Source organism: Dromiciops gliroides, chromosome 2 (assembly GCF_019393635.1).
Source record: "Dromiciops gliroides isolate mDroGli1 chromosome 2, mDroGli1.pri, whole genome shotgun sequence".
Taxonomy (NCBI): domain Eukaryota; kingdom Metazoa; phylum Chordata; class Mammalia; order Microbiotheria; family Microbiotheriidae; genus Dromiciops; species Dromiciops gliroides.
This window is the reverse complement of record NC_057862.1, coordinates 98,911,402-98,983,490: the sequence shown is the minus strand read 5'-3', so window position 1 is coordinate 98,983,490 and position 72,089 is coordinate 98,911,402. Positions and strand designations below refer to the sequence as shown.

At 38.6% G+C, this 72,089-nt stretch overlaps 2 protein-coding genes across 2 annotated transcripts in view; both read left to right on the top strand.

Moving 5' to 3' along the window:
* CASP7 (caspase 7) overlaps positions 1-2,367 on the top strand; it is a 64,598-nt gene extending 62,231 nt beyond the window's left edge. Inside the window, exon 7 of the mRNA XM_043981103.1 lies at positions 1,713-2,367. Within this exon, the coding sequence (XP_043837038.1) occupies positions 1,713-1,936 (224 nt within the window). The 3' untranslated portion in view covers positions 1,937-2,367. The remainder of the gene's footprint in view (positions 1-1,712) is intronic.
* A 29,799-nt stretch (positions 2,368-32,166) lies between these two features.
* PLEKHS1 (pleckstrin homology domain containing S1) lies at positions 32,167-61,915 on the top strand. The gene is given in 17 exon segments (XM_043980389.1): positions 32,167-32,718; positions 37,340-37,386; positions 40,256-40,344; positions 40,463-40,569; positions 41,926-42,060; positions 42,935-43,010; positions 44,692-44,799; positions 45,152-45,271; positions 49,684-49,911; positions 52,835-52,942; positions 53,607-53,729; positions 53,731-53,810; positions 55,485-55,586; positions 58,788-58,806; positions 58,808-58,868; positions 58,871-58,923; positions 61,339-61,915. Coding segments are annotated over 16 exon segments (1,506 nt in total). The 5' UTR covers positions 32,167-32,718; positions 37,340-37,358; the 3' UTR covers positions 61,408-61,915.
* The last annotated feature ends 10,174 nt before the right edge of the window (positions 61,916-72,089 follow it).

Here is a 72,089-nt window from a genome sequence, read left to right as displayed (position 1 = left end):
TGAAGTGATAAATATTTTTAAATTGAACAGTTTTAATTTCTAATGCAGTAAATGTCTATTGACATAACCCATATAAACAAAAGCTTTTTGGGGTGTTTCAAAAGTGTCAAGGGTGTCCTGAAATCAAAAAGTTTGAGAATAGCAGACTTGGAAGGTACCACCATCCTACCAGTAACCCAGGTTCACAAGCTCAGTATCATCTCTTCAACTCTCACTCCACACTATGAAATTATCACCAGATCTTGTTGTTTCTGTCTCCATCTCTCATCTACACTCCCTTCTAGTGAAGTGGAAAAATAAGTTGGGGAGGGAAGTAGACATTCTGGAACCGATGCATTTTTAAGCTTTGAAACTGATCAACAGTGAGAGAAGGGTTGAAGTCAAGTGAAAGTGAGTCATCCTTTATTACTAGACCTCTCTGCCTCTTAAAATCTGTTCCAGGATTTAGAGTTAAAATGGGCTTTAAAGATCATATAGTCATTTTACAGACATGAATAGGTGAGGTGACTTACCCAAGGTTAATGTCAACCAGTTAACAGTGGAGCCAAGACTTTACCTGGGTCAGAGCATCTTGCTCCAAATCTAGCGTCCTTTTGTCAAATTTTTCATTAGCAAACATTTATTAAACCCCTGCTACATTCTAGGTACTGTGCTAGGCATTTGAAATAAGTGACAAAAACAAAGTAGCCCCTGCCAATAAGGCGCTTACATTCTGTTTTTGGGAAATGACATACACAAAGATAAAATAAATATAAAATACACGCAAAGTAAATACAAAATTATTTTCTTGTGGGGGAAGTGAGGGTAAAGGGGGAGGATGAGAGCACAGGGAAAGAAAGCCACTAGCAAATAAGATCATTTTGAATATTTCAAAGATAATTCTGAAAGCTCTACATAAGCTATAAGGAAATGGATGATTATCCCTGATGGTTTTACATTTACATTGAGGTCAGAACATTTAATCAATGAGCCTCTCATTGTAGACCCAGTAATATACAAGAGTTGAGTCTATTTCCTTTCTTTCATTAACCTGCCACTAGTAGCCCTTGGCTTATTTCATAATGGTGAGCATAGTACTGTCCTATCTCAATAAAAATAAGAAACTGTCACCCTAACTTCCACATCATGCTATAATAATAGCTAGTATTTATATAGGTCTTTAAGGTTTGCAAAGATCTTTACATATACTATCCCATTTGGTCTTCACAGTGTCCCTGGGAAGTAGGTACTATTATTAACCCCATTTTACAGATAAGAAAACTGAGAGCTCAGGGACTTGCCAGAATCACACAGCTAAGTGTGTTAGGCAGGATTTGAACTCAATTTTTCCTGAATCTTCTAAGTCTAACACTGTCTACCATATCACCAAGCTGGACTTGCAATCAGAGAGACTTGGGTTCAAAAGCCACCTCAGATACTTACTAGCTTTATAACCTCAGACAAATAACTTAAATTCTCTGGGCCTCAGTTTCCTCTTTTATAAAATAAGGAGCTTGCCCTCAGTGACCCCTGAGTTCCCTTCCAGTTCTAAATCTATTATCCTGTAATCAGGAGTGACTCGTATAAACATAATTAGGACTTCTTAAGAGTATTTCTGAAAAGCAGATCCAAAAGGCCATTCTAAGACATGAAAGCTTATTTCTTCACAGTGGCTCTTTGGGAACCAGCTGCCAAAGTCAGCCCCTTTCATCTTCTTTCTCCCTTTTCTGAAGGCTATTATTCATGGAGGAATCCAGGAAGGGGCTCTTGGTTTGTGCAGGCCCTCTGCTCAGTCTTGAATGAGGATGGAAAAAACCTGGAGATCATGCAGATCCTCACGCGAGTGAACTACAGAGTGGCCATGGACTTTGAATCTCAGTCCGACAACCCAGATTTCAATGAGAAGAAGCAGATTCCGTGCATGGTCTCCATGCTCACCAAAGAACTCTACTTTTGACAATGTACTCAACTGCAGCAAAGATAATTCAATCAGGAACTATGGGTCTTTCCTCATCTTTTTTTTTTTAAAACCTCTTAATTTGTTTTGATGTTACAAGCTATGATTTTAAATCTCCAGAAGTGTTTAATTGCAGGGAAAACCATCAGTTCAGCGGAGTACCCTTCCACTGTTCCTTGGTGTTTTCATAAATTTTCAAAGGGACTATGAGTTTTTAATTATAGTTTTGTTTCATGACTTTGTGATTATCTCAGGATTCAGAGAAGGGTTTCCCGATGATTTCTTTTGAATTTTTATGGAATGTGATGCTGCAAACAACAAAAGTGACCTCTCTCTTGGCTGCTCAGGGTGTGCCTCTTGATTGTTAACAGGCGTGGAAAGAAATACACACCAACATCACCAAATAAAATTGCTGCTCTCATTCTTGGAAAGAAGTATTCATTTGTCTTTGTCTGAGATGGACAGAAGCACTTGGCATGTAGTGGTGGCTCAGAAGAATTTTCACACATACATATATCATATACCCTAATAAGTTAGAGAAGCTATTAAGAAGTGGTTCTCATGTGGGCTTAAGAATACAACTTCTCCATACCAACCCCTGGCTCCAGGCAGTTGATTGACTAATATTTATTAAGCAACTCTTCCGTTGAAGGCACAGCATCCAAGAAACAGAATTTAAGAGTTAGAAGGGACCTTATGGGACATCCAGTTCAGCAGCCTCTACCTGCAGAAGAATCCCTTCTGTTTTCAAATAATTACTAGATGACTTTTGTTGGGGAAGATTTTTCTTCCGTATGTGCCGATGTTCACTAAATAGTTTATGTTAATTAAACTCTTCAATTAACAAGGATATTTTCTCTTCTTTTCACCTCTCGTCACACAAACACACATTCTCACATTATTTCTAAAAATGTGCCTCTCTCTCATTATGCATATTTAATCTGTCATCTCTAGATCAGGAGATAGGTAGCATTCCTCATCCCTAGTCCTCTGGAATCCTGGTTAGTCATTGCATTGATCAGAGTTCTTATCTCTCTTAAAGTTCCTCTTAGAGGAAATGATATGTTCAATATAAAAGGAGCCCGGTGGGTTAATGGGGTTCTTTCCAACTCTGTTGTTTCATTATCTGCAACAAATGGTCTTCCAGTATCTGAAGCCGGATTTGAACTCAGGGAGAATCTTCCTGACCCCAGGCTCAGATCTCTATCCTCTGTGCCACCAGAAAAAACAAATGCCCAGGGAAGTCCTTGCCCAGGGTGGTAAAGATAGTAAATGACAGAATCAGGGTTTGAGCCCAGGTCTATTGGCTAACCTATCAGTGTTTACAATGTATATGCATAGCTTCCTTTCCCTATTCTCCTAATAGATTATAAGCTTCTTGAGAGGAAATGAAAAATGCCAGCCTGGGAATCAGGAGACTTAGATTTTCAGGAGTCCAAACTCTAATACTAACTAACTGTGAGACCTTTAGCAACCTACTTATCCACTCTAGGCCTGTTTCCTGATGTCTAAAATGAGGGGGGTGGATGTGGGAGGGGGGTTGGACTAGATGAACCTTTCCAACTCACCACTCAATGACTCTAATGAGGTGAGCTTTCCCTTTAGCCTTTGTATAATAGGAATTCACTGAATATGTTGAGTCAATGGATTGGACAATTTTATATCTATAGTATGTGTTTACCACGACCAGAATGCTATTCTTTCTGCTTTTGTTTGGTTTTTTGTAGGGCAATGAGGGTTAAGTGACTTGCCCAGGGTCATACAGCTAGTTAAGTGTCAAGTGTCTGAGGTTGGATTTGAACTCAGTGGAGTCCTCTACCTTCTGAGGCATCTCTTATTGTTAGGAAATCTTTCTCTTGCATTGAACCTAAATATACCTGTACAACCTCCAACCGCTGTTCCTTCTCTTATTACTGGAGCTACAGCAGAACAAATTTAATTCCTTTTCCATGTACTAGTCTTCAAATTCTTGGAGACAGCCATCATAACCCCAGCTAAGTCTCTTTTCCAGGAGAAGCATCTTTCACTCCTAGAAACTAATCACGGAGACTTCATCTGAATTCAGTTATAGTCACTCTAACTCTGGAGGTTGGGGAAGAATGTATGATAAGGATTGTCCAATGTGACTTCTGAGTAGGGTTTGTCTTCTAAATTCTTGACACTGAATTATTCCAGCCTTAAGTAATTGGCTAACAAGCAAATTTCCAAACTTACCAAACAATTATCCATAGCCCAATTCCCCCAAACTCTGGGTTCTCTTACCTATCCTTCATTTCTACTGGCCCATCTTTTCTTTCCACTTTAATTGAGTATCCATTTTTATCATTCCATGGAATTGAGAAGACCCTATTGACTTGCATCAGAGAGAAAATACGAGATTCATAAAATGAGGAACTAAAAACTCACTTGGGAAATGAGGTTTTCCATATATAGAAAGTTAGCCAACTCATAAGGCTATTTATAATGAACAGCCATATTTGAGGGCGTCGATGGAATCAGATATTGGCAGGTAGCCTCTTTCAATTGAAAAAATGGGGTCCGTTTATTACACTCATCCCTGGTTGCCTGCCATCTAAAATATACCAACTGTTTAAAGTTAAATGAAGATGAAATTAAAACTCCCAAAACATTCGACCTACCATTCCCAAAGTTCACAGGTGGTCCCTCTTTGGAAAATATGATCTATTAGATTCCCTTATTGCATAGAAAGATGTGCCTTTGTGGATTGTAATTGGAAACAGAAACCATAATAATAGGCTCAGCTGCTTTGCAAGTTACATTTGTAAACAGAAGAATTACCCAAGATGTGAGAGTTAGAATGTTTCTGATTTGCTGAGATTAGGAATAGCCTAACAGTGCAAGTAGGTGTAGAACTCAAACAAATGATGACAGTTCTTTAAAAGGGTAGACTATGTTTCACATGGCTTCATATGTGTAATGAGCATCATATTTCTTGCTTTCTCAGTGGGTTGAAGGAGGGAGAATTTTGGACTAGAAATAAAAATTAAAAATTAATTCTGTACTGATCAGTGTTTAGCTCAGTGACTGGCACATAGTAAGCACTTAATAAATGTTTATTGATTGATTGAAAAAAATGAGCACATTTCAGTGGCTAGAAGTCAGGAAGATCAGGATTTAAATCATGCCTCTTGACTTTAGCAACAATATGACCATGGGCAAAGTACTTAATCTCTCTAAGCCTTGGAGATCTCTCTTAGACTCTAAGTTACTGGCAGGTTGTGTTCTCATTGGGATGGAGTTCCCACACTGACAAAAGTCCTTGAGGTATATTGTGGGTCACGAGATCATAACTCTGGAGCTGGCTCAGAGGCCAGCCGGTGCAACCTCTTCAGTTTAAGGCCCAGGCAGTTTAAATAACTTCCCTTGGGTGTTTTATGGAATATTGAAATCAATGACTACTCCCCATATCAGTCACTGGATGCTATCTGGCATTGCTGCCTACAGGTTGTGGTCTTACCGTGTCTTTACTGTGCTTTGGATCATACCCACATGAGCATTCTCATTCTCTAGGGGAAGACTGATGACTGCATAGCACTGAAAGAGAAGGCAAAGGTGAATACAGGCCCTGTCCTAAGAGCTAAACATAGAAAAACAAGCACAGTCCCTAAGGGGCTTACGTTTATGAGATGGTGAACACAAATCTGGATCAACATAGTAAATACAAAATGTAAATGTGAAGTAAACACAAAGTAATGCTAGATGTAGATAAAATAAATACAAAGAAATATTAGATGTAATAGATGAAATAAATACAAAGTCATTGAATAGGCACAGAAAACTCAGGGGATATAGCAAGAGGCATTTGAGCTGAGCCTTTAAGGAAGCCAGGGTCATTGATTCTCATTTGTTATTTGCCATCAAAAGAGTTCCAACTTGGGGCAGCTAGGTGGCACAGTGGATAAAGCACTGGCCTTGGATTCAGGAGGACCTGAGTTCAAATCCGACCTCAGACACTTGACACTTAACTAGCTGTATGACCCTGGGCAAGTCACTTAACCCTCATTGCCCTACAAAAAACCAAACAAAAGCAGAAAGAATAGCATTCTGGTCATGGTAAACACATACTATAGATATAAAATTGTCCAATCCATTGACTCAACATATTCAGTGAATTCCTATTATACAAAGGCTAAAGGGAAAGCTCACCTCATTAGAGTCATTGAGTGGTGAGTTGGAAAGGTTCATCTAGTCCAACCCCCCTCCCACATCCACCCCCCTCATTTTAGACATCAGGAAACAGGCCTAGAGTGGATAAGTAGGTTGCTAAAGGTCTCACAGTTAGTTAGTATTAGAGTTTGGACTCCTGAAAATCTAAGTCTCCTGATTCCCAGGCTGGCATTTTTCATTTCCTCTCAAGAAGCTTATAATCTATTAGGAGAATAGGGAAAGGAAGCTATGCATATACATTGTAAACACTGATAGGTTAGCCAATAGACCTGGGCTCAAACCCTGATTCTGTCATTTACTATCTTTACCACCCTGGGCAAGGACTTCCCTGGGCATTTGTTTTTTCTGGTGGCACAGAGGATAGAGATCTGAGCCTGGGGTCAGGAAGATTCTCCCTGAGTTCAAATCCGGCTTCAGATACTTACTTAACCATGTGACTTTGGGCAAGTCACTTAATCCTATTTGTCTGCACCCCTCATCTGTAAAATGAGCTGGAGAAGGAAATGGCAAGCCACTCCAGTGCCTTTGCCAAGAAAACCCCAAATGGGGTCACAAAGAGTCAGATACAACTGAAAAAATGACTTAACAACAACAACAAAATGAAGAGTTGGGATTGATGGTCCCTTCCAACTTTGAATCCTGCAGAAATTCTGAAGTAGCTACAATACAAGCTAGAATGTGCATTAAAGTGCATTAAAGAGTCAAAGTCCCATTAATTCAGAGGAGAGATGAAAGAGAATTGCCTGGGACCATCAGAGAAGGTCTTAGAGCTAGACCTGAAAGTGGGATAGTAATCCATTTATATCCATGGAATGCAGACAGATGGCACCATCTTGTGCCAGAAGCAATGGAGCCATTATAGTTGTATCAAACTAGGAATGTCATTTTAATTTAACCTATTTGAGGCCATGATCCAAGAGATCATGCTGTTGAACTGGGTCTTTGCTTTGTTTCTCTCTTTTTTTTTTTTTTGCGAGGCAATGAGGGTTAAGTGACTTGCCCAGGGTCACACAGCTAGTAAGTGTCAAGTGTATAAGGCTGGATTTGAACTCAGGTCCTCCTGAATCCAGAGCCAGTGCTTTATCCACTGTGCCACCTAACTGCCCCCTGCTTTGTTTCTCTAGGGCAGGGTTCTACAATTATTCTTCAAATAGATAACTTTTGATTTAAAGCCCCCTTATGAGAATGGTATGAGTAAAGACATGAGGAGCCTGGGAAAGACAGTAGGTCAATTTGGGGGAACATAGGGTGAAACAAAATAGTCAAATGTCTTAGGTACTCCAGAAATGAATCACTACCTTTAAGGTTCTGGTCTAGGTGAGGCCCAACTGGAGCTGTCACCTACCTGTGCCGCTGTCTAAAACCTCAGAAGGGTTTTAAGGACCATAGGATTTTGAGCTTTAAGTATCCTTAGTAATACCAGCTCTCTTATTTCATGAGAGAGAGAGAAGATGCCAAAGAGAAAATATTTTGCTTGAGGTTAGGTCTCCTTGATGTTTATCTCCTCTGTCATTTCTCTACCCTCTATTCCCCCAACCGCTCTCTCCTCACCATGTGTTTTTTGCTCCCATGCTTTTCTTTATCTCCTGTCCCATCATCTCCCTAGGACTAGGCTCTCTCTTCCTGATACTTCTTATTGTTCAGTTGTTTTCATCGTGTGGGACTCTCCGTGACCCAATTTGGGGTTTTATTGGCAAAGATACTAGAGTGATTTCCCATTTCCTTCTCCTGCTCATTTTACAGATGAAGAAATTGAGTCAAAGAGGGTTAAGTGAGTTGCCCGGGGGGGTCACATAGCTAGTAAGTGACCAAGGTAGGATTTGAACTCAGTTCTTTTTGACTCCAAGCCTGGAATCTATCCATGCTCTATCCACTAGCTGCTCCCAGTTGATACTTAGTTAAGCTAGTTATACTTGTGTTATTTGGAAAATGTTATAGACGCTCCTCAGACTTCTCCATATAATTCCTAATCTATATGAGTGTATGATAATGGACCATCAGGAAAAAACAACAGTAAATATTGCTTGGTCTTTTGTCATTGATTTGTTCAGTTAAATAATATAATTCACAAATTATTATATGAAGTTAGTATAAAATTTCCTTGACATGAATTGTCATAAACATATGTGTATGTATAGGGGCAGCTAGGTGGCACAGTGGATAGAGCACCTGCCCTGGAGTCAGGAGTACCTGGGTTCAAATCCGGCCTCAGACACTTAACACTTACTAGCTGTGTGACCCTGGGCAAGTCACTTAACCCCAATTGCCTCACTTAAAAAAAATAAAGTAAACATATGTGTATGGCATAGTGGATAGAGCCCAGGTATTGGAGCCAAGAAGACCTTAGTTTAACTCCTACTTCAAAGATTTAATAGTTGTGCAACCCTTAGGAAGTCACTTAATTTTTATGCCTCAGTATCCTCATCTGTACAATGGAAATGATAATAGCACCTATTTCCCAGGTTGTTGTGAGGATAAAATTAACTTATATATATATATATATATATATATATGTATATATATATATATGTATATATATGTATATATATATGTATATATAATTCCCCTTTTAAACATTAAAGCACATGTAAATTTGAGCTATTATTATTATTAATTTACATGCACAATGTAATATAGCTTTGTATATACATATATATATACATATATATATACACACATATATATATATATATATATATATATATATGAGATATGACACAGTTCTTCAAGAAGTTATAGTCTAGCATTTTTGTTACCTTTGCCCTGGGTCTATTCAATTCATAACTCTCTCCCCTAATTCATCTTGCAATCTCTTTTCCAGGCAACCTTTGATGGATTGGGTCAAGAGAGTCTTTTAAAGTAATTAGTATTAACCCCAGATAGCTCTTGTGGCTTAATAGCTACAAATAGTCTAAATAGCCACAAAATCCTTAGATACTGTGGTCGTTAGAAGTTCTTCAAAAACACAGAAGTCATGAAATCTTCAAAAAGAGTTCAAATACCTTCCATGCCTTCTCACCTCAAAGTCTAAACTTCCTTGCCTGACTTTCAAAGCCCCCTACAATCTGTCTCCAACTTATCTTTACAGCCTATCCTTCTTCTCCTTAAAGACTATACTACTTGTTTCCCTGCCACCTCCCATTGTGCAATATCTCCCTCCCCACATCTGACTGTTGGAATCCTGACCATTCTTTAATATCTGCTTCAAATGCTACCACCTCCATGATGCCCTTTCCTCATTCTTACATCACCAGGACCCCAATGAGAGATTGCTTCTTTCTCTGAGGCATCGTAGCACTTTGTTTATACCTCTCATGTGTGTTGATTATATTTTAATTTACTTTATAGCTCTTGATATCTTCTCTCTCCCATTAGATTATAAGCTTGAAGGTCAGGTAATCATTACATATTTACATTATATTACATGTCTCCTAGAGCTTATATATCTTCCTTAGCACTTAATACAGTGCTTTGCACAACTGATATGCTCCAATAATATTTAGCATTGATGAATTTATTAGTCAATGAATGTATTTTGACACTTACAAAAAAGGTATGTCTTCAAGATAAATGAAATTTTCAGTATAAATTTTTATTTGATATCCCAACTCCATTTTCCAGGAAATATCTTCTTGTTGTTCAGTCCTTTTTCAGTCATGTCCAACTCTTCATGACCCCATTTGGGGTTTTCTTGACAAAGATGCTAAGGTGCTTTACTATTTCCTTCTCTAGCTCGATTTACAGATAAGGAAACTGAAGCAAACAGGTTAAGTGATTTGTCCAGGGTCATATAGTTTCTGAGATAGGATTTGAACTCATGTCTTCCTGACTTCAGGCCTCGTGCTCTGGCCATTGTGCCACCTAGCTGCTGAACAACAATTTGAATGCTTTCATGAAACCACTGAATGTGGTGGGTATCAGCCTTGAAAATGTCTAAATAAGCAGCATAGGACTAACATGGTACAATGTTTCCTTATTTGTAAAATGAAGGGATTTGCACTAAATAATCTACAATGTGAGAATCAGAGCTCCACCACCCTACTGAGAAAGACGTTGTGAGAACCAGGGCAGCTCCACCCTGAGGAGAGAGCATGTGACTAGCATCTGAAAGTTATGTCTATTCATAGAACCGCTACATATACTCATAGAACCACCTGTAAGTCATGTCAATCAATGCTACCAGCCAATTAGCTTGGAGCTGTGTGTGGGGACCGCCCCCTCTTGCGGTCCACAGAGAGCTTCTGCTAGAGAGAACAAGGGATCTTCCTTTCGGTTGGAGGTTGCGATAGGAGCAGTCGCAGGTGCAGGGAGCTAGGGTCTTTCCTTCTGAACTCCATGTGTTCTCTTTACTAACCCCTATTATACTTCAATAAAAGCTTAATGCCCCAAAGGCTGGTGCTGTGAGTTTCTAATTTAAGGCGACCACACATTAGATTTTTAGACATCACAGTTAGATTTTTAGAAATCACAACAAGGTCTCTTCTGGTTCTAAATCTTTGATCCTACTATACATCTTCATGAATCTTGTTCTGTCCATCCATGCACAAAAGCTAAAAACTAATGGAGGCTTGACATGTGTAATAGTGACCAAAACATTTGTAAATATATCCCTGGTGTTTTTTGAGTTAATGATTTGTGAATCAGTTATTTAAGAGACACCCAAAAGAAACATTTGTCATTTGGTCAAAAATAAAATCCTAAATTCTTTTCCTAGCAAGACTATTGAACATAGGACATTTTGGAAGAGAGGAGAAGATAAGCATGAAATATGACCAGTAATAGAATTAAAGATTTAAAGCTGGAAGAGAACTAATATGTAAATATTATAAATGTATATATAATGTGTGTGTTCTACAATAAATAGAAGAAAATGTTTCAAGGTATTTATGGTGGAAAATTCAGTCCTCTTTGCTTAAGACTGTGAGAGCCTCTTGAGAGCAGGGATTGCTTTGGGCCTTTCTTTGTATCTCCAGCCTTTATCCAAATGTCTGGCACATCATAGGAGCTTAGTAAATGCTTGTTGACTGGCCTCTTTCTACTCCACCATACTGTTTATCAAGCAGAACCAGCCTTAAAGTGAAAAGTACAGGACCTTAGGGCTGGTGCCCACTCCTCTAGAAGCTTTGGTGGGGTGGGGAGGGATCCATTGATATGCCATGCCCACAGCATCTCACTTAAGAAACTTCAGAAAAGTGAGAAATGATTCACAAGCACTCGGGCTCAGATTTATTGAATCTTCTTCTGGATTATTCCAAGCAGTGATGTGCTGGAGCAAGATCACAGCTCATCAAAACCAATTGTTAAATTTCCAGTGTATTTATTTACACCCTAGAAATGAGCAAATACTACAAATCAGGGTTCAATTTGGGTTTTTTTGTTGGTTGTCTCGACTTAAAATGATGGAGAAAATGTTAAGAATGAAGATTAAGGGGTAGCTAGGTGGCACAGTTAATAAAGCACTGGCCCTGGATTCAGGAGGACCTGAGTTCAAATTCGGCCTTAGACACTTGACACTTACTAGCTGTGTGACCCTGGGTGAGTCACTTAACCCCATTGCTCCACAAAAAAAAAAAAAGAAAAAGAAGGGAAAAAAGATGGAAAGAATTAAGATTAAATATAAAAGTATGTCAGTATATAGTAAGCACTTAATAAATATCTATTGACTGACTCACAGTACAGCTAGGTGGCCCACTGGGACAGAGTGCTAGGCCTGGAGTTAGGAAAGACCCAAGTTCAAATTTGGCCTCAGATACTTTACTAACTGTGTGACCCCTGGGCAAGTCATGTAATCTTTGTTTGCCTCAGTCTGCTCATCTGTAAAATGGGGATAATAATAGGACCCAGGGCTTCTGTGAGGATCAAATTAGATATTTTTAGTGCTTTGTACAGTGCCTGGTACAAAGTAAGCACTATGCAGTATAAATGTTAGCTTTTTTTCCCCCAGAGTACTCTGTTAGACATGTACTAGCATCTCTCTGAATTCCCAAGCCTTCTCCAAACTTCCTCCTTTATCCTTTTAATCATATAATCATAGAATATTAGAACTAGAAGAAAACTTGGAGATAATTTATTCTAATCCCTCATTTTAAGATTAGGAAACAGAGTCCCCCCAAAATAGCCATAGGCAAATCACATTCCTATTCTTTTTCCTTGTCTATAAAATGGGAGGGTTGGCCTAGAGCTTAGTCCAGTAAATATAATAAAACTTCATTTTTAAAAATGTAAAAATCATTCTTAGATCACCAGTCATATAAAAACAGGTATCAGGCCACATGTGGCCAGCAGTCTTAATTTCCCATACCTTCAGACTATATTATCACCAAGGTTCCTTCCCCTCCAAGACCTTATCTTGCTTATAATGATTTTCTAGGTCACAGATCCAGCAAATAATTTGCTTCCTTTTTTTTTCCCAGGGCAATGAGGGTTAAGTGACTTGCCCAGGGTCACACAGCTAGTAAGTGTCAAGTGTCTGAGGCCAAATTTGAACTCAGGTCCTGCTGAATCCAGGGCCGGTGCTCCATCTACTGTACCACCTAGCTGCCCCTAGATCTAGCAAATAAACTGAGGAATCTCCTGACATCAGGTCTAGGGTGTTCTTTCCACTGCTTCATGGGATTCCATCATATAGCTATGTCTGTTGTTGTTGTTTTCAAAGAGGACCAATGACATCAAGGCTGATGTCTTGGCCTGTGCATGAATTGGATTTAAGTGAGGCAGAGTTGCACAAAGTCATTAGCCTCACTCTCTCTTCAAAGAGTCATTGAAGCTCCTAGCAGTGTGACCCTGGGCAAGTCACTTAACCCTCATTGCCCTGAAAAAAAAGAGTCACTGAAGCTCAGTGGCAAGACAAAAGTCAGGACGAGTACCGATGGCCAGGATTCAGTGGATGGTCTTGGGGTCTTCAATGTCTGACCAAACTCAAAGCACTCCACAGCACCTGTTTTCACTGCATTCATGGCCATTGGAACAAGTTGCACTCATCAGCCCATTCTACTTGGCAAAGTCTTCATATGCTTTGGTAAGCATCTCCCTGACTCACCAACAGGTTTGAGGCCTGCTGCTTGCCCTTAACCTGGTTTAGCCTATTTGCCAAGATAGTTTTACTGAGGTGTGGCCACTGTGAATGCTACAGCTTCTTGGAGCCACAGGTGAGAGTTGAGTGCTAGGAAAACACCAAAGATGGATGAGCATCCCTGAAAAGGGCTTTTCTTATGCTTTGAAAAGGGCTTGCATGCATCTAGACCTCCAAATGCCCAATGAACATTAATTAATTTCCCAATTCATGTTAACCCAATTAATTTTGCTAAGTGGGGAAACGGGATGGGGAAAATCAAGTGGGTATGTTGTATCCCAGGCTTTACAATCAACTCTTAAAAGCTTAGAAAAATCCGCTTTTGCAAATTCTCTTTGCTAAAGCCTCTAGCAGCAGTATTAAGTGCACTGGGTTTCAGATGAAAGAGACAAATCCGTTTTTATTTGTACAGCTAATTACAATATTGTTTGCTATGGTTTGGCTGCATAAAGCCCTGCTTTCCTCTTGAGATAGTTGCCAGCCAGAGACTTTCTTACACAAATATTTACCAGCTGTTAAACTACACAACACAGATCACTGACACCAAGAAGATAGGGAGCATTATTTGCAAACAGACTCCCCAACAAACACTCCAGTTGGAGAGGACCATGGAACCAGGAGAATCCATTTACTCCTTCCTTGATTTCTCTGTATATTTGGAGAACAGCTTCTCTGGACAGATTTGCGTTGGTCCTGTTGGCATTTAGCATCAATGGCTCTCTCCACTGGCTCAGAGAGGGACATGAGGTTTTTCAGTGTAGGAAGAAAGATTTCCAAGAATCTGTCTGCCTCTTCTGGACTCCTGTTCTGTCAGCATCTTTATCTCCAAAAGCCACCCACAGGGAACTGAAGAGGTTTCTCTACTGGTTGGGCTAAATCCCAGAGGCTTCAAAAAAGCTTGCGGGTGTAGCGAGCAGGGGAGCTTGGGCAGAGTCAGGAGCTCTCAAGGTTCACCTGTGGCTCATTTAGGAAATTTTTTTTAAAAGAAGAGATAAAGGAGGGGAAGGGAAGCAGAGAGGAGTTTGTGGGTAGAAACCGACTATTATTATCTTTGATTTACAGATTACAAAACTGAGGCTGACAGAGTTAAGTGATTGCCCAGGTTATCACGGCTAGTAAGTGTTGGAGACAGGATTTGGAATTAAGCTCTTCCTGATTTAAAGCCCTGAGCTCTCTCTTTGTCAGCATCCATGTCTAGGGCACTAGGGAAGCTAGCTATAAAGCAAGGATTTTTAACTTGGGGTTCGAGAACTTTGGGGGTTTTTTGTTTGCTTTTATATTTGGATGCCAGTATTTCATTATAACAAACTTCCCCTATAATCCCATGTGTTTTATGCATTTGAAAGCATTTTTTTCTGAGAAGAGATCCATAGGCCTCAAAAGCCTGCCAAAGGAATCCATGACCTAAGAGTGGATGAGAGAGAACACCTTCTGGAAATGTACCTTAAAGTGACTCCTTTATTAAAGTGATTTTTTAAAGTAAGTAAATCCCTTCTTCCCCCCCCCCAACCCATCCACTTTGTAACCTCAGATTTTCCTATGTGGGTTTTAGAATAAAGACCATTCATCTTTGGGGTTATAGTGAGTGTATTGTTCTACATTTGGCTTTGCAAATATCAGAGCTATAGCAAGCAAGAAGCTGGGGCAGCCCCATTGGTGTAGCCCCATAAAAGACCTGGCTGAGAGAAACTACAAAGCAACAGGGCAGACGGGTTAAGGTCCTCACTTATGGCCTTTCTCATCTTGGATTCTCGGTGTTGCCATAAATATAAAGTTCTGGAATCATAGAAACCTCTAGGTTCATAGATTTGAAGTTGGGAGGGACCTTGCAATATACCTGGTTGCAGTTTTCTGATGAAGAAGTCAAAGCTATCTATTGCCATATGAAAAAATTCTCTAAATTACTATTGGCCAGAGAAATGCAAATTAAAACAACTCTAAGGTACCACCTGACACCTATCAGATTGGCTAATATGACAAAAAAGGAAAATAATAAATGTTGGAGAAGCTGTGGAAGAATTGGAACACTAATGCATTGTTGGTGGAGCTGTGAACTGATCCAACCATTCTGGAGAGCAATTTGGAACTATGCCCAAAGGGCAATGGGACTGTTCATACCCTTTGGCCCAGTGGTACCACTGCTAGGTCTGTATCCCAAAGAGACCATAGAAAAGGGAAAAGGACCCACATGTACAAAACTATTTATAGTAGCTCTCGCTGTGGTAGCAAAGCATTGGAAATCAAAGGAATGCCCATCAACAGGGGAATGGCTAAACAAGTTGTGGTATATGAATGTAATGGAATACTATTGTGCTGTAAGAAACCATGAGCAGGTGGATTTCAGAGAAACCTGGAAGGACTTACATGAACTGATTCTGACTGAGAAGAGCAGAACCAGGAGAACATTGTACATAGTAACAGCAACATTGTGTGATGAACAATTGTGATAGACTTGGCTCTTCTCAGCAGTGCAATGATCCAAAACAGTTTCAAAGAACTCATGACAGAAAATGTTCTCAACATCCAGAAAAAAGAACTGTGAATTATGAATGCAGATTGAACCATACTGTTTCTAATTTTGGACTTTTCCCCTTCTTTTTTGAGGTTTCCCCCTTGTGCTCTGACTTTTCTTTCACAAGATGACGTGTAGAAATATGTTTAATGTGATTGTACATATACAACCTATATCAGATTGCTTTCTGTCTTGGGGAGGAGGGAGGGAAGGGAGGGTAGGAAAAAAAATTTGGAACTAAAAATCCTGTGAAAACAAATGTTGAAAACTATTCTTATATGTCACTGGAAAGTAATAAAATACTTTTTAAAATGTATACCTGGTTGGACACCCTGATTTTACATATAAGGAAACTGAGACCTGGAAGAGCCAAGTGACTTGTCCAAGGTCATACAGATAGGCAAGTGGCAGATTTGGGGTTTAAACCCCAGTTCTCCTGATCTAAAGTTAGTGATTCCCCCTGTATTATGCTGCTTCCATCACACAATGCTTGTTGGTGCTTATTAGAAACTGGTCCTCTCTCCTACTAAACTGGTTCACTCTAAATTGGATTTTAGACAAATGAGTCTGGGAGATGAAGCCCCATGAGAGCAAGTTCATCAGTTCACCATGGAGGCAGTAAAAGAACACTGCAATTTCCTGAAAGTAATCCAGTCAGCTCTCTTCCTCCTTTTCAACTCTAGGCCCAGTTCATTGTCCATCCATACTGTCTGTAATTCTTTCCTGGCTTATGACCAATATATCTATCTTTGTTCTTGTTTTCGGTTGTTTAAGTCGTGTACGACTCTTCATGACCACATTTGGAGTTTCCTTGGCAAAGATACTGGAAGGGTTTGCCATTTCCTTCTCCAGCTCATTTTATAAATGAGGAAACTGAGGCAAACAGGGTTAAGTGACTTGCCCAGGGTCACATAGCTACTAAATGTCTGAGGCCAAATTTGAACTCAGGTCCTCCTGACTCCACATGATACTCTATCCACTGAGTCACCTAGCTGCCATCTCTATCTATCTATCAATCTATCTATCTATCTATCTATCTATCTATCTATCTATCTATCTATCTATCATCTATCTATCTATCATCTATCTATCATGTAGAGGGAATGATTAAGGGAGAAGGAGAAGGAAATGAAGGGGGAAAAATTCGTGATAATGCTTAATAGGTATCAATTTAAAAAATCTTTTTCTTGGGGCAGCTAGGTGGTATGGTGGATAAAGCACTGACCCTGGATTCAGGAAGACCTGAGTTCAAATCTAGCCTCAGACACTTGACACTTACTAGCTGTGTGACCCTGAGCAAATCACTTAACCTGCATTGCCCCATTAAAAAACAAAACAAACCAAAAGAAACTGTTCTTGATCTTTAGAGCAAAAGTGTGAGGTATGTGTAAAAGAAACTCTCTCACTTAAACCTCTTTATAATTTTCATTATATTGCAATATATGGTATCAGAGGTCTTACTTGCCTATTCTGTCCTACTGACCTACTTTTCTATATTTTATCCATTTACAGATTGTTTTAACAAATAATGTTTTGTGATTTAGTTTGAAATCTAGTCATTTCAAGCTTTCTTTAGCCTACTTTTTTTTTTCATTGTGTCTCTTGATCTTGTCGACCTTTTATTCCTCTAAGTGAATTTGGTTATTTTGGGGGGTGGGGCAGGGCAATGAGGGTTAAGTGTCTTGCCTAGGGTCACACAGCTAGTAGGTGTCAAGTGTCTGAGGTCGGATTTGAACTCAGGTCCTCCTGAATCCAGGGCCGATGCTTTATCCACTGAGCCACCTAGCTGCCCCAAATTTGGTTATTTTTAAAAATTTTATAAAATGCCCCTTTGGCAATTTGATTGGCATAGTACTAAGTCTTTTGAGTAATTTAAGTAGCATGATCATTTTGATGATAGATATTGGCATAGTTGTTGTTTAGTGGTTTTTTAGTCATCTCCAACTCTTTGTTGGGATTTTCTCAGCAAAGATACTGGAATTGTTTACCATTTCCTTCTCCCAATTCATTTGACAGATAAGGAGACTGAGGCAAACAGGGTTAAGTGATTTGCCCAGATTCACACAGCTAGTAAGTGTCTAAAGCTAGATTTGAACCCAGAAAGATGAGTCTTCCTGACTCCAAGCCTGGCATTCTATCTATTGTACCACCCCCACCCCCACCCACCCACCTACTCTAGCTGCCCTTATATTAGTATAATCCACCCATAAACATTGCCTGTCTCTTCAGTGGTTTAGCTCTTTCATTATTTCTATAAAATTTTTTTTGTAATTATATTTATGCAAGGCTTATGTGTACATTAGTAAGGAAATTTCTGTATAGTTTAATTTATATTGTTATATTAAATGGAACTTCTCTTCCTATTCTCTTTATCCTGGGTTTTGATTCCTATGGATTTATTTTGTATCTTCGTACATTACTGGTACCATTACTACTTCTATATGTAAACCATAAAGAGGGTTTGTTTTGTGAGAAAATAATGGGATTTGGGATACCCAGAGGCCCCCAGCGAGGAAATTATATTAAGATTGATTGGATTGACTTTGCTGATTGACTCACTTGGAGTTAACTTTATTGGAACCACACGTACCTGAGAGCCTGGCCCTCAGGGTGTGTGTTCTCTGAACTCTGACCTCAGCACATTCTGTTCATGAACCACCCTCAAGGCCATTAAACCAATAGACTTGAATGATGCTAGCCAATTAGCTTTGAGCAGTGTGGAAGGGCTGCTTCTCCTCCAGACCCAGAGGAAGCTTCCACTGTCAGTTAGGCTCTCCGACGCACTCCTGGAGGAAGACTTGGAGGAAGAAGCAGGCCAGGCTGAGCTCTAGGCTAGATAGGCCTTTTCTTAACTTTCTGAGCCAAGTGTTCTCTCTTTACTAATACTTTAATAAATGCTTAATGCCCAAAACTGGTGCTAAAGCTTCTAATTTATAAGTAACAAAAATATTAGAAACCCCAGCTAATTTTCCCTAAACTTGGGACAATAATAAGGCGACCACATATAATTTGAAATGCCACAGTTTCCACATTGCAAACTAGAGATAATTTTGTTACTTTTATTTATATTTATTCATTAATTTATTTTCACTGTCTTATTGCTATGGTTAACATGTCTAGCAGTATGCGAAATAACAATGGAGTGTGAGGATCTTTGTTTTATACCTGATTCTATTGGAACAGCTTCTAGTGTTTCACTTTAATAAATAAAGCTAGATTTTGGTTTTATATAGATACTTTTGATCATATGAATCAAAGTTCTTTTTACTTTTATGCTTTTAGTGTTTTATCATAAACAAGTAATAGGACTATTCTGAGGCTTTTCCTGTGTCTATAGATATAATAATCTGATTTTTCTCATTATGTTTTTAATTTATTTGTTTCAAGTTTTCCAATATTAATCCATCCTTACATTCATGTTATAAATCCAATCTGGTCTTAATGAATAATTATTACATATTATTAAGGTATCTTTCCTAATATAATACTTAAGACCTTTGCATTAATATTTATTAGTGATATTGGTCTGTTTTTATCTTCTTTGGCTTTATATCTCCCTGATTTGTGTGACCTTTAGCCAAGTGACTTCTCTTTAGACCTCAGTTTCCTCACCCATGATATGTGCTAGTTGGACTAGATATCTTCTAAGGCCCCTTAAAGCTCTAACTCTATGATCCTTTTATCAAAGAAAGCATAAGACTACTGATCACTGTGGATAGGAAAATAATAATGGATGATAAAGAGAAGAAAGAATTATTCAATTCTTATTTTGCTGCTATTATGAAAAAGGAAAGAGGATAGATTCTTAAACTCTAGTGCAGTAAACATGATTTTGATGCGTGGGGAAAAATATGTTAGTAAATGGGAATGATCTTGTACTGGGAAGGGCAGAACCAAAAATGGTTAATAGAGAACTAAAACCGAAGATAAACAAAGAGATAGCAAGGGTATAATTCTTGATGAATTCAAGTCAGTAGTGCCAGACAAATTATACCTGTCAGAGCTATAGCAGTAAAACCAGATCCTAGTAGGGGATAGCCTGGGGAAGTGAAGAATGAAAGCACCTGCTGAGTGCATACCAAGAGCCCTCCAGAAGGCCTGAAACTAGCCTGAGTTCTGATATCTGGTCAAGGACTCTCATAGCTGCTGCAGAGAACAAAGCTAACTCCCATTTGTTGGTTGCATAAGAACATACAGAAACAGGGCCAGAACACCTATATTGAAGCACCAGACAGAAGCACTAGGTAAATTCAACAGAATGCAGGGCCTTGGTCATAGCTACCCCATTCAGAACTGTGTTAGGGCAACAGCAGTGACCCAGACTACAGAGGGGATGTTGTTTGTCCTTCATTCTCAAAGAGGACCGTTGACATCAGGAAGGTAATCATTACAGAGGGGATAGGGCCTGGAAGTACCTGCCTATCACCTCCAAGAAAGTAGGAAAGAGTAAAGCTTGACCCTACCTCAAAAACCCAGTCCAGGAATTAAAACTGGAGGAAGAAAGAAAGAAAGAAAGAAAGAAAGAAAGAAAGAAAGAAAGAAAGAAAGAAAGAAGAAGAAAGAAAGAAGAAAGAAAGAAGAAGAAAGAAAGAAAGAAAGAAAGAAAGAAAGAAAGAAAGAAAGAAAGAAAGAAAGAAAGAAAGAAAGAAAGAAAGAAAGAAAGAAAGAAAGAAAGAAAGAAAGAAAGAAAGAAAGAAAGAAAGAAAGAAAGAAAGAAAAAGAAAGAAAACCAAAGAAAACTATGAAGAAATTGAAGAAATACTATGGGCCTGGAAAAGCCCAAAGGGAAAACCCAGAAGAGAATAACTCCCAAATAAGTGTAAGTAGAACCTCACTAAAAAGATTATCTTGGGTACAAGGAATACAAGAAGAGAAAGAAGAGAAAGTCAATGAAATGTGAGTTTTTGAGGAAAAAACTGGAAGGAGAATAAATAGTTTAGAACAGGAGGTGGAAAATATGACCCAAGTAGTAAGACTATCTGAAAAACAGAATAAAACCAAAAGAATTCAGTAATTCAATGAGACAAGAAATATTTGAATAAAATCAAAAGACTGAAAAGTTGCAAAAAATATGTAAGGTTATGGAAATTTGTGCACTAAGTCCTAGCTTCTTTCAAAATTTGTTTTCCTACATGTCCTATGAAAACAGCAGCAGCAATAACAGCACCACCACCACCACCACCACCACCACCACCACCAACAACAACAACAACAACGATAACAACGTCAGAGAACTGCTAGGAAAACAAAGCAACAGCTTATTTGTCTCCAAAACAAACAGGCATGATCATGCTTCTTCCAAAGAAGAAAGGGAACTCCTTCCAAAGAAGGAGCTCAAAGATCCTTTTTTTTTTTTTGAAGGTATATAAACTTTTTCTGCTCACTGGTTAAAGAGCTTAGTTTGGGTCTCTATGGGTACAGGGTGTTATCCGTTTGTTTAGCATGACACAAATCAATTTAAAAGCAAACACTATAACAAGAATACATGAAATACAAATCTGTTTAAGAATTCAACTATTACAAGAATGCCAGTCTGTTTGACAGCTTCAACTTAAAGCAAACACTATGATAAAATTATATGATTCAAAAGGGGTTTGTCAAGGACAAGGATGTGCAGATGTTTTTACAAGGATGATTAGAGAACCATAAAAATCTACTTATTATCCCGGGGAAAGAAGTCAGTAGATAGGGACTTATCTGCTAGGTATCTAGGTTCAGTTTGAAGTTCAATTGGAGGGCATTTTGATCTCATTAATTCAAGGTTTCATAAAATTCTTTTGGATAATAGGGCAGCCCCATCAAATCCACGTGGTTTATGTATTCATCATAACACTTCTTAAACAATGGGGTTGCAAGAATGTGTGTGTGTGGGTAGATCGCAAAAAAATTTGGCAACAGTAAAAAGTTACGTATACCTATTTTATATACCTGTATACCCAGGGTCTTGTAAAAATTTCTCAAGGGGAAAGGGGTCACAAGTGGAAAAAGTTTAAAAACTTCTGCCCTCAGTGACCCCATTATTTCTAGTATGGCTTGTCTTCTGGGTATGTGCCTACTAGAAGTTAATCAGCCACTTGGGAGAGGCGTCCTCCAGTCTGTACATACTTTGATCCTATTTCCCTATTATTTTTATTACCTGCGTTTCAGCCCATAGTTTATTTACATCTTTAATTCTGTCCCACTTGCCTTTAATCTCATTTCCTGGGATGTGGCAATGGGGGAGGAGTTGACTCACTGATCCATATCCCTTTGTAGATCTGTTCCTATCAGAATTGTCTTGATCTTATTGCAAAAAGTTATCTTTAGAAGTAGTTAGGGGGCAGCTAGGTGGCACAGTGGATAAAGCAGCAGCCCTGCATTCAAGAGTACCTGAGTTCAAATATGACCTCAGACACATGATACTTATTAGCTGTATGACCCTAGGCAAGTCACTTAACCCTCATTGCCCAGAAAAAAAAAAAAAAGAGGAAGAAGTAGTTAGTAGTTTGAGGCCTACATTGGTCCCTCATGGCCATCCCACCAAATTGTCTCAGCCTTGGTGTTTTTAAATAAACTCTTTTTAATTTTCTCTACCTGAGTTTGCTTCATTTTTGAAGGCAAAGTCCAAACAAATACTTTCTTTTAACAAGATGTTCTCTATCCAAAAAAACTGACCTGTAAAACAGGTTGAGGAGAGATTATTCAAGAATCATTAATCACCCTGAAAAGTAACCACACAAAAAATCTGGATACTGTATTTCAAGAAATCATCAAACAGAACCAGATTAGGTCCAGAGGGCAAATTAAATTTTGAGAGAATACATCCGTCACCTTCTGAAGGAAACCTCAAATTGCCAAGAGTGTCACAGCTGAAATCTAGAGCCTCCAGTTCAAAGAAAACTAAATGCCAAGAAAAAGTAAAACAAAATTCAAGTAACAAAGAACCATAGTCAGTATCACAGAGGACTGTGCTCAAAGTACTAGAAAGGAAAGGAATTCTTGAAAAACATACTGTACGGCAAACTATAAAGGCTTCTAGCCAAGAGACATGTAACCTGTAAAGCTGTGTAAAATCCTGTGGGGAGAAATTGACCTTTAATTGGAATAAAAAGACTTTCAAGAATTCCTGATGAAAAAACCAGAACCGAGTAGAATCTTTGAAATGCAAATGCAGGAAATAAGAGAAATGTAGTATTTACATTTTGATAGAGTAAAAAGAAAGATACAAGTGTCTCTTCAGAGCCTCACTAAGCTTAGCAGTCACAAAGGTACAAAAAGAATAGAAGAAATATTCAGGACCAGAGGTAAAAGAAAGTAGTGGGTACATCAGGAAAGAAAGGAAAGAGGAAGAGGGAGAAACTTATTGTTTCTACTAATTAGGGGATGCAAGGAAAAGAGTAAACAAACATGGAGGAGGGGATGGGCAAATTAGGTATCTGATGAAACTTTCTTATTTGAAATGGGCAAAGGATGTGTGAACATGTTCTAACCCCCTAATCCATTCCACTCTGGACTGCCTGAAGAAAGGAGAGATGAATAGAATGAGACCATTTCAATCATAGATCACTAGGGTTGATTGCATCCCCCACTGACTCTTTCTTTGTAAAGAGGGATTCCAGGAGCAAAGAAAGGAAAAATTTTCAGAATAGAGTTGAGGGGGAAAGACAATTAACAGTCATAACTATGAATGTGATGGCAATTAACATCAATGAAGTTGAAAGAGGTAGCAGAATAGATTCAAAAGAAGAATCTAACAATGTGTTGTTTACAAAAAATGTATTTGAAACATTCGCATGATTAAAATGAGTACTGGAACAAAATTTATTATGCCTCAGGAAAATTAAAAAAAACAGGAGTGGTAATCACGATCTCAAACAGGTCAACAGTAAAAATAGACATTATAAAAAAGAGAAAATCAGGGAAAATATTAAACTAATAAATAAAAGTAGAAGCTTTTAAAAAACCTAATAAACAAAATTAGCTAATTTTGTTTTTTTAAAAAGAGAGAATTCACAACAGATGAATAAATAGACATTATTAGAACCTTTTGCTTATTTCTATGCCAACAAAACCAATATATAAAATGGATAAATATTTACAAAAAATATAAAATACGCATATTAACAGAAAAAGAAATAGAGAATTTAATTACTGAATCCCAGAAAAAGAAATTAAACAAGCTATAAATAAAAAAGAACTTCAGGTGAGATGAATTTATAATTGAATTTCATCATATTCAAAAAACAGTTGACTATGGGGCAGCTAGGTAGTGCAGTGGATAGAGTACCGGCCCTGGAGTCAGGAGGACCTGGGTTCAAATCTGGCCTCAGACACTAAACACTTACTAGCTGTGTGACCCTGGGCAAGTCACTTAACCCCAATTGCCTCACTAAAAAACAAAACAAAACAAAACAAAAAAAAACAGTTGACTATAACAGTGCACAATTTTTTTAGAAAAATAAAGGAATCCTACAAAACAACTTACATGAGACAAATATGGTTCTGATACCTAAACCAGGAAGAGATGAAGAAGAGAGAGGAAATTATATACCAATATTTCTAAGAAATATCAATGCAATAGTATTGAATAAACTATTGGCAAAAAAAGGCCACAAGAACATATTTTTAAAAATAATACATGATGACCATGTTGGCTTTATGCCAAGAATGCAGGGTTAGTTCAAAATTATGCTTACAAGAGATTATATGAATAACCCCCAAATTAAAATCCCATCATTATATCAGTTGATGTAGAAAAGGCTTTTGATGAAATATAAAACCTATTTATGTTAAGAACTTTTAAAAGCATAGTAAAATGTAGTAAACAGTATCTATTTAAAACCACTAGAGAAATCCTAGAGGCTGTTCCAATAAAATTACAGATAAAGCAAGAATGCCCATTATCACTATTATTATTTGATATAGTTCTAGAAATGAGAGCAATTGCATACAACTAGAGAGGGGATAAGCAGAGGCAAATAAATAAAACTATCAGTGTTTGCAGATAATCTGATGGTAAACTTAGGGAAGCCTGGATAGATAACTAAAAAATAATTTAAACAATAATTTCAGTAAAGTAGCAGTATACAAAATATACCCATAAAATTATTAGCTTTTCTATAAATTACCAACAAAATCCAGTAGGAAAAGGTAGAAAAAGAAATCCCATTCAAAGTAACTACAGAATGTGTAAAATAGTTAGTAGTCCATCTATTAAGATATGTATGAGAATTCTATGAATACAGTTACAAAACACTTTTTTAGAAATAAAGGAAAGGAAGATAAATAATTTTAGATATATCAGTTATTCACTGTTGGGCTACCTAATATATTTAAAATGAAAATATTAGCTAAATTAATTTACAAATCTAGAGCTATACCAATCAAAGCACCAAAGAGTTACTTTCCAGAACTAGGCAACCTAATGATAAAATTCATGTGGAGGAACAAAAGAATACCAAAAAAGTTTTTGGGTTTTTTTTAAGTGGAAAGGAAGGAAGCTTAGGACTCCTGGATCTCAGATTATACTCCAAAGCAGTAATCATTAAAACTATTTGGTAGGAGTTAGTGGTTTGCTATTTCTTTCTCATTTTACAGATAAGGAAACTGAGGAAAATAGGGTTAAGTGCCTTGCCTAGAGTCACAGAGCTAGTAAGTGTCTGAGGTCAAATTTGAACTCAGGTTCCCCTGACTCCAGGGTCTGCATTCTACCCACTGCACCACTGAGATGTCCCAGTACCACAATAGTATAAGAGCTGTCTAAAGACACAGACATCCATTACTGTGAGACTGTTTATTTGACAAAATCTGCTAGGAGAAAGGGAAAGCAGTCTGGAAGAAATTAAAGTTAAATCAATATCTCACATCTTATAGCACAATAAACTCTTAAAAATGAAACAGACTAAAAGAGAAGAAAAGGTTATGTTTTTTCATAACTATAGATAATAGAAGAGCCCTTGACTAAACTACTAAACAAGTAATTCTTGACTAAAGAAGTTGTTAACTAAACAAGAGATGATAATAAAAGATGAAATGAATACTTTTGAGTAAATAATATTGAAAAGCTTTTGCAGAAATGAAACCAGTGAGTATATATTACCAACAAAAACCATCAAGGAGAGATTAAAAGAGACATTTCACTTAAAATAACTGCACATAATATAAAATACTTGGGACTCTACCCCCCAAGACAAGCACAGGAACCATATGAACACAATTTCAAAACATTTTTTGCACAAATAAAGATAGACACAAAAATTGCAGAAATATTAATTGCTCATGGGTAGGTTAAGCAAATATAATAGAAATGACAATTCTAGCTAAATTAATTTACTTATTCAGTACCATACTAATCAAACCACCAATGAATTATTTTATGGAGCTAGAGAAAATAATAACAAAATTCATCTGGAGGAACAAAAGGTCAAGAATATTAAGGGAATCATTTTTTTTTTAAATGTGAAGGAAGGGGACCTAGCAGTACCAGATTTCAAACTATTACAAAGGGGTAGCCATCAAAACAATTTGGTACTGGATAAGAAATAGAGTGGCTCTTGCGGAGGGGGGGAGGGAGAAAAATTTGAAATTAGAAATCTTATAAAAGCAAATGTTGAAAACTATCTCTACATGTAACTGGAAAATAATAAAATACTTTTATAATTTAAAAAAAAAAGAAAGAGAGTGGCTGATCAATGTAGTAGATTAGGTACACAATATACAGAAGCAAATGAGAACAGTAACCCAGTATTTGCTAAACCCAAAGATCCCACATATTGGGATAAGAACTCACTATTTGACAAAAACTTCTAGAAAAATTGGAAAGTCTGGCAGAGACTAAGCATAGATCAATATCTCATACCGTATACCAAGATAAATTAAAAATGAGCACATGATTTAGATAAAAGGGATATTATAAGCAAGTTGGAGGAGGATGAAAGAAATTACCTGTCAAAATGACTAATATGGAAATGTTTTATATAATTGCACATGTACAACCTATATCTGATTGCTTATTGCCTCAGGGAGGGGAGAGGAGAGGGAAGTAAGGAGGGATAGAATTTGGAACTCAAAACTTTAAATAAAAATGTTTATTATTTTTTTTAAAAAAAGAAAACAAAAACAAACTTTAAATTAAAATGTTTGGGGGAAAAAGAAATGACCTATCAAATCTATGGCTAGGAGGTTTCATAACCAAATGAGAGAGAAGTTCACAAGAGGTAAAATGAATAATTTTTGTTACAAAAAATTTTAAAGTTTTTGTGCAAACAAAACCAATGCAGCCAGAATTAGAAAAAACAACAACGACAACAGAAAACTGGAGGGTGTGGGGGTGTGTAGTATTTATACCAAATTTCTCTGGTGGTCTCATTTCTCAAAAAATATAGAGAACTGAGCCAAATATATAAAAATAAGAACTGTTCCTCCAGTTGGTAAGAGGTAAAAAAAATTTGAACAGACAGTTTTCAGAGAAAGAAATCAAAACTATTGAGTCATATGAAATGATCCAAAGTACTATTAATTAGAGAAATACAAATGAAAACAACTCTAAAGTACCACCTTAAACCCATGAGATTGACTAACATGCAGAAAAGTAAAATGACAAATGCTGTAGAGGATGTGGAAAAATTGGAACAATAATGCAGCATTGGTGGTGGTGTGAACTAGTCTAACCATTCTGAAGAACAATTTGGAACTATGCCCAAAGGGCTATAAAACTGTACATACCTTTTGGCCCAAAAATACCACTACTAGGTCTATGCCCCAAGGCAAATTTCTCTAATAAAGGTCTGATATCCAATATATATATAGGGAATTGATAACAACTATCTGACAAAAGAGCCATTCCTCAATAGATAAATGGCCAAAGGATATGAATAATCAGCTCTCAAAAAAACCCCAAGCAAACTATCAATATTTTTTTCAATGTTCTAAACCATTAATAATAAAAGAAATACAAATTAAAACAACCCTGATTTCCAGCCCTACGTCCACTAGTCATTAGTTGTGTGACCTTGGGCATGTCTTTTGGCATCAGTAAGATGTCACCTTAGAGCAGGCAAATTTCTTTAAAGCCCTATCCAGCTCAAATATCCTTTAATTCTGCAATCTGAGAGGTTGGGTTAAAAGACAGGGAGAGGACTTCCTTTCAAGTCATTGACAAGATGATAAGAATCTGGAAGTGGTGATGGCCTCATTCTGAAAAGGGGGCTCTCCTGGAGCATGGTGTTGACTCTCATCATTGGGAATTTCTGGAATCCAAACAAAAGGAGATTGTTCCTGGTGAGGGTTAAGGTCATTAGACAGGATATTTCCTGAACGAAGTTTAAAGGCATTTCTTTGTTCTTTCAGACACCTGAAGATAGGTTGGTGCCTATATGGGTGTGGAGACATGCCAATCGGAAATTTTTTAAAAAAGGTTTCTGGAAATGGCAAGAGGTGATGTCTCTACCAACTTGGCAAGTGAAATGGGAAAATTCTTATTATCTTAAAGAGATCATTATGATGTATTGATTGTAGGACTGCCAACCTGAGTAGGCTCCCATTGGAGCCAGGGCACTAAAGCAATATCTTGGTTTGGCTTTATGTATTTTCAGGTCAGGTTTAAAACAGAAACAGAAGTATCTGCAGAACCTTAAGTAGATACATGGATGAGTGTGTAGAAGCAATATCTTTTCAGGGAAAGATCAGGCAGTAGCTGAAGCTTTTCATCAACTTCTTGGATCTCTGATTCAAGTTGCCTTCCTATGCCAATGGCTCATTGTCACCGCTTCCCATTTCCCTTTGGGACCTTCGCCCATGTTCCACCTCAGACCTTTTCAATGCTCCCTCTTCAATAAATGATCTTGGAGAGTTGCTGCAGTCAAAAAAATTCATCCTGTGGCAAACCTAGTAATAAGCAAAGAATTTAGCTAGCTAGGCTGGTTGGTCTTTGGACAACAGACAGTGGGTCCATCTCTGAGTCCCTTCTTAATGAAATTACAGAGTAATTACAGAGTAAACTACAGAGTAAAATTGACAGAGTGAAAAGGAAGGTAACAGAGCTACATTTGCAGGTTAGGTTCTCAAAGGACAACAACCCAGGTTCAAAGTCTTACCCATTCCTATAACCACAACTCAGTAGCCCCTACCTGTCTGCTTACCTTTATTCAATTCAGCCAGAATATGCAATTAGACAACTCATAAATGTCAAGGTAAAGTCTTTTATTGAAACAGCATAGTCGGGGGCAGCTAGGTGGTGCAGTGGATAAAGCCCTGGATTCAAGAAGACCTGAGTTCAAATCTGGCCTCAGACACTTGACACTTACTAGCTGTGTGACCCTGGGCAAGTCACTTAACCCTCATTGCCCCACAAAGAAAGAAAGAAAGAAAGAAAGAAAGAAAGAAAGAAAGAAAGAAAGAAAGAAAGAAAGAAAGAAAGAAAGAAAGAGCATAGTCAAAATAGTAGCAATGCTACAACTCCCCCATAAACCTGGGACACCCTCCCACAAAGACACAGTAACATCGAGAAAATTAGACACATCTAGTGTTAACAATTGGAAAGGCATGTGGAAGGAAGAAAAACTCCTACTGAAGCAGTAAAATTCTTCATGGCCTTCCCCTTCTCCTAAGACACAACTGGATGAAACCAGATGCTACTCTCATGGATGCTTGTTCATTAGCTTCAGCTTTGAACATAGCTGAAATCCTGGTCTGGCCTACTTCTTTGCACTTTCAGAAAGAACAAGAGGTCCTATCTTAGAACTGTTAGGAATCTCAGCTCTGGGCCTACCATTTCTCAAACAGGACCCAGTTCCAGGTGCCAGACTTATAATATCTTTCTTCGATTTGACTAGACTCCTTGTCATATGCCTCTAAAATAAGAAACCACTGACGGTGATGGTGGAGAGGAAAGAGAAAATCCCTTCTGATGGTAGTGGGGATTTGCTTCACTCTCTAAAACGTACAAAGTAAAGGGCAAAAGGCAAACTCTTTAATGGTGAAGTTCTTCCTTCATATCTTGTCAAATGACTCCACAAACGAATTCCTCTACCCTTAAACCCTCACCAAGGCAATCCCAGGGCCTAATGCCAAATCTCTTGTCTCCACCTCTCTGGCTGAATATCCTGGTCCTTTTGAATGCAACTGATCTAATCAAAGTCTGGAAGTGATGCACATTTACAAGGTAAAAGTTGCAGGGGGCAGCTAGGCGGCGTAGTGGATAAAGCTCTGGCTCTGGATTCAGGAGGACCTGAGTTCAAATCCAGCCTCAGACACTTGACGCTTAACTAGCTGTGTGACCTTGGGCAAGTCACTTAACCCTCATTGCTCTGCAAAAAGATAAATAAATAAATTGCACCAGGTTTATAAGATGAAACCTTATATTCCATTGTCTCTGTACCCTGCCCCTTTTCATCCTGTAATTTGGATCTCTTACTATTCTTTGCCAAGAAATAAATGGAAAGATGGTAGAGAATGTTTCCTCAATTTAATTAAAAAGTTACATGTTAGACCTAGAGAAACAATCATGAAATCATAGCCCAGGGATGTTTTCTTTTCCTTTTTAAATTAGAAAATTAGAAATGAAAATTTCTACTTTCTGTCCCTGGCATATAATAACCAACAAAGTCATAAATGCTACTTAAATTCATCTTGACTAATGTTGTCAAATAAAAGGAACTATCATAGTGTGAAAGAGTAAGATGAAAGACTTCTAATAAGTCTTTTGGTTTTTGTTTTTTTCTAATAAGTCTTTTAATAAAAATTCACATCTATGGCTTTTCCAAAGTTTGCAAAATACTGACTTCATTTTTATTAGCCCCCTATGATAGTTAGGAAACTGAAGCTTAGAGAGGTTAAAAGATTTGCCCAAGATCCAATAGCAAGTAGTGCTGAAACAAGGAATTTAATGTTACATTTCTCTGGCTATCTCCCATGCCTGAAATGCTCTCCCTCCTCCACTTCAACTACTGACCTCCCTAGCTTACTTTAAATCCCAATTAAAATTCCATCTTTGACTGGAAGCCTTCTCCAGGCCCTCTTAATTCTAGTGCCTTGCCTCTGTTAATTATTTCCTATTTATCTTGTAGGCAACTGGGTGGCACAGTGGATAGAGTGCCCGGTTTAGAATCAGGATGACTCATCTTCCTGAGTTAAAATCTGGCCTCAGACACTTACCAGCTCCGTGACCCTGGGCAAGTCACTTAACCTTGTTTGCCTCGGTTTCCTCATTTGTAAAATGAAAGAAGGAAATGGCAAACCACTCCAGTATATTTGCCAAAAAAAAAAAACCCAAATCGGATCAGAAAGTGTCAGACACAACTGAAAAAGAACTGAACAACATTTATGTATGTATATATGTGCATATATAACTTACTTTGCATGTATTTATTTGCATATCGTCTCTCCCATTAAACAATAAGCTCCTTGAAGGAAGGGATAGTCTTTTGCCCTTTTCTGAATCCTCAGCATTTAGCACAGTGTATGTACATAGTACATAGTAGGCATTTAATAAATATTAATTGAATGATTGTTCAATATTCAGTAAACACTCATAAAGGACCTAATACACGGCAGGCCCTGTGGTAAGTGCTGGAGATACAAAGACAAAAAACAAAACAGTCCCTAACCTCCAGGAGTTTACTCAGTAGAAAACAACATATTCATAGGTAAGGATAGCCAAAAAACATTCAAACAAAAAACAAATTATTTTTGGGGGGGAGGCATTAACACCTAGGGAGAGGGGAGGGTTAGGAAAGGCCTCATGTAGAAAAGAGACACAAATTGAGCCTTGCAGGAAACAAAGGAGTCTCAGAGGCAAGGAGTGTGTTCTAGGCATGGGGCACAGCTTGGGCAAAGGGATAGAGGTGCAACCAGTCAATTCCTATCTAAAAGTCTAAGTTTGTTCATCACTAAAATGAGGGGATTGGACTAGAAAACTCGAGTTTGATCCCAAGTTAGTGTTCTTTCCCTAATACCAGGCAGTCTTTTATACAAAAGATTGAATTTGGGGGTGGGGGGATGGAGCAGGACAGTTCTATTTCAATGCACTTCCCTGCAGAAATCAAGTCAAACCCAGTCTTCAGATTACTTTAACGTCTCTCGCCTAAACATCTTTCTGATGCTCCAGAGATACCCAAACTATAGAACTTTTTATTTATTTATTTATTTTAGTGAGGCAATTGGGGTTAAGTGACTTGCCCAGGGTCACACAGCTAGTAAGTGTTAAGTGTCTGAGGCCAGATATGAACTCAGGTACTCCTGAATCCAGAGTCGGTGCTCTATCCACTGCGCCACCTAGCTGCCCCTTAGAACTTTTACAAAGCTGACATTTTCTGTAGTCTGTGTGCCTTTCAGGGATTACTGGAAAATGCTTTAGGAAATCATGCTTATCTCTGCTACCTTTTAACCCTGATGGGAAAAACCCCATTGTGCATTAATTAAAAAAAAAGTTCCTGAAAACTACACGAGGGACATGTGAGTGTGGGTGTGGGTATGGGTGTGTACAGTACACAAGGTCTCTCGTACTTTTCCCACCTTCCAACTAGCAGTCCTCACTGCTTTCTCCCTAAGTGCATGAAAAGAGTTAAAAGTTCCTTCATTGAGCCATTTGGGTGAGAAGTGTTAAATGAAAGGAAGAAATCTCCACCAGAGTAGTTCCTGCAGAAATTCAAGACTGGGTGTGTAATCAGATTTGATTCAAAGAAAAAGAAGAAAGAAAAAAGAAGGAAAAAAAAGACCATGGGTGACAACTTTCTTTTTGTATCGAGAAGTTTACAGGGAACTCTTCAGAGTCACATGTCAAGCCAGTACAGAGGTGAATCCCCTTGATTTAACTTTCTTTTTCGCTCAGGCTTGTGGCCAGAGTAAGCCCTCAGGAAGGTGCTGGCTTGGAAAATCCCTTTGACTCAGATTTCAGACAGAGATTGTGCTTAATCATGATTTCATTACTGGAACTACACAGCAATAGTAAGGAGTACCCTTAAGAGTGAGTTGTGGAGACCTGGGATCAAGTGGAATTTCTGAAGAACACTTACAAGGGCAGCCCAGCTTCCAGTAAGTATTATCTTGGTGTTGGTTGGCTTGATTTCTCAACATATTATTGATGTGAAGATTCCAAACCCTTATGGATCAAATAGCAGCTGTCTGAAATTTGGGGATGGGATAGGTGGAAATTTGAGGATAGAGGAACTGGATACTTGTCTGCAAAGATCTTGAAGAACCCTTGAGTGGAAAAGAGATTCGACTTGATGTGCTTGGTCATTAAGGACAAGGAGAAGGGACGTAAGTTGCAGAATGGCAGGCTTCAGTTTGATGTAAGGAAAAAATGAAATGCCTACTATGTGCAAGCTTACAATTAGAGCTATTCAGAAGTGGAATGTGCTGCCCTGGGAGGTAGTGGCTTCCCTCTCCCTGGAAGTCTCCATGCAAAAGTTATATGACCGATTCTCAAGAATGTTCCAGGGAGGGATTCCTGATGGGTTGTACTACATGATCTTTGAGATCTTGTCCATCTCTTCAGTTTAGGGATTCTGTGCTTTTGCTATCTCCAATCAATTAGACTCTAAAATCATAAAGAAATTGATCCCCTTGATAACACTTTTAAGTAACTCCTTAGTAGATAAATAATGGACAAATAATGAATAATAACAAATAAATCATAAGATAATTATAGGTGGGATATGCCTTGAACGAGATAAAAAAAACTAAATGTAAAATTATTAATGTGGGTCCTGTGGGGTGGGGTGTGCATAGTTGTGAGTATAGGGGTGTGTGTGTGTGTGTGTGTTTATGGGGGGGAACAATGTGTTGCCAATGAAAGGAAATGTAAGGAAAAGTTTCTTCATTCCTAAAGAGGCATAGAAATAGAGATATCTAGACCACTCAATTCCACACTTAAGATTTTGAACCCCATCAGTAAAATATTTTGAGCACAGCAGTTTCAATATCATAATAGCTAGCATTAAATGTACTACTTTATGGTTTTCAAAGGCCTTTATAAATATCATCTCCTTTTATCCTCACACCAACCCTGAAAAGTAGGGACTATCATCACCCTCATTTTATAGAAGGGGAAACTGAAGCAGACGGTGGTTAAATGACTTATTCAGGGTCACATAACTAGTAAGTGTCTGAGGCTGAATTTGAACTCAGGTCTTCCAGATTCCAGGTACTCTGCTGTTCCCACTTTGCCACCTAGAGCAACATAATCCCCCTATTTATGAATTATACAGTGCTATATTAGTATATATATATATATATATAAAATAAAACTCAAGTCATACAATTTTTTTTTGGTGAGGCAATTGGGGTTAAGTGACTTGCCCAGGGTCACACAGCTAGTAAGTGAAGTCATACAAAATTTTGAGGGATAAGATAAAGATATTTAATGCTAGAGTCAATATCACTGTAATTATTGAATAAGGGCAATGATATGATCAGACCTGAAATTTTAAGAAAATCAATGTGGCAGCTTTGTACAGGACTGATTCCAGTGGGGAAGGCCAGGAGGCAAGGAGACCAGTTTAGGAAACTTGAGATAATTCAGGTAATAAGTGATGAGGACCTGCACTTGGGTGGTGGATATTAAGGGAGAGATGGGGATGAATGCAAGAGATGTTCTGGAGATTAGAACATATGAGATTTTGCCTACTGATAGGATTATGTAGGGTGAAGGAGAGTGAACATAAGGAATTAAGGAAGACACTAAGGTTTCAATCCAGAGTAATTGGAAGGATAATGATTGTTTGCTTTGTTTTGGGTTTGGTTTGGTTTTGTTTTTGTGGGGCCATGAGAGTTAAGTGACTTGCCCAAGGTTACACAGCTAGTAAGTGTCAAGTGTCTGAGACTGCATTTGAACTCAGGTCCTCCTGAATCCAGGGCCAGTGCTTTATCCACTGTGCCACTTAGCACACTGGGGCTTTTCCTCATTCGGGAAGATATCTAATACATGAGTTAGTTACTTTTACAGTATAGAAGGCAGTGAGAACATGATCTCAGATGTTGGCTGAGGAATGGGGAACAGGAAGCCAAGTATATGGATGGGGGACTTCAATTTATTGACTTCCTCCCTCTCTCATTCCATCTTATAAAACCTCAGTCTACTTTCTCCTATTCTTGCCCCACACCCTGCCCCCTTCCCCCTTTTTTCTGTCCTTTCCAGGCAGACTAGTCTCTTTCCTTCCAAAGCACTGAAGCTCGCTCCCTGCCTTCTCCAATCTGGCATGATGAGGAACAATCCCAGAACAACATGTAAGGAAGAAGGGAACCCAAAGAAGTCCTCTCAAGTGGAGCAGAGAGGAGCACGGGACCTTGAATCCCTTACTTGGGAAAGGAAAGCTTAGGCCTGAAATTCCAGGTTTTTCTAGCTTTCTATTCTACCTCCTAAGCAGATACAGTAACTAATTCTCCTTCCAACTCCACTGAATTTGTCTTAATTGCTTCTTGTATAATTTTCACATTATGAATTATGGAATCTATTTGAAATCCACTTAGTGTCTTGTTACCCAGTGGATCCTGCTTGTCACATGCCCGGAATGCATTATTCTTTCCTTATTCCTGCCTCATAGAACCTGTTTCTTTCTGTCAGACATAACTCAGGCACCACTTTCTGCTTGAAGTATGTATGTCGTGATCTCCTCAACTTCTAGAGGCCTCACCGGCTCCCCTGACAAATTACTTCACATTTCACTGTTTTGTATATATTCCTTTTTTTACCTGCTGAATTTCTAATCATCCCTTAAAGCCTGACACAAAACCACTTCCTCCATAAGGCCTGATTCTGGAGCTAATAAAAAAACCTGTCTGCTTCTCCCCTTTTCCCCCCCTTCCCTTCCCCGGCCTTTAAACTGGTATAACACTCATTTTGCAGCTCTCTGATGTAATCTTTGCCATCACAGATCTAGACCTGGGAGGGCCCTTGGAGTTCATCTAATACAAATTCCACATTTTATAGATAGGAGGTGAAATGACCTATTATTATATAATAGAGTTACTTCTGTATCTTATCTATCCCCTACCAAACTATCATTAAATTCAAATGACCAAACATTTATTAATTCCTACAGTGTACAAGGCACTGCACTAGGAGATATGGATATAAAACCTAAAATTAAACTGTTCTTGGAATTGACATTCTGTTGATATCAATAGGAGTGCAGTGAATTAACTCCCGAAGCTGTGCTGACTTCTATGGCTAGATTAAAAATACCTTAAGTTTAGAATTAGAATTTAGAATTTAGTTTTAGAATTCTTAAGTTTAGAAGTCTAAAGCCCAACAATTCTATACATCATTGTTTCTGTTGAGTCATTTCAGTTGTGTCCAATTCTCTGTGACCCTGTTTTGGGATTTTCTTGGCAAAGATACTAGAGTACTTTGTTATTTCCTTCTCCAGCTCATTATACAGGTGAGGAAACTGAGGCAAATAGGATTAAGTGACTTGCCCAGGGTCACACAGGCAGTAAGTATATGAGGTCAAGTTTGAACTCAGGTCTTCCTGACTCCGGGGTCAGCGCTTTATCCACCATGCTACCTAGTTGCCACTCTATGCTCTGTGAATTCGTTTTATTTTACATTTTTAAATCATTATTGATATCTTTTGTTTTTATATATCCTAAATTTTTCTGTGTCAGTAAGGTGCTTAAGAAATGCTTATTGACTGACTGATTCTCTTAATAGTTTCACAACAGCTATTCCTCCCCCCAAAGGCCATCCCATATAACAAAGAATACTTTTAAAGAGAAAAAAGGGGGAAAAAAAAAAGAGGGAAAAGAAAAAAATTACAAAACTGAACAATTCATCCAAAAAAAAAAGTCCTCAAGTATACTCAATGTTCTACATATATGGACCTCTCCCTTGCAAAGGGAGGCATTTTCTCCAATCTCTTCTTTGGGGATATGCAATTCTATAATGTTCAACTTCAATTTATTTTACATTAATGCCCTTAAGTGCTCAGCACTAGGAAGGCAGGGTCTGTGTCTTCTCTAAATGTTGTATCCCTGCCAGGGCAAAGTACACTACTTAGACATACAGTTAGGTGCTTAAATAAATTTGCTGAATATTGTTGGATCTGAACCTTTGCCCTGTTTCATGTTTTTTTTGTTTGTTTTGTTTTGTTTTGTTTGTTTTTTTTTTAGTGAGGCAATTGGGGTTAAGTGACTTGCCCAGGGTCACACAGCTAGTAAGTGTTAAGTGTCTGAGGCCGGATTTGAACTCAGGTACTCCTGATTCCAGGGCCGGTGCTCTATCCACTGCGCCACCTAGCTGCCCCTGCCCTGTTTCATGTTAACTTTCAGTATTACACGTCCTTCTAGGGCAAGAGGCCAAGAACCATTTAAAAATCAGTAACTGAGAATATGTCCTGAGGAGACCAGCTCTGGTAATAATCTTGTGCGCACCTGCAAAATACCACTGTCTTTACCAATCACTGTTCAGCTGCTTGGATGTTTCCTGGTTACAGTTGCTATTGATCTGTCTTGGGGCAGAAAAAAAAAAAAAACACATCACGATTTTTCTCATGACTTAACACACACCCTATTTGTCCAGCACTCCTGTAATAGCTGATTATTGGCCTCTTCATCATACCACCATATTATTTATTATCTGGCTAATCAGTGCAGGGAACTATTTATTGTTCAGGGCCTAAATAAATCAGGCTTTTTTTTTTTTTTTTGACAGGTGGAAGGAGGCATCTGCAATGGCTTCTAAATCTCAAGCTTTTTCAGGTAACAAATTGATGCTATCTCAGAAAGAAAAAAAAATCTTTTATATTGCCCCAATTTTTTAATCAATTTAATTAGTAGGAATCCAGCTTTGGTTTTACAGACAGGAAGCATTCTTATGGAAGATTCCCCTCCAGTGGGAAGAAGACACGAGTTTAAGCTGATTTCCTTTCCTCCCTCTTGAGGTGGACAGTTGGAATGTAAGCCCCTTGAGGGCAGGGGCTATTTGTTTTGTTTTTGTATCACCGGTGCATTCAGTCAGAACTTAATAATTACTCGTTGAATTGAAATGGGCCTCTGTCTTATTCCCAGAAGAAATTTCCTCTTGCCGTTTTTTTCCATTTGATGATTGTCGAATGTGTAGGAATAGGCAGCCTTTGGGATGGAATTTTCATTTCTAAACCGATAAAGCAAAGTAAGGGCCAAGGAAAGCTTTCATCAAGGTGATGGTATCCCCAAACCAGAGATGTTGCCTATTGTCAGTATAGGGTCATAAGATTCTCCCTCTAAAGCTGGAAGGGACCCCAGAGGTCATCTAGAAAATCAGGATTTACAGTGACAATGGCACTGATTGCACCATCCATACTCCTATCTCTCTACGGCTCAATGATAGGTCAAGTAAAAAATAAGGATTGAGAATGGAGTAAACAAAGGCTTCTTCTGTAGGATATAAGGAACCCGGGAAGACCTGAGTTCAAATCTGAACTCAGACACTTACTAGCTTAACTTCAGTTTGCCTTAATCTGCTGGAGAAGAAAACAGCAAACCACTCCAGTATCCTTGCCAAGAAAACCCCATGGACAGTATGGTCCCCTGGGGTCATGAAGAGTCAGACATGACTGAATGACTAAACAACAGTCTTCTATAGGATGCTGTTCCTATTCCTGTTGATTCTAGTGCCATTCTTCTACCGATGATTTCCTATTTACCTGCATTTTTGTGTTGTCTCCCCCATAAGATTGTGAGCTCCTTGAGGGCAGAGACTGTCTTTTTTTTTTTTTTTTTTTTTTGCAATGGGGGTTAAGTGACTTGCCCAGGGTCACACAGCTAGTAAGTGTCAAGTGTCTGAGGCCAGATTTGAACTCAGGTACTCCTGAATCCAGGGCCGGTGCTTTATCCACTGCCCCACTGCGCTACCTAGCCGCCCCAAAGACTGTCTTTTGCCTGTCTTTGTATCCACAACATTTAGCGCAGTATCTGACACATAGTAGGTGTTTAATAAATGCTTATTGACTGACTGATTCTCTTAATAGTCTTACAACTGCTATGCCCAGAGCATTCCAAGCATGGCAATTCCTATCTCTATAATAATAGCTATAATGGAATGAGAATGCAAGACAGCTCTAATAAACTAAGTAAGATGAGAGGAAGCATTTTTAACTAAGAGAAAGGGAAATAATAGAAAGAGACTTCCTGGTGCTCATGGTATTTAAGCTTGGTCTTGAAGAATGGGTAGGATTTCAACAGGTAGAGACCTTCATGTAGTGGGTATAAAAGTCATTCCAAACACAGAGAATAATTTGAGCAAAGGCAGAGGTAAAAATGTTAGACATATTCAAGTAATGACCAGTAATACAAATCAACTGAAACATAGAATATGTGGAGAGAATGGAGGGGAAAGGAGGAAGGCACCATATTGTGTAGGACTTTGCAGGCCAAACCAAAAGAGTTTGGGTTTTATTCAGTAGAGAGTGGTGAGGGTTTTGAACAATGGAGTTAAATGATCATATCTGTGCATAAGGAAGAGTAATCTTACTGTAATGTGAAGAATGAATCTAAGGGGAAAGGAATGAAGTGATGAAAACCAATTAGGACATTGTTGTAGAAGTTTAGCGTTCACCTTTGTAAAACCCTCTATGTCTGCAAGAGAAACCTTTTTACTGAAGGCCTGTTAGTAAACTTATTAAGGATTAATTATTCAGTGACAGAGAATATCCAGAAATAATAAGGGGAAAACAAGACCTGGAGCAAGGGAGATAGTCCCTTCAAGATGCCGTTACTTTCCCCCTTGGTGTAAATACCACCAAAGTAGCCCAACTTCATGATGGGAACTAGGGTGCTGACTGGGGAGCCATTCATTTTTCTAAGTAAATGGGCAAGAATAAGGAAACACTTTCTGAATTTTTTTCCATGGAAACCTAGACTTGGATACTAAGGGATGGGGGTGGGGAGATAATTGTCCTATCCTGGGAGATTCATTTAATAAAAGAGAGTCCCGTTCTTTAAAGAAGATTTCATTTTTTTCAAATTTAAAAATTAAAAAAAAAACAGGTAAAAACCACAGCCAGCATGTACAAAAACCCCACAAAAACCCCAAACCAAAAAACAGTTCTTTACATCTCAAACTAAAAGATTCTGCTTGGGTTTTTTGGAGGGTGGGGTGGAGTGAAGGGTGGATTTTGTTATTGGTGTTTTGTTTTGTTTTGTTTTTTAAAGACAGTAGGCAAAGAAGAACAGATCGAGTGTATACTTCAGTAGCTACTAATATAACAGAAATAAGAATAAAGCCTTATTCATATCTGGAGAGCCAAAGAAAGTGAGTCAAAAATGCAAAGGAAAAAGCAAATGAGAGACTTTCAGTGCAGTCAGAGTCAGACCAATCTTTTACTGCCAATCTCATAAATGGCTTTTCTCTCCCCTGAGTTATTGTCAGTTTGTTGTTTAGGGGTGGGTTGTATTAGTTGTTTTGTTATTGTTGTTGTTGATGATGTTTTGGATGGGTTTGGGGAGGCATTTCTTTCCATACCTGAGTCACTTGCCAACCTTTCATGAGTTAAACGGTAATGTTTTCCAACTGAACAAGCTCTTTTTATAGACTGACCAGGAAGAAATTGAGTAATAGCTCTATTCATTTTTTTATTGGTTTTATCAGGCAAACAAGTGCCATTTCATTATGAAAATGAAGTCTGCAGACAAGCCTACTTTATTAAATCACCACCCCCTCAGCTTTTCTCCTCCCAGGTATGGTACTAAGTACAATTTAGTGATCCTCCCACTGCCTTCATAAGCATTTTTTTTTGCTTCTGCTCCCTGAAGATTTCAGAGATGCAAACATCTTTTTTTTTTTCTTATTGTGCAGCCCTCCTGGAAAAGTCGGTATTTCGTCCTGTCAAAAAATAAGGAAAATTGCTACAGTCTTCAGTATTTTAAAGACCATCACTGCCGGGGTTCCATTGAAGTTGATCAGTGCGTACAATTTTTATCAACTTCCGATCCTGAAAAATCAAACTGGCTTCATATAAATGGTGAATTTAAGTCATTGATCTAGGGAGTCAAGCCCAGGGCTAAGAACAGAAAATGACCCTTGTCACTGGAAAACAGCTAAGACTGAACACTTTGAAAAGGATAGACAGGGTTTTATTTGACAGTTCATATAGTTTAATTGTTAAATCTCCAAATAACAAGAGTTCACCGAAGAGTCCATGTTTTTTCACTCCCAGAGATTGTGTGTGTGTGTGTGTGTGTGTGTGGGTGGGTGGGTGGGTGGGTGGGTGTGGGTGTGTGTGTGTATGTGTTTCCTCCTAACTGGATAACTTTTGGGTATGTCACAGAAAGAAGGTGAATGGATCATTTCATCCATGCAGAACTTTATTGCTCAAGTGAGTCATTAAGAAAACATCTTAGGTTATATCACCACTTCTCATATTAACACTTTTCTCAAAGGATAGCAAAGAAAAGGCTTCAGATTCATTAATAGGAAATCAGGAACTTGACCTGAGCCAGAATGAACCCCAAACTAATACAAATCACTACACTTTTTTCAGCCTTGCCTTAACTAAACCCAGATATTAATGCAATCACTAGATTATAGCCTTAACAAATAATTTTTAATCACTTAGTGAACAAGTCTGAATCAGAGCCAAATTTAGTTTCTAAGACTACTAAATCTTTGGGCAGCTAGATGGAGCAGTGGATAGAGTGTGGAATCAGGAAGACTTGTCTTCCTGAGTTCAAATCTGTCCTGAGACACTCACTAACTGTGTAACCTGGGGCAAGTCACTGAACCCTGTTTGCCTCCATTCCTAATCTGAAAAAGGAAATGGCAAACCATTCCAATATCCTTGCCAAGAAAACCCCAAATGGGGTCAGACACAACTGAAACAACTGAACGAATAACAACAACTAAATCATCAAAATGCAATCATTCTCTGAAGTGCAATGGATATCCTATTGGAAACTTTAATTTCCACTTGAATACAATGGATAGTTCATAGTTTTCCATTCCCTGTATAAAAATATAGACCAGTTTTCTGCCCAGGTTTTTATTTATATCAGTTTAATAGTACATGTCATGGAGTTATGGAAAGAGTACTGGACTTGGAGGTCAGAAAGACCTGAATTAAAACGCTACCTCATACTAGTTGTCTTACCCTGAGAAAATAACTAAACCTTTCCCAGCCTCAATTTCCTGATCTGTAAAATGGGGACAATAACATCTATGGTATCTACTATACAGGATTGTCTTGAGGACCAATGAGATCATGTGGAATGCTTTGCAAATTCTAAAGCACCAGTTAAGTTCTTACTATTATCATTCAACAGAATTTCCAGTATAGAAGTTGGCATCAGTGACCATGAGAAAATGATATCAATCCAAAAGATGTTTAAATGCCTACCCAAGGAAGTGATGTCCATTAAAACCCCTAAAAGAGATTACTATCTCATTGGCAAAGACTGGTGAGTGGCCCAAAGAAAAAAAGATTTCTCTAATTTATCTACTCTCCTTTTTAACTTAATCTGAGACCAATACAGCGCTCAATCAATACAAATATTACATAGCATACATTTAATAAATGTTTTTTGAATTAAATGTCATGTCAATAGAGTCTACCATTTGTGAAGAAATCCTGATGGATCTTGCTTTAAGAAAACCTGGTATTCTAACAGAGACTCACAAATGATAAAAATTAAGGGTTAGTAATTCTCATCTCAGAAGGATCTACCACTGAATTTAAAAGGTTTCTTTCAGCAAGCATGCTGAATATATTACTTATTGATTGTGAGCAAATGGACAGAAAAGTTGGCAAACAGGGCAAGAAATAGAGAACTGTGGAAACAGAGAGAGCTTCAGAGCATTAGGCATGAGCAATTTGCTCACGATCAAAGTGAAAATAAGACTTCTCTGAAGTTTTCATGGAAGCAAACAGAAAATAAGATATCATTTACAAAAATTCAACTTAAACCTTTTTTTGGGAAAACTGTCACATCAAATGAAGCACAATCTGGACAGTTTATACAAAGGCATAGGCAGATCAGGTACATGCTCAAAAGCACAAAAGAAGTCAGTATTAAAGACAGGCATTAAAAACCATATCATCATTGAGGTTATTTGTCACCTTTCTTCTCACTCCTACCCACTTTCCACATAGAGGCATCCAAGGAGGGGGAAGGGGGAGTTGACAAATAAGGTGGAAGTTCTGGGGCCAGGTATCTATTGAAGAATGGAACCTTATTCCTCTGCAAAGTATTCTACTTTCAAATAGCAGAATCCTGGCTCCAAAGAAATCCAACCACTATTGTTCACCATTGAAACTTTAATTTCCATCAACAGGAGGATAATTGAAGACTGGGTCTCCTTCATATCATCATCCTGCCTGAATCCGAAAGTTACCCATCAGAATATAAAGGTGACATCCCTTTACTAAACCTGACCTTCTTTCAGAAGTAAACAATAGAGGTTTCTTCTTCATCTTCCCCCTCTTCCTCCTCCTCCTCCTTCTGCTGGCACAGGGCCCTGTTTGCCAGGAAAGCTAGATTACATACAGATAATTTACATTTTCATTACTGTGTGTGACAAAGGGGAGGAGGGGGAGGGGGGAAGTGACAAGTCTTAAAATGCAATCTTTTAAAAAACATTTTTATATATAGTTTTGAGTTCCAAATTTTATCCCTCTCTCCCCTCCCTCCCCTCCCTCCTCCTCTCTCCAGCAACACATGTGGTCCTAGTCCCACCAAACAACAATCAGCTGCCATGGGAGCTAACTCATTGATCCTTTCTTCTGGTTGAAAGATGGCGTTTTTTCAGACTCCTCCCACTAACCTCTACTGTAAGCACTTCCAGGCACCATTATTAGTCCACCATAGTGGTAAAATCCTATTTATCAAAAAGGATCTAAAATATCATTTTTATAGTTCTTCGTGCATACCTTTAAAAAATAAAGGTTTGTGGGGGGCGGCTAGGTGGTGAGTGGATAAAGCACCAGCCCTGGATTCAGGAGTACCTGAGTTCAAATCTGGCCTCAGACACTTGACACTTACTAGCTGTGTGACCCTGGGCAAGTCACTTAACCCCCATTGCCCCGCAAAATAAATAAATAAATAAAGGTTTGTGCCTCCAAAAGAATAATTTCAACCTATTTTCTGGATATCTGTCACAAGGGAAATTGGTTAGTGGTGGGGTCCTTAAGGATTCCTCTTTAAAGAATTACACCCTCTCACACACAAATCCAATTAGAATAAAATAATCTTTTATTTAGGCACTAGAAAAAATGACCAAAAGAGACGTCAAAGACTTCTCAAGGGGAGATGGTTCAGAGAAACATGATTCTCTGAGATACCTATCTCTTCAAATGGGAAAAAGGAAAAAGATTTTATATATGATAGATAAGGTGATCACCATCTGATAATGGAAAGTTCCCTTTGGGGGTGGGGGAAGGTTTGAGTAAGAGGTGGTGGTCAAGACTTCTGGAGTTATCTGTCCCCTGGTGCCAGTCAGGCAGAAGCTTTGCGTAATGGGCTTATCTCTCTTACTTCTTAAGGTGTATTCGGCCTTCATTTTAGCTGTCCAGTTTAAACATTAATAGTCCCAAATTCCTTGATATGTCCTGGACCCACAACAATATCCTTTAGTCAGCCAACAGTATTGCCTTTAAAGTACTGTCTAGTGGAAGAAAAAGAGAAGAAATCTACTTGGCTTTCCCTATAACATGACTTTCCATAGTACAAAATTCAGAATAAATCAATCTTAGACCTTGTCTAAGAGAGATTTCTTACCATGACATCAAAAAATAGAGAATACTTACCTCATCTATGAAATAGTCCCATAATGTAAGCACCAGAGACTCAAGTATAGCTTTATAGTAAAGTTACAGGGTATGAGCATTCCAACAAAAAATAATTTCTATGCACACACACACTAATATATTTTCATTTAGAGTTGATTTAGAAAACCTGCAAGGGGAAAAAAATGGTTCCACATCTTTTTGCTTTGACTTTTCTTCAAGGGCCCATATGACACGAACAATGCAGTCAGATCTAAAGGGGGTGTTTCAACTCCCCGTTATACTCATGCTGCTTTTGTCTTTCTAGAATCTAAATCTTGTAAATCAAGATTTCAGAAACAAGGCCAGTGCTGTACAACCTCTTGACTCAACAGGAAACCAGAACATCTATCAAATCATTCCAGAAATCTGTGATGTAAGAAGCAAGTATTTAACCTGGCCAAAGGAGAGCTCAAATTCGAATATAGCAACTTCCTGACTATATTCTCTGTGTGACCTTGGGATAGTCATTTCCCATTCTGGGCCTCAGTTTCTGAGGGGTTTGAACCAGGCCATCTCTAAGGTCCCTTTCAACTTGCAATCCAGTGATAGTCTTTGACTATCCACCTTGATCCGGAAATCAGGACTGGTGATCCTGATGTTGTAGAAATGAGGTTTTGGAAGAGGGTTTGGTTCAGCCCTAGGTTCACATGAGTACTTGTTTGTTTGAAAGTTTTAAGTTAGTTGAGGGCAGGGATAATGCCTTCATTATCTTTGTTCTCCCTTAGGATGATCAGGAGAAGCATTCCTCAAAAGACAAAAGGCCTGTTTCAGATCTTGGCCTTTCTTTTAATCCTCCTAGTTTACCAGAGGACAACACATGCTCAAGAAAGAGTCTCCCAAACATGGTAATTAGTTACTTTGCTTGTGTTATCTGCCTATATGATACTAGACTTGGGATTTTAATAAATCTGGTTTTTCCTCTTCATAGCAACAGAATTGGAACCTTGTCCCTTTTCCTTGAAATCATTTCCACTACACAAATGGTTTTCCACTTGAATACAATTTCTCTTAAATTTCATCTAAATTTTAAAGTAAAATTTGAGCACTTTATTCTTCATTCTCCCAGAATCCAAGTTTCTCCCTTCAAAATTGGAAGATGGCATGGCATAGTAGAAAAAGCATCAGACTGGGCAAAAGGTATTTTAGATCGGGGGCAGCCAGGTGGTACAGTGGATAAGGCACTGACCCTGGATTCAGGAGGACCTGAGTTCAAATTTGGCCTCAGACACTTGACACTTACTAGCTGTGTGATCCTGGGCAAGTCACTTAACCCTCATTGCCCTGCTCAAAAAAGCAAAAAGAAAACAAAACAATAACAACAAAAAAACCCAAAACAATAAAAAGGTATTTTAGATCAGCTCTACCACTAATATCAAACTAACAATTTTCCCCTGTGTATCTCAGTTTGCTCATTCATAAAATTGTAGGGTTTAGACTAGATCTTTTTTTTTTTTTTAATTTTTTTTGGTGAGGCAATTGGGGTTAAGTGACTTGCCCAGGGTCACACAGCTACTAAGTGTTAAGTGTCTGAGGTCGGATTTGAACTCAGGTCCTCCGGACTCCAGAGCCGGTGCTCTATCCACTGCGCCACCTAGCTGCCCCCTATCTCTGATATTCTATGATTTAGGTTGCTATCAGGGAAATCCTGTCCAAAGACTGTATCAGTCCCTGGGGAGGTGGATCTCACTAAAGGGGAAGGTTGCTTGACTCCCTAGAAACCCAAAGTCCTTTCTTCTTAAGAGGAGCTCACTGCTAGAGTATTATTATAAGCTTAGAGGAGTGTAAAAAAAAAAAAATTCCCTGGGGAAGGTAGAGGCCTACTAGTCTGTAGATAAGAATTGTTTTGACTGTTTCAAGACTCAGGTGAGAACTCTTTGGTTTTTTTTTTTTGTTTGGGTTTTTTTATTTTTGGTTAGGTTAAATAAAGCCTGTCCTATAGTCAACATTGTTAGCCTCGATGATTGCATGGGAACTCAATACCTTTTTTCCTTTGTTGTGGAGAAACAAACATGAGCTCAATTCCGGTGTTCCTAGAACAAGTCAAAAAAAGGGGAAAAAAGAAATTTACTTGATAACTATTATATATTTAAAAAGGAATATCATGTTATATATAATAGATTTGTGGTTTCATATGCAATCATCTTTTTTATTATACTATTATGAAAATGTTCATTTTATGGGGGGCAGCTAGGTGGCATAGTGGATAAAGCACCAGCCCTGGATTCAGGAGGACCTGAGTTTAAATCTGGCCTCAGACACTTGACACTTACTAGCTGTGTGACCCTGGGCAAGTCACTTAACCCTCACTGCTCCACAAAAAGAAAAAAAAAGAAAATACTCATTTTATTCCATAAATTAAAAATAAAATAAATTTTCAAAAAAGGAACAATTCCTAGGCAGAAACAAAATTGGTTAAATTCTAATGCTTCCTTTAGAAACTCTGAGTGAGTGAATGAGACAAAGAGAGAGATGAAGAGAAATCACTAATATTAAATATGATCTTTGTAAGTCTAACACTTTGGCACATGGGTTACATTTTGGCTGTGTCCTCATTTTCATCTGTAGAATTTAGATTCACTTTATTTATTCATTCATTCATTCATACATGGATTCATTCATTCAGTTGTTCATTTATTCATTAATTGATCTATTTATTTGTTTATTTTGTGGGTCCAAACATTGACAGACTTTATTGTGGGGGGGAGTCCCCCCCACACCTTCTAAATTTTAAAAGTACATAGAAAAGATTGGATTTAGATACCTTTGTAAATATATCTACATCCTGGACCTTGCAGAAAGGTGATAGATAACTGGAAGAAGGCAGGCAGGACTCCCTGGGAACATGTGCTGAGGTTGGGGGCCTGGGGGAGAGGGTCTTGCACTCCCTGAGAAAGAGTGAACTAAGATGGAAAAGGATGTGGGTGGGGTCTCCTCAGGGCCAGGCCAGAGGTGAATAGCTTGGACTTGGTGGGGAAGAGATGGGAAGGGAAGGGTTCAGTTGAGGAATCAGCAACATCCCTTGATCCCACAGTTGTAGGGCAGCTTATTGCTGGCATCCTGGATGGAACACTTATAGTCATAGGTGAGCTCCTCCTCCCTAAGGATGCTTCAGAGAGCGAATATCACAATGTGCTTCTGGCCCTCCAAGTGGATCACCCAGGAGAAGCAGTTGGGCTCACACAAGTGGTTGATGAAATGTCCAGCATTCCCGTGCATGGCAGTGTCCACCACATTTAGATTCACTTTAAAATAAGATATAGAATGTTACCATTTCAATTCCTTGATTATGCCTAGATTTACTAGTGCCACACTAACCTTTTTTTGATTGACTCCCTTCTCTTACTTTTCTCAGCCCACTTCTTCCTTAGGTGTCAAACTTCACCTCTACTTCTTACAAGAATAATTTTGCCAGACAAGGCTCCATGAGATAGTTAGGTAAAATAAAAAAGATAGAACACCAGACCTGGAGTACAGGAGACGTGGTTGGTTAGCTCTTGGCAAAGTCATTTAGCTTGTCAGCCTCAGTTTTCTTATAGGTAAAATGGGAATGATAATAGTACCTGAGAGGGCAGTTTTAAAGATCAAATGAGATAATATATGTCAAGTGTTTTGCATACCTTAGAAGTTCTATATAAATCATGGTTGTTGTTGTTGTTATTATTATTATTATTATTATTATCTTTGAAGAATTGAATCCTCCATTGCTTTGGATTTTCTCACTCCCCAATTCTTTGTATAATAAAAATGAGTGATGCTTCTCATGGATGCACTTCAGTACTAAGGCATCCTTCCAAACAGATACTGTTTTCTTTCCTTGGAGGTCCAACTCCCCTCCCCTTCCCCCACTCCCCATTCATCAAGCACACACTAATGAAGCGTGACATTTCATTTTGTATAGTTGGTAGATCTCCAGTTCCTTAGTCTTTTATATGGATTAGAGATATCGCATATGCCAAACAGCTTGTCTCTGATATTCAAGTAAATGGGGAGAGAATTGGTCTAGAATGTATTGGTGTGACTACCTCCCCTCCTTTTAATTTGTGAGATTCTCCCAGAGTTAATTAAACTGTGTGGAATTCTTTATACTTGTGCTCAGTGATTTTAAACCTTCTTGAAGTAACAAGACCCTCTGTATTGTTCTTTTTTTTTTTTTTTTTTGGTGAGGCAGTTGAGGTTAAGTGACTTGCCTAGGGTCACACAGCTAGTAAGTGTTAAGTTTCTGAGGCCGTATTTGAACTCAGGTCCTCCTGACTCCAGGGCAGGTGTTCTATCCACTGTGTCACCAATTGCCCCCATATTGTTTTTTTATTAAGAGGGGTCCCCCTTTTGTCCACAGCCTAGTGCCAACCTCAGCATGGGCAATGAACACATTAAATATATTCACTATTGCCACCCTCTTCCTTGAAGGGCTTCCTGAAGAACATATAAAACCTGTTGAAAATGCCTGTCTTGAGCCATTGTTCTTGAAAGGATTCAACTGTGCCAACCTCCATTTACCTGCCATCCATAACAGTTCTGAACACTTCAGATCCTAATGGGGGGAAGCAGGGTGGAAAGAGGGAATCATTGTTTTAATCTATTCCACTTTGAAGTCCATCATTCCTACTATGGTATGATTAATGCTATGAAATTGCATTGCTATGGAAACGAGAGATGTCCACAAGCAGAATATAAAGGAGGTTTGCTCAGCGGGACACAGAAAGGTTCACTGCAAATAGTCAGCAGAGTAATTACCTTCTCCTCCAGCAATGCCTGATAATAGGAGAGGATACCAGAAGAGACAGCTCAGCAGTAGAGTTTAGTAGACTTAGAAGAAAAAAAAAAACAGCAAAGAAAAATACTCAACTAGCTTGACAGTTCCCAATGGCAGAACAAAACCTGAAGAACGAAGAGCATCAGCCTTGGAGTCAGTTCGCCTGAGTTACAGGCCAGGCTCTGCCACAGCTTTTACATGACCCTGGGTGGAGCTCTGGGCCTCCATTTTGTCATCTGTTAAAAAAAAAAAAAAAAAAGGACTGAAATAAACGACCCTTCCGTTCGATTTTTGTTCTAACATCCTGAAATCCTGAAATGGTTATTAGAGAAAAACACACATAGGCAGAATGAAAGAAATGCTTATTGTTTATAGAACTATATGTAGACAGTTGAAAGGTAAGCTTTCTGAACAAGGGGCATAGGATTCTGATTGTTACTTTGGTAGATCTTTTAATCTTCTCTGATGGAGATAAAAATAAATTTATTTGTTTTGGCTTTTCAGAAAGAACTTCCTCTCACTCGATCACATGCAGTGAAAGTGAAATTGAAAACACCAGATCATTTGCCCCAGTCCCAAAGGAAAGATGACGTTCTTCTTAAGCAGTATCAAATAGAAGAGAATTCTTCAAGACTAAGCCAGTCTCTTCAGATGAGTGATTTAGCTCCTGAGACCCAACAAGAGACAGAAGAAGAGAAATATTATCTTACTCCTCGAAGTGTTCTTGCCCAGGTATTCCTGTCAATCAGTCTTGCTAAGGGTCTGCAGTATGACCAGCATTTTACTGACACTCTGGGAAACACAAAAAGAGCCTTAAAGAAGTTTAGAATCCAATGGGGCTTAGTTGAGGTGTGTTTGCCTTGTTAGACATACTCTGGTATGGTGGGACTAGGATACGGTTAGAACCACAACATCTGGATTTTAGCCTCAACTTCGCCACTTCCCAGTTCTGTGACCCTGGGCAAATCTCTCTGAGCCTCAGTTCCCCCACCATTGGTAAAATGGGGATAATAATATTTGTCCTACCTTAATCCAAGAATTGTTATAAGATGTAAGGTACATAAAGTGCTCTTTAAAATTCAAACTGCCAGGGGCAGCTAGGTGGCACAGTGGATAGAGCACCTGCCCTGGAGTCAGGAGGACCTGAGTTCAAATCCAGCCTCAGCCACTTGACGCTTACTAGCTGTGTGACCCTGGGAAAGTCACTTAACCCCAATTGCCTCACCCCCCAAAAATTCAAACTGCTATCTGTCATGAGACCAAAATGAACATATGTGAAATGAAACATGAAATATATGTAAAACACATGAAATTAGGAAATTTCACTGAGAAGACTAAAGCCATTGAAAATGCCTGCACATGTCTTCTCTCGGTGCCTCTCCTTCAGGTCCTCCAAACTTTGGAGCCACAGCATCCCCTGATTGCAGAAAGCAAGATGTCTCTAAGGCTCTACCTGTATTTGCCTTGATCTTATTCACTTTCCCTTCTTCCATGACCTTGATGCAGGAATCATTCCCTTTCTGTGAAGCATCTTCAGTCTTTCTTCCCTTTCAGCTGATTACTTTCTGTCTGCCTAAAAATGCTCAGGTCTCCCAAAATCTAAAAAATAAAACAAAACAAAAACCCCAAACCCAAACCCTTTCTTCTACTCCATTTAGCTACTATCCGATCTCTCTTTCTCTTTACTGCTAAATTGCTTGACAAAAGCAGTCTACTTGATATCTACTTTTTCACCATCCACTCTCTACTCAAATACTTACAATCTATATTCTACTCACAAGGGGAACAGCTTTCATAAAGTTTAACAATAGCCACATTCAATGACATTTTTCCAATCATTCTCTTCCTTAAATTCTCTTTAGCCTTTGGCATAGTCAACTACCACCTGTTACTAGATACTCTTCTTGTTTGGCTTCAAAGACACAATTGTCATCTGGTTTTCCAACCCCTCCCCCTCCCCAACTTTTTCTCTGTCTTCTTCACTGGCTCTTTGTCCTCTTCTAAAACCCTTCATGTGGATTTTCCTCAGGGTTCTGTCCACGTTCCACTTCTTTCCTCAGTTCCTTCATTGGTAATGGGGATAATGACATTTGTCTTACCTCCATCCAAGAATTGTTATAAGACTCAAAAGAAATAAGGTATATAAAGTGCTTTGTAATTGTAAAGTGCTTTATAAATTCAAGAAAAAAAAGTTTTAGGAAGAAGTTTATTAAGTCAAGAGGAGGTAAAATTTAATTACCTACTCACATTTTCTTGTATTCAACAATTACTTATTAAAGACCAATTATGTGTAACATTCTATATATTTATTACTAAAGGGAATACAAAGATAATTAAGCATCGTCCCTGTTCTCATGGAGCTTACTATCTAGATGGGGGATATTCCACATACAAAAATGTATCATAACCATTCAATTGCAAAGTGGAATAAAGGGGGCTTAATAGTTGGGGACATTGGTATTAGCAAAAGTGCAAAATCAAGGAAATGCCTGATGCATGCAAAGAAATAATGAAGAAATTGGCAGAATGGGAGAATAGAGTTCATTTTGGAGGATAGTGGAAAATACTGTTGAATAGGAGAATGGGAACAAGGCTTTAAAATTCAAGCAGACTTATAAGCAACCAGGAGTCATTGTAGAGTGCGTGTGTGTGTGTGTGTGTGTGTGTGTGTGTGTGTGTGTGTGTGTGTAATTACTACTGTTTTTCAAGCCAAAGTCCGATTTGATCTTATTAGGCTTGTTGAGTTTACTATATGATGGTAACATCTTTTGGGATTCTAGAATCAAAGATTTATGCTCAGCACTTTAGCCCTGTTAAAGGGCTGCCTTGTTTCACTAAGGACTGAAAATACTGAGTAAATAAATAGATCATGACAGATATGAACCCCAAATGATGATAAATAGCCAATTGTTCCATAACGGAGTTATGCATGTCATAAACCACAGGAGAGAAAACCTGGGCTTTTGTTGGTTAGGGACTTTTTGTTGGTTCAGATCTTGTTGCCACAGCCTGGTTTGGTATTCCCTAGAATACCAATCAATAATAGCAATCAGAGGATGCTGCTGCTCCAAAGTTTGGAGAACCCAAAGGAGAGGTACTGAGAGAGGACATGTGCAGACATATTCAATGGGTCTAGTCTTCTCAGTGAAATTTGCTAATTTCATGTTTCACAAATATTCGTTTTTGTCTCATGATATCAGCTTGAATTTTATTTTTGTATTTCTTTAATTTTTTTCTTTTTCTTTTTTTTAATGGGGCAATGAGGGTTAAGTGACTTGCCCAGGGTCACACAGCTAGTAAGTGTCAAGAGTCTGAGGTCGGATTTGAACTCAGGTCCTCCTGAATCCAGGGCTGATGCTTTATCCACTGTGCCACCTAGCTGTCCCTCACTTTGAATTTTAAAAAGCACTTTATTCCCTTTATCGATTTAATGGGATCTTGTACCTATGTCAGTGGCCAGGGCAATCACAAGTATAAGAGGGAACAAAGAATCAGAGTGAGAGAGGGAAGAGCAGAGGGGAACAGAGGGGGTTGTGGGTATACACACACACACCACACACACCACACACACACACACACACACACACACACACACACACACACCTCTTCCCCCTTAAGGCTATTATACCTATTTGGTGTGTTTATTGGTTGGTAGTTGGACAGTGTAATTGCTTCCAGTGAAGACAAAGAATTGAATGAATCCAAACAGCCAGACAAGGTTGTCAAGCCAACTGATCCCTCTCTACATGACAATGAGATGTCGGTATGTATGACTGGCCAACTATAACCTTTAGATCAGTTTTTTCCTGGAGTAGTTTCTGCTTCAACCTGAATGAATGCCACCATCCATCAAGACATCTTCCCAGCTTTTTGAATGCCTAATATCCCATAAAAGTCAGAGTTAGTTGTCCACTTACCCACAGATGAGCTATAGTGGCATCCTCAGAACATGTCCCCTTTTCTAGGGAAGTTATTTTAGGATCATTTTCTTTTTTATTTTAAACTTTTTGCTCCCAAGAGGCAGTGAGGTGTGATAGAAAGAGCACAGGATTTTAAAAAATGGGTTCAAATCCCAGGTCTGCCTCTGTGTAACCTTATAAACTGAAACCTCTCCAAATCTCAATTTCTACATCTTTAAAATAAAGGGGTTCTATCAGATAGCCTCTGTGGTTTTCTTCCAGGTCTAATTCTATCCCAAAACAAATGCAGAAAACTAATTTTGGTTCCACATCCATTTTAGAAGGTTAGTTTATTTTATCTGATTCCAGCCATGGCTGTAACTTGGACGGTTGGACGTGCTTCAAGGGTTTGTTAGTTTTCACTTCACTGATGGTTCTTTGACTCTCTTTCAAATATAGTAGAACTAGATGTACATGGTCATGCCAACTCAAAATGGTCTGAGTTTGTTTTAAATGATTATGCTCTAGTTTTAATGAAAAAAAATCCAGCAACCTTCTGACAGCAAAGATGAAGCTCAGGCCTTTCCGGAGAACCAGGCTGAGAGGTTCAACCTGCAGGGACAAGGGCTGAAGTGGCAGTGTCATTCATCCAGGGAGTGAAGGACCTAACACCAAGAACCAGAGAGAGAGATCCTTTTCATTCTCCGTTGTGCAGCTATCCAGAATAATCAAGTAATGACTTAAGTTTCCAAACTTGTGGTTCATGGGCTTAGTAGTGGACTGGGGAATCCTTTTTACTCTGTTGACACCAGTCTTAGAGCATTATCTAAGAAGTCAGCTAGTCTGCAAAAAGATTATCCAGCATCTCCCTCTCCATGCACAATGAAGCCAAAATAATTGTTGTTTGAAGAAATACAACTTCTCTGCTATGGAGCGGGGCGGCATTTTCTATTTCATTAAAGTCTTGAGAGTCAGTGCAGCATTATAGGTAGAGAGTTGGTCTAGGAGTCAAGAAAATCTGGGTTCAAGTCTTACCTCTGACACATACTGGCTAAGTGGCTCTGAGCAAGTCTTAACCTCTCAGTGCTCTAAGAAACTCTTTATTCTCTAATTTACAGAAAGGGTATCAGCAGGCATTGGTAGAAAGAGTTTCTTTGTTTGCCAGTTCTCGATACCTATGAATTTGCAGGACTAGTCCTTACTCTATTAAATAGTCCCTATTCTTATTTGGCCAAGACTGTACCCATGTGAAAATTTGAAGGGAAACAAAAACTGTGTATTATGGGCAATTTGTATGGTGTGTGTACCCAGCTTTAATATTCAATTATCTCCAGCACTAAAAGCTCACAGACCTTTGCTAAAAACCAAGAAAGGAAATCTTAGGGTCTGTGCATTGTCAATTATTATTTAGTGAGCACTCTAGTTTTCACTTTTTCTGCTTTCTTCCTATACTTAATCAAATATCTACAGAAGATAAATGTATATATGAAAGAATTTTGCAATCCAGCACATTTTCTTAGCTTCTTTGCAATATCAAGACCTTCTCTACTCCCTCACCCCATTTCCCCCAAAACAAAATAATGCATTTTAAAAATATATGTCCCTAGGGGGCAACTGGGTGGCTCAGTGGATAAAGCACCATCCCTGGTATCAGGAGGACCAGAGTTCAAATCCAGCTTCAGACACTTGACACTTACTAGCTATGTGACCTTGGGCAAGTCACTTAACTCTCATTTCCCTGCCCCCCCAAATACATATAATGTATGTATGTATGTATATATATATATATATGTTCCTAATAACTTAATGAGTATTTTGTAAATGAGAAACTAGGAAGTACTATATATAATTAGATATTTCATAGGATCATGGATTTAGAGGTAGAAAGAACCCTAGATAGGTCATCTTGTCCAGACCCTTTATTCTATAGAGGAGAAAACTGAGACCTAGCAAAAGGTAAGTGACTTGACCAGGGTCACACAGCTAGTGTCTGAGACAGGATTTGAATCCAGACTTTTCCGAATCTAAGTTCAATGCCCTAACCATTATATAATACTGCCTCTGAAAAGTAATCATAACAATAACAGCTAACATTTTAAATAGCACTACTATGTGCCAGGCACTGTGCTAAGTGCTTTACAATTACTCACAACAACCCTGAGAGGTGGATGCTATTATTATCATCCTCATTTTACAGATGAGGAAACTGAGGCAAACAGAGGTTAAGTGACCTGCCCAGGGTCACAAAGCTAGTGTCTGAGGCCATATTTGAACTCAGGTCTTTCTAAGTCCAGGCCTAGGGTTCTATTCACTATACCACCTGGCTGCCCCACAAGTAGAGTCCAAAACATGGCTTGCTCAGGACCAGTTGTGTTACCTGATTTTTACTAATGTCCTTTCTCACAGTAATATACCTCCTGGAAGCCCCCTGGAAGAGGTGGATGTATTCCTTTCCAAGAATGACATCAACAACTACCTGACACTCACACAAGTTACAGGTCATATATGGTAGGTATGTCATAGACCCTGGTCATTATTGGTGATTGATCTGTAAACAGGCTTGAAGTATACGAACAATAAAGTATCTTCAAATGCTATACTTAGGGATAAGCATTGTGGTGGAGATAGATCATTTGTTCTTTTCTGTCACAACAGGTCTTCAGCAACAATAGAAAAGGACAGCCCCCAGTCACATGGGGAGAAAAAAGGAGAGGGGAGGGGAGGAACAGAATTTACTAAGCACCTACTAAATTCCAGGACTGTAAGCACTTTACAAAATATATCTCATTTGATCCTCACAACAACCTTCGGGATGGAGATGCTATTATTATCCCCACTTGACAGTTGAGAAGACCTGAGGCAGATAGAAATGAACAGGTTTGTCTAGGGTCACACAGTTTCTAAATAGCTGAGGATGGATTCGAATTCAGGTTTTACTAACTCAGGACCCAGCTTTCTCTATCCAGTGTGCCACCTAGCTGCCGAAAATGCACAGCCAATAAGTGTGGAAGTACGTGTAGTGGAAAGATGACTGGACTTTGAGACGGAAAAGATTGCAGTTTGGATTCCATTTCTTATATTTAGTAGTTATGTGACTCTGAGCAAGTCACTTCTCCTCCGAATATTAGTTTCTTTGGCTATAAAACAAGGAAAATATATTGTACCTGTAATACCTATGACACAAGAGATAATATATTAAAGATCTGTATATTTGAGTATCATATAAATGTCAACTAAGTGTTAGAATCAGTTTTTTTAAAGTTCATGTTTAGTATTTCAATTCACTTCAACAGCCATTTGTTAAATACCTGGAGTGTGCAAGTCATTATGCTATGTCTAAGGCCTATATGCTATATGCTATGTATTTATTTGTTAAATACAAGCTTCCTAAATTAAGAATATATGATAGACAAGACTAGAATCTGAACCAAGAAAGTGGTTAACAAAACAGGAATGAACTTCACAGCAACCTTGTATGGTGGGTAGTACAAGCAATGTGATCATCCATACTTTACAGATAAAGAAACTAAGGCTCAAAGAAACTTAATGTTTTGTAATAGATCTCAGAGCTAGTAAGAAGTGGAGGTCAAAACTCAAACCCAGATGCTCTGACTTCTAACCTAGCTCTGCTCCTGACTCTGTAGGACTTTTCTACTTCTTGTCTTACTTTTCACCTCCTCATCTAACTGGTGAGTTCCTGCCAAGAAAATTCCATTTGAGGAGTAGCCAGATCCCACCCTACTTACTTTTAATCCAGCACCACTCTGACTCTCCAGACTTTTACACGTTAACCTTGTATAGCTATATTCCTCCTTTTAAGCTCCTTTTTAATGTTGTTTCTCCCCACTAGAATGTAATCTCTTTGAGGATAAGAACTTTCTTTCTTTTTCTTTTTATACGTATCCCCAGCCTAAGCACAATTCCCTGGCACATAATAAGTACTTAATATTTGCTATCTACCATCCATCCATCTGTGTATCTGTCTGTTTCTCTCTCTCTCCCCCCCCTTCCTCCCTCCCTATCATGTCTATCTGTCTGTTGCCTATCTATCTATCTGTCTGTCTGTCTATCTATCTATCTATCATCTATCTGTCTCCAAGTTGAATATTCTATCCCTGTTACACAACGAGAATGGCAAAAATCACAAGGGCAGGAATCAAGTGCTACTATTTTCTCTTATACTGGGGTTTCTTAACCCTTTTAATATTGTAGAGGCCCCCTTGATGGTCCCTCTGGTGAAGTGTCTGGACTCCATTGCAGCAGAATATTTTTTTAATTTAATTTTTTTAGAATATTTTTAATGAAATAAATAAAATTAAACAGGATTGCAAAATAAACAAATTATACTGAAATATAGTATCAGAAAAAAAAATTAAGTTCATAGAACCCAAGTTAAGAACCTTTGCCCTATGGCTTCTAGACCAGTCCTGGGCACATGATAAGTAAGTGCTTAATAAGAATTTGCTAATCGGTCAATACTGTTATTAGTTGGAAAGAGCATTGCTCTGGGAGATAGGAGATGAAATCTAGTTCTGGCTTATTGATTAAACAATTGAGTGTGTGTCTGGATAAGTTGATTCCATTCTCTGAATCTCACATTCTTCCTTTGTAAAATAAGGGGACTGGGCACGTTCTTCCCTCCTTCTTTGCAGAGGTGGCAGACTCTTGGTGGGTGTAGAAAACAACATACACTATCAGACTTGGTTAATATTTTAATTTGCTTTGTTGAACTTTTGTTGTTTTCTCTTTTTTATCCTTTGTTACAAAGGATGTCTCAGGAGAAGGGGAAGGATGGTACAATGGGTAGAGGAGGAGAGGAGGAATATATTCAGAATATAATAATCAATAACAATGAAATAAAATCCAAAAGATCAACAATTTTTAAAAATTATATAAAATAAGCAGATGGGTTTTAAAAAGCCACTCAAAATAATTAATATAAAATGTAGAAATGGAACTATTTATAACTATAAATATGTTTAAATTTTTTTAATTTGTGGGTTACAAACTTATTTTTTAAATAAGTAGGTGATCTCTTAAGTCCCTTCAAGTGTTAAGATTCTGTGATCATTGCATTACCCTATCATTTAAGTCCCAAATAAAATCCCATCCTTTTATGGAAGCCTTTTCTCTTTTAATTCTAATGTTGTCCCTCTATTAATTATTTCTCAATTTATCCTGTATATATAGTTGTTTGTAGACATTTGTCTTGCATTGGTCCATCCCCCTCTCCCCCATTAGATAGGGAGTTCTTAAGGGCAGAGCCTGGCTTTTGCCTCTTTGTTGCTGTGAGTTCATTTCTGTTTTGTCTAACCAGCTTCTTGGTTCTCATTTCTAGTCTTGTGTATCATATATTCCTGGGATGTATTCCCTACCAGATTCTGCACTAAATCTTTACTAGAACCCTTGCTACCCTTCTTTCTTTTTCTTATCTCACTTGGTAAATCTTTATTAAGCACACACTCTAACTGTTATCTCCCCAGTGCTTAGAGCAGTAACTGGCACATAGTAGGCACTTAATAAATGTTGATTGATTAATTGCTTCAAGTAATGTACAATATAGTGAACTAAAGGTGATAATTGTACCAATGTTACTGGGGACAGAGCCAGTTATGGGCTAGAGGGATGAGTTAGTTTTGTTCTGGTCATCTAATGCAGAACATATTCACATCTGCCTTACTTACCCTTGGCTATATTTCCCTGCTGCAGTGTGGCTCATTGGAAAGGCCCCCCCACACTTGGGTTGTATATTTCACCATGGTGATCGATTATCAGCGGTGAATGACCTTAAACTTATACTCTGGAGGAAGTAAGCTTATTCCTGGACAGATCCTTAAGGAAGGAGGTAAGCCCTATTAAACAGTCTGGATTGAGACAGTACAACAAGAGAAAGAAGAAAACTGAATGGTGTCACTTTACACTTTTCAAAACTTATTCATATAATCATACATTTGGAGCTAGAAAGGGTTTAAGAGATCACCTCGTTCATTCTAAGAGGACAGTGAAAGCAGAGGGTTAAGTAGTATGACCAAGCGTCATATAGGACCTTGATAGTAAGTCAAAGAGTCTGAATTTGAACTCAGTTCTTCCGATTCCAAACCTAGCACTCTTTCAACTGACATTCCTATCTATCGCCTCATTCTTCATAGAAACCTAGTGAAATGTATATGGCAACTCCTATAATTGCCTCTGTTGTATAAATGAGAAAACGGAGACCCAGGGAGGGGAAATTCAAGCCCATTCCCCCCTACTTAGTGGCAAAGCCGTCCTCACTGGGGTCTCTTTTCACTTTACCCAATAGTTTTGTCAGTGCTCACGCTTAGGTCATTTATAGGTTGGGCCTGTAGGGGTAGGACAGTAAGATAGAACACTGCGTGATCTTCGATAGCACGGCCAGGATGCTATTCAGGAACTGAGCCCAGTCTGGGAACTGAGCCCAGGGAGAGGCTGATGCCAGTTTCTCAGCAGAGTCGTCCTTATTTATCAAGGTGAGACTATATTCTGTTAGACTCCTGGAAAAAAATGTCTGTAGCTCAGCATGTCTTCCACTCCCCCTCCCCTGCAACCTCCCCATCTCAAACCCCTAGGAACTGGCAGCAGTTGTCACTGTCAGAGCCAGCATTTGGCCTAGTCAGAGTATGTATTCACCTGTATGATGATTTGGAAGTCCAGGAAGGTCCCACATCCCCAAAATATCAATGCTTAGAATTCCAAACCCAGCAACTTATCCCTCCTTATAAAGAATGTCTCTGTGGATAATTCTCTTTTAAAATTTACACCCTCTGAGGGAGTGTCTAGGACTTCCCACTTCCATCCAATGTTAGTCCAGAAAGGGACATTAGAAAGGCCAACCTTGGGGCAGCTAGGTGGCGCAGTGGATAGAGCACTGGCCCTGGAGTCAGGAGGACCTGAGTTCAAATCCGGCCTCAGACACTTAACACTTACTAGCTGTGTGACCCTGGGCAAGTCACTTAACCCCAATTGCCTCACTTTAAAAAAAAAAAAAAAGAAAGGCCAATTTCTTCAGATTACAAAGGTGGACCATCTTTTTTAGTTTTGTCCATTTCATGGGTTGTCCTGTTCTTCACTTTCTAGCAATGAGCCTCTCTATGCTTAGCTACACTGGTCCTCAGACAACAGATACATCTCTTGGGCCCATACTCAAATCCTTTTAGGTCTTTTGGACCTGCCAGAGGTTGCCCTCCACTGGCATAGCATTTGAGAGTCCAAGGTTACCTCTGTGTTCTGAAGAGACATCAATGGAGGACTTCAATGGAGGAATAATGTCAGTTCATTTACATTTTACAAAGCATTTTTCTCAAAATTGTAGGTGGTACAGACGTTTTCATCCCCATTTTTTCAAGGAAGAAATAGACACAGAGCAATTAAATAACTCATCTAAGGCAGCCTGAGACAGAGCTGGGCTCTCAGACTCTGTCTTCTGACTCTTAATCCAGTGCTAATTCTACCGTACCATCCTCCTACACTCTGAGCTTTAACCTGAATTTATCAGCTATCTTATTTCCTCATGTGAGAGACAGAGCAGAAAGGGAACAGTCCTTGACTAGCTAGGAGATGCCCAGAAAGGGGTGGTGAAGTGGGAAAAAGGGGGGGAGTACAAAAAAGGAAGGCACATAGGGAGAAGAAAGAAGAAAGAGGGCCTAAGTAAAATTTTTCCCTGGGGCTGAATCTGCCTGTCAGGCTCATTTTGAGGTGTTTATTTTACTTTTCATGAAATCAACTCCATCTGAGTATTTTAAGATGTGCTCACCTGACTCCCCCAGAAAGCCTCAGGCCACTAGAGGCCAGTGTATTACAGAGAAGAGGAAAACTAACACCCTCCTCTCAGTGTGGATTTAATGGTTCCTAGCCCAGCAGTGGGTAGAGTGCTAGAGCTGGGGTCAGGAAGACTCTATCTCCCTGATTTCAATCTGGCCTCAGACACTTACTAGCTGTATGACATGGCCAAGTCACTCTAACTCCTCTTTGCCTTAGTTTTCTCTTCTATAAAATGAGCTGAAGAAGGAAATGACAAACCACTCCAGTATCTGTCCTGAGAGGACTCATTATAGTGGGCAAGAATATTTTAGGACTGTATATGAATAGGTATAGGTGTAGGTGTATATGTATATCAATATCTGCATGTGTATATTTTATGCATATGTATTCATGTTCATGATTGCATGAGTGAATATTATGTATATGTGTATATACCTTTGTGTGTGTGATGGTATACATCTCTTTTTCTCTATTTTTTAAGGTGAAATTGACCATCTGCCGGATCCCTGATTCAGATAAATTCCACACTGTGCCCTGTGTCTGCACTTGAAAAACACCATTTTGGCTAAGGTCAGGGTAGTAACTATGCCCTTTACAGATAAGTGGTGAAAGAATATGAAAAAGTGTCTATCGATAAGAATTTCAGTAAGAATGGACGAGGAAGAGTGAATACTAACATATCAAAAGGATGCTTCAAATTACTAGTAATAAGAGTAAATGCAAAATTGAAACAACCTTGCAGTTTTACCTCACACCCAGCAAACTGGAAAGATGACAGAAGATGGGAAGAGTCAATGTTGGATGGGTTGTAGAAAAATGGATACAATCATACATTATTGGTAGAGCTGTTAATTAGTCCAATTGTTCTGGAAAGCAATTTGGAATTACGTGAAGTGGCCTAAAATAGGTGCTAGGATAGACCCTAAGGTGATCAGGAACAAAAAGAAACTCTCTACATAGGCCAAAATAATAAACATTTTTTTGTAAACTGGAAACAGAGTAGATGTCTACTCATCAGAAAATGATTAAATAAATTATAGTATGTGACTTTATGGATATAACTATGCTGTAAGAAACAATTAATACCATAAATCCAGAGAGGCATAGAGAACTTATATGAACGATTCAAAATGAAGTAAGCGGAACCAAGAAAACATGTACACAGTGACTATAGCACTGTAAATGGAAAGAGCAGCAACAATAACGAAAAAATCAAAACCATGCCCTCTAGTTATAGTACCACCTTCTTGGCTCCTTTGCTGAGGTGCAGAGCCATAGGTATGATAGCATAGAACATCACTTTTTTTATTGATATGTTGGTTCGTTTTAATGAACTACTTTTCTTCATTTTTCTTTTTTTCTTTGTTTTTAGTGAGGCAATTGGGGTTAAGTGACTTGCCCAGGGTCACACAGCTAGTAAGTGTTAAGTGTCTGAGGCCAGATTTGAACTCAGGTACTCCTGACTCCAGGGCCGGTGCTCTATCCACTGTGCCACCTAGCTGCCCCGTTTTCTTCATTTTAAAAAGAAATTCTTTATTATAAGGGATGGTTCTGGGGGAGGGAATAAAGAGGAAGGTACAGTAGGAAATGTTAGAGATGTAAAACCCAAAGATATCAATAATGTTTTTTTAAGAATCAAAATAGTACCACTTATGGCTAAGATGGGTCTGAATGGACAAAGAGTCCTAATAAGGATTCCAGCTTGTTGAAAGAACTTCCATAATTTGGACAGAAAAGACCCAGGGGAAATGGGTCCATCCTCCACTAAGTTATCAAATAGATCTTCCTAACGTATAGAAGTGATAGGGACCCACTGGAGTTTATTGGGGAAGGGGGGAATATGATTATACTGCACTTTAGTTTACTTTTTTTTCTGGGACAATGAGGGTTAAGTGACTTGCCCAAGGCCACACAGCTAGTGTCAAGTATCTGAGGCAGGATTTGAACTCAGGTCCTCCTGAATCCAGGGCCAGTGCTTTATCCACTACACCACATAGCTGCTCCCTAGACTGCACTTTAGGAAAATCAATTTGACAGTGAGTGGGAAATGGACTGGAGTGGTGAAGAATTTGAGGTGGGGAGACTATTGCAATATTCCAAGGATTAGGTGATGAGGGCTTGTATGGGGTGGTCAAGGGATGTGAAACAGGCAGTTTTCTGGTGAAAAAAATCAAAACAAATTATAGTAATATCAAAGAATGCTCTAAGTTATTATTGAATAGAGAAATGCAGATTAAAACAAACTTCAGATACCATTTGCACCTATCAGATTGGCTAAAATGATAGAAGGAGAAAGTGACAGTGTTGGAAGGCATGTGAAAAATTAGGACACTAATTCACTGTTGGTGGAACTGTGAACTAATCCAACCATTCTGGAGAGCAATCTGTAATGATGCCCAAAGACTTATTAAACTCTCTCTACCTTCTGATCTTTTAATACCACTATTAGGTCCGTTTCCTAAGCTGATTAGGGGAAAGGGAAGAGAACCTGTATGTTCTGAAATATTTATAGCAGCTCTCTTTGTGGTGGCAAAAAACTGGAAATGGTACTGATGCCTTTCATTTGGAGAATGGCTAAACAAGTTGTGGTATATGATTGTGATAGAATACTACTGTGCTATAAGAAATGAAGAGCTTGTTTATTTTAGACAAACATGCAAAGACTTGTGTGAAATAATGAAGAATGAAATGAGAAGAACCAAGAGAACGTTGTATACAATAACAGCAATATTGTTCGAAGAATAGCTGTGAATGACTAAGTTTTTCAGAGTATTGTAAATACTCAAATCAACTACAAAGGACCCATGAAGGAAGATGTGATCTGCCTCTAGAGAAAGAACTGATAAATAGAAGTATGTGTAGTATACTTTTACATATATGTTTGTGTCTAATGATAGCCATCTCTAGGGCAGGGTGGGGTAGGAGGGAAAAATATAAAATTGCAAAGCAGAGAATAAAAGAAAAATAGAAGGAAGCAGAGAAAGCAGAATAGCTTTGAAAACAATGTGTAGTACTTATTATATAGTTTTTTTTCCCCAAAAAGTAAACAGTGTAAAATGCAAATTCATGGTTTTATGGTGAATCCTCATCTTATGTCATGCTGTGTACATGGAAATGTTCTTTTTGTGTGTGTCTTTATGTATTTAAATTCAAAATGAATTTTATTTTTAAAAAAAACCAAAAAAATGCAGAGAAGTCATGAATGAGGATTGAGAAAAGGCCACTCGATTTAGAGTTGCATGCCAGGAAATGTCAAAATAAGTCACTAAAGGCCTTTGGGTTTTAACTTCCACATTTGTAATATGGGTATAATAATTACTGCCCTTTTGGGAGCTAGGTGACACAGTGGATAGAGCATTAGTCTTGGAATCAGGAGAACTCATCTTTCTGAGTTCAAATCCAGCCTCAGACACTTACTATCTGGGTGACCCTGAGTGACCCTGTTTGCCTCAGTTTCTTCACCTGTAAAATGAACTGGAGAAGGAAATGGCAAATTATTTAAGAAAATCCCAAATGGAGTCACAGAAAGTAGGACATGACTGAAAATGACACAACAACAAAATTGTTTTCGAGGTTTTAATCATTGAATTTGTATTACATTTCGGATATGCTGAAATATTTTGCTAAATTGTATTTTATCTTATCACCATTTTTATGGCTTCATTTCATTCACTTATTTTTTATTCAGCAAATATTTCATGATCATCTAATAGGTACAAAAATATTGTCCTATGAGGGATATTAAGTAGATAGAGCCCTGCATCTGGAGTCAGAAGAGCTGTGTTCAAATATTCGCTTTCTATGTGACCTGGGGACAAGTCACCTAACCTGTCTGGGACTCAGTTTCCTCTTCTGTAAAGTAAGGGAGTTTTAACAAGATAACTGTAAGGATCATAGGCTCAAAGTTGGCGGGAACCTAGCAAGGACCTCTAGTCCACCCTCATTATTCTACAAATGAGGATATTTTGAGATCCAGAGAGGTTTAAGAAATTGTCAAGGTCACACAGGTGTCAGAACTGGGATTCAAACGAGGTCCTCAGGACCAGCCTTTAAATCCCAGCTCTGCCACTTAGCTACAGTGATGCTACAAGCCACTTCAACTCTGTGGGCCTCTATTTCTTCATCTATTTAAAGAAGGTGTTGACTAGTTGACCTCTAAGGGTCACTTACTTATGGCTCTAATTCTATGACTTTCCTTTTCTTTTTCTTTTCTTTTCTTTTCTTTTTTTTTTTTGCAGAGCAATGAGGGTTAAGTGACTTACCAGGTTCACACAGCTAGTAAATGTCAAGTGTCTGAGGCCAGATTTGAACTCAGGTCCTCCTGAATCCAGGGCCGGTTCTTTATCTACTGCGCCACCTAGCTGCCCTGACTTTCCTTTTTAATGGGTATAGTTTGAAAAGGTTATTTCCCAAAAGGAAGAAAACCAAATCTGATGTGAGTCCTTATTTTGTGCCCTGCCATGATAACCTTGTGTTGACAGTTACCATGATGTTGTTCACTATGACCCGGGGTGGGGGGGTGGAAATAAAAGGAAGGTAGCATGGAGACAGATTGGCCTGGATTCATTTATATCTTAAAGGCTCAGTAAAATATTTTTACGTCAGAACAGTTTTAGGTCACATCCACCAAGGGTTATCTTGCTTCACAAGGATTGAGAAAAGTACTTAGGATTTCTAATCTTTAAAGCTCTTTAAGAGCATTAACTAATTCATTCTGTGAGGCAGAAAGAACCATATCCCATTTCACAGATAGGGAAACTGAGGCTAATAGGTAAAATAATCATGCACTCAAAGAGCTGGACAAGTCCTTGGAGATCACTCACTCTAACTCTGTCATTTTATTAATGATGAAATTGGGGCCCAGAGCGGGGAATAAGTTACAGTGCTTGTGAGTTGTTCGATCGTTGGCAAGCCACATAGTCACATAGTAGAGGCAGTATAAAGTCATGGAAAGAACATGGATTTCAGGATAAGAGACCTGAGTTTACTATCCCTGTGTCATCTTTGGAACTCCCTCAGTTTCCTCATGTGTAAAATGAATGTTGTTGTTAAATTGTTTCATTCGTGTCTGACTCTTTGTGACCCTATTTGGGGTTTGCTTGGCAAAGATCCTGGAGTGGTTTGCCATTTCCTTCTCCAGTTCATTTTACACATGAGGAAACTGAGGCAAACAGGGTTAAGTGACTCATCCAGGGTCACATAGGTAGTACGTGTCTGAAGTCAAATTTGAACTCAGGTCTTCCTGATTCTAGGCCCAGCACCCTATCTGCTGCACCACTGGAGGATGACTATATTCCTTTCTGGTTCCCACCTATTCATCATTACTTCCACTGTGAGGAGAATCAAGGGACACTGGATATGACAAATCTCAATAACATCACAAAATGAAACTTATCATAGTCTAACACTGAGGGAAACATTGGCTATTGATATGAGAACCATCTCCAAAGAATTGTCTTTGTAAAGTCAGACCAAATGTTAGAGCAGAGATAAAAATCAATGCCCAACTAGAAGAATGAAAATGAGAAGGTATGAGCATAAGTGGGGAAACTCCAACTTATTCCCTAAACATTGATATGCAGCTACATGGACAGCCCACAGAGCTGAATCTAAGCAGGACATATGTCTTAGACAAACACCCATGTGTTCATGAGCTGGGCCCAGAATTGAACAGGAGGGAAGTGGGCAGAATTGCCTTTGGAAAAAATGCACAAAGCTTCTATTATCCTAAGCTTCTCCCTGCCAACAAAAGTTCTTTTTTTTTTTTTTAAATACCAGCATTCTTCCAGTGATACTGTAGGGCTGCAGGTCATGGAATCATTTATAGAGTATCATGGAATGTTTCTAAAGAATCAGAGTTGGAGGCCACCCAAAGGAGAACAGAGAGATGCATTCTGGGTGTGAGTAGAATGCCGTGGCTGGAACATTGGGCCAAATCTGGTGAAATTCAGTAGGGATAAATGTAAAGTTTTGTGCTTGTCCGAAAAACAAACAAGCAAGCCTTCATGTGAATAAGAAGAGGGAGGCATAGCTAGAATACATTTTATCTGAAAAGAATCCTCAGTTTTTAGTGGACCATAAATGCAGTACAAGTCAATTTAGATATGACCCACAAAAAAAGCTAATTCAATCTTAGACTACACTTAGGGAAGCATATTATCCAAAAAAGGAGGGAATAGTTCCCTTTCGTTGTTCCTTGATCAGTCCATATCTGGAACAAGTGTTACTCTGGGGCACTACATTTTAGGAAGGACATTGATTAGCTTGAGCATATCTGAAGAGTTCTCTACCCTTCTGTGTCATGAATTCCTCTGGTGAAGCCCATGAACTGACTCCTCAGGGTGACATTTTAAATGCTAAAATACCTAGGATTATAAAGGAAACCAATTACATTGAAATGAAGTTGTTATTTTCTTCCCATTCACATTCATTGGCCCTCTTGAAATCTATCCACAGACTTCTAAGAGATCCATCCCAAGTTAAGAACTCTGGTCTAATGGAAGATAATCAAGATAGCTAAGTGCCTTGAGATCATGCCAGTTAACTACTGATTGAAGGAACTAACAATATTTAACTGGGAGAAGAAGAGCCTTAGCTCTTAGGAACATGATATTGGCTTTTAAGCATTTGAAGAACTATCATAAGGAAAAGTGATTAAACTTATTTCTGCTTGATCCCTGAAGGTGGAATAAGTAGAAGTTGTAGAAAGCCAAGTCTTGGTTTAAAGGAAAATCTCCTGACAGAGCTGAAGTTGAATCACAGGCTTCCACAGAATCTGGATCACCATTGGTGGGTAATGTTGTAAAGAGATTCTCTGTCAGACACAGATTGGACTGGGTGGCCCTTGAGATCCTGTCCAACTCCTCTAAGTATGTTTTGGTGAAGGATTTTTGTTTATTTCCATTTGGCTTTAGAATAGGGAAAATCTGAACACATCTGTAGGTAAAGGGGAAGGAGGCAACAAAGAGGGAGATATCAAAGAAAAGAAAAGGAATGAGCAAAATCCTAGAAGGTACAGGAGAAGAGGAAATCATGGACTCAAAGGTAGATGTTTAGTCTTGGCAAAGGAGAGGTTCACCCTATCCTCTGGGTCTAGAGGGAGGCAGGAGAGCACAAGTGAAGGGCTTTAAGTTGTATGGAAAGGGTAAAGTCAGAAATGGGCCATGTTGGGATGGGGTGAAAATAGAGTTGAGGGCTTGAGAAGAGAGAATGTTTGGAATATCTAGTTCAGAGAATAGAATAGAGAGTTAATCAGATATGACCAGAAATCCTACTGTGTAGCACTAAGGAACCAGTTAAGGTTAGATACCATGGGATTTATAGGATGGACACTCCTTACTCTCAAGAAACTTACATTCAACAAAGTAGAGATATCACACAAAGAAGAGTGAAGCTAGGGAAGTATATTTTAGTCTAAGAAGTCCCAGAGATGATGAGTGGAGCCACAGAAGAAATGATTGATATCTCCTTATCAAATGCAATGGTAATTACTGATTTGATTATTGTTCCTAAAGTGAGAGATGGAAAGTGGGGGAGGAGCCCGCACATAGCAGCATGAGAGATGGTAAGAAGATGACCCAAGTGAAGTATGGTCTAGTCTTGAATTGACTAGATATAATAGACCCTCACCTACCAGGACAATATGGTCCCAGAATGAGGGTTCCAAAGCCAATTGGATTAATTCTCCCAGGTCACAGTCATCTCCACAGTTCCATTTTAGAGGACATAGCCATGTCAGGGTAGATGACAAGAAGGTATCTGAAATGAAGAAGACAAAGGGTATAAGGCAAATGTTAAAAGCCATTGAAAATAAATGAATGATGAGTCAATTGATCATAAACTCCTCAAAGGTAGGCACTACCATCATCCTTTTTTTGCCTTTGTAATCCAGCCACATAGCACAGTGCCTAGAACAGACTTTCTTAATAAATGCCTGTGGATTGATTGATACATTAATGAATATGCTGGCTAATAGAGTAATTTGATTAATTAGGAGTTGCCATATATGTATCACCATTAAAAAAAACTGGAACACTTAATTCTACACTATATTAAATACAGTCTGGTCTCTCTGTGATGACTCAGGCAGTCTTTCAGGATTTGCAGTGCCTCAAGAGAAATCATCTTGAACGCTAATTATCATGTTACCAACAAAATGCAGAACAAGTCAAATACAGAACTCAGGTTGATAGGGGGAAAAAGTAAATAACAAAGACATATAATGAATCCTTCTTCTTAAATAAAATTCAGTCACAAGGGCCCAAAACTTATACAAGTACTTGACTTTTGGGAAAACATAATAAGAAAATGTTATTTGATGTGTGCCATGAAATTAGGTCCACCTAATTACTATATAGTCATAGTTTGATATCTCACTTGTCATTATAATAACAATATATGATTTTCACAATACACACCTAAGGGAAGGAGTCAAAATGAGGCCAATGACTCTGAGAAGGGAATGGGAGTCCCTTGCTGAAGACTTAGGAAAACGATTCAGTGTCCTTTGCCCTATGAACTGATCTGTTGGTTTGGCCATACCAATCGTAGGAATAGACCAACCAGCAAACACCAGTTCCAAGCTACGAAGCAAGTCAGTAGGAGTAGTGAAACAGGGGAATAAGGACATGGATATCCAGGTGTAGGGAAAGGACTGGCCACCGGGATCACCAGGCTGATCCCCCCATGATGTAGATGAAAGAGGTGACTTTTTCTTCATGGTCTAAACTGGCTTAAAGTTCTGACTTGTAGTATCTGCTAAAGGGTCCCAATCAGACCATCAAGTCAAGAAGTGGGCAAATATCTTCCAACTGTTCTCTTATAGAAAGGAGGCCCTTAAAAATTTACATTGAATCAATGTCAAAATTGAAAGTTCCACTCTGGATTGTCACCACAAATATCCTCAAATATATAGTTGGTGGTTATGGGTGGGGAACTCAGAGAACTCATGGTACAAACCTACCTGAATAAGAATTCCTTCCGTAAAACACCTGACAAGAGTCATCTCTTATCAAAAGAGAATGAATTCTGTTTCCTGAGCTAATCTATTACATTTGGGGGTAACTTAAACTGTCCGGAAGTTATTGCTTATGTCAAGCCAGAATCTTCCTCTCTGTAATTTCCGCCCAATGTTCCTAGTTTGGATGTCTGGGGCCAAGCAAAAAAAAAACTAATCCATTTTCCATTAGACATTCCTTCATGTCCCTTCTGAAACTTTTGATTCCCAGGACAAACATCTTTTACTTAACTTTGTATCTTCATCACTGATTAGCACAGTACATTGAATAAAGTGATTAATAATGGTTTTTTAAAAAAAACTAAACTATAGGACTTGACATCTTACTTTCTCTGACCTGTGCATGACTGACTGATTTAAATGTAGTAAAGGTTCACGGATCCCAAGGAGCAGTACAAGACAAAATGCAGGTTGGCAGAGAGGAAAATGAAGTAAGTCAGCTTTAAGTGAGAGGAAATACAGCAGAGGGGCAGTCGGGGATCATGGAAATGGAATGCTGGGTGTAGAAAACTTGTGTGAGGTTAAGGATTCTGATCCGGATCATGCAGGGACCATCTTAGAGGGGCAAGAATGTGGAGCTGTGCCAGGTGGCAGATCTGGGAAATGCTAGGGTATTTTAACTCCTTCTGGAGAGAAAAGGGGCTATGGGTCCTTTCACTGCAGGGTCTTACTTTGACCAGTGACTTAGGGAATTTGAGGTCCCCAGAACGTCTTTGTTTAGCAAGTGCGAGGCTACTGAGGTCCTTACACTGAATTATGTCCTTGGAGCAGCACCCTAGTTTCTAAAAGGTGTTATTACCCTTCCTTCTCATCTTAACCACTGCTTCTTATCAATGAGAAGGGAAGCTGGGTGGTACAGTGGATAGAAGCACTGGGCCTTGAGTCATAAAAACCTATCTTCCTGAGTTCAAATCTAGCCTCAGATACTTACTAGCTATAGGACCCTGGGCAAGTCATTTAACCTGTTTACCTCAGCTTCCTCATATGTAAAATGAACTGGAGAAGGAAGAAAGATGACAATCTTCGTCAGTATCTTTGCCAAGAAAACCCCAAATAGGGGTCACAAAGAGTCAGACAGAGTGAAATAGCTGAACAGCATCAGCTAGTATTTTGGCCCCTACAAAATGTATCAAGATTCAACTCTTTAGTTTGTATATGTCAAGAACACCAAATATGAAAAGTATGACTTAATAACAGACTCATATAATGTGGAGTGAATGCTTAGTCCCATATAAGTCTATCCTTATTCTAGGCTATTGACATGTTGAGTGGATTCCAGGAACATTTTTCTGTATGTAAATAGAGAGAGGCACTGTGCATTAATATGTACAAAGAGAAAAAATGATGGTGAGGGGGGCAATTTCCTGCTACAAAGATAACAAAATAAGTAGTTTTAGAGGCTCAGTTTTATTCTTTCCCATCTCTTCCCTTTTTTGCTGACCTTAGACTAGTTGCCTTTATTTTATTTATCTTGCAAATTTCCCTGCAGAATTTTAGTCTGTGGTACATTCCTTGTACTTTCTCTGAACTCTTTAAAATGCACTCTCCCAAAATGTAGGGTACATACCGCGCCATGCTCAGTTGTGTTCTCCTTCTTTACCACGGGTGCTGAAATGGAATGGTCATAGCAAAGCTACTATTTGGCCACATGCCTCAAAGAGAGCAAAGACACATAGGTACAAAAGTATTTATAGCAGAAGTTTTTCCTGTATCCGAAAACTGGAGATAAAGTGGGTGTTGAATGGTCGTCACAAAGCTAAAAATATGTGGCATATGGATGTAATGTAATATTATTATACTGAAGAAATGACAAATATGGTAGCCAGAGAAACCTATTAAAACTTGTATGAACTGATTCAGAGTGAAATGAGCATGACCAGGAAATTAGTTTGCATAATGACCAAAGAAATGTAAAGGAAAACAACTTTGAAAAATTTCAGAACTTTGATGAATTCAGTAACCAATCTGAAGATGAACAATAAAGCATGCTTCTCATCTCTTGGCACAGAGACCATGAACAGAAGGGACAGAATGAGACATATGTTTTCATATGTAGCCAATATAGTATCTTGTTTTGCTTGACTTTAATTATTTGTTTAAAGAGAGGGCATCAATGGGGGGAGCACAGTTGGTAGATAATGGTTATGCAGAATCAGAAGAAAGGAAAGAAAAGAGTGTCAATGAAACATTAATGTTATACACAGAAGAGAATAGAA